Genomic DNA, 60948 nt, shown 5'->3' on the forward strand with positions numbered 1-60948 from the left:
CCGCCACCGACCACGTAAGGGAGAGGCAAAAAAAGTAAACTCAAACTCTTTGGCTCGAAATAGAGAAGACAAAGGAAATAGCAAACGAGAAAAAGAAAGAAAAATAAAAATGTTTCATCAAACAAAAAATTGTACTGGGAGGTAACCTTCGTGGAGGTTTCTACAAAAAAAACCTTAGCTTGAGCTAGGTTGAGCCCACCGTAATGGCCGCCACTGACCACGCGGTGGAAAAAGAAAGAAAAAAGAAAAAAATTTTTTTTTTTTTTTTTTTACAAGACAATTATTTATTCTGTCTACAAAAACGTCGCAGTTACTACGACGTAAGTAGCAAAAAATGAAAAAGGAAAAAATTTGCCCTGCGGCTAACACGTGGTGTTCACCGAAGAAGAAAAAAAAGAATAAATTTAGGGGTGAGTTACGTCTCCCCACAGTCCTCTGACAGCGAAATTTCTTAGTAAATTTAAATTACTTAACTAGTTCGAAAAACCATGTAAGATTTAGTTAAGCCCGTGACTGAACTTACCTTAGTAAAGATGAAAATGTAAAGATAAAATAAAGAAAACACGGGAGCACTGGCTGTTGTCTTGACGGTGTGAGGTATATTCAGTAACTAACTGCCCCTTGCCCTGTACATTTTTCGGCCGGTAGGCCGAGGGGTGGGGCTACACAAAATAAATTGTAACATGGTGGCCTCCTAGCGAGGGCCACCCAAATCATATGAATTAATACGTGATGGAAGTCGCGTCCGTCTTCCAGCTCGTGTTGTCGGATGTTGGGAACGAGGTATATTCCCAACAGGTTTACCGCTACTTCTCTTGTAGTTCTGAATTCTTCCATTTGTTGCTGTAGTCTTTGGAAGAGTCGACTACTAATGAGGCTTTTGACTGCTACACTGTCTACTAACACTTTGAATGAACAATTTCCTACTCTTAGTCCAAATCTGGGGGTGGGAACTTGGGTGGACACGGATTCGATAAATTGTTGGGGCTTGTGACACCCACCGAGTGGCTCAACAGTTGATTCGGTGGCTTCTAGTTTTCGCCCGCGACTGCAGGATGCCTGGCGGTGTTGCTGGGGGGTTGGTATAATGCCCTGGTGGTGGAGGGGGCCTTGGGTTCCGAATGGTAGGACAGAAGTTGTGTCGATGTCCTAGGTTTTGACATAGGCTACAAAGCTCGTTCCGCTGTTGTAGCTTGGTGAAGCAATCTGCTTCGGCGTGGAACCCATAAGTGTTGTGGAATTCGCAAAAGACGGTTTCCCTTTTAAAGGCTTCGGGTGGCGTCGAGTTGGGGTCTTTTGGTCTTCCGCCAATCTGGGGAGGCCTCTGGGCTAGTTTTCGTTTCATTTCCGCCAGACTCTGTTGGCGTTTCAGTCAACCTTGGTGCTTAAGCGATTTAGGGCTTCCAGCACGCTGGTCAGCTCATTTTCATTGGTTGGGGCGTTCGTTGATGCGTATGCTGCATGGATTCTAACTCTTGTCTGTGATTCTTCAATAGCTAATGCGGTAGGTTCAGCTCGATGGATAAGCGTCTCGAACGATGCAAACTTTTTATAATTTAAGGGACTTGTACGTCGCTGGGTAGACCTTCCAGAAACCTGTCCATCATCATTTGCTCCCGGGATGCGGCGGTAGCTGAATCTAGTATCCCATCCATAGGGTAAGCTTTATAGAAAGCCTTACGAACACGATTTGCGTAACGACGCATGTTTTCCTCTGGCTCCCTCTTCATGTTTAAACTCGACACTCCTTTGTGACCGCGTTTCGGTCGAGTGAAAGAGTTTGAATAGTCGTGCTTTTACTGCTGCGTACTCTTGGGATCGGATAGGGTTGTCTTACTTTGAATGTGTCGAATTCTTCAGCAGCCTCTCCGTCGAGCTTGGAGCGCATTAGGCGTAATTTCCTAGCTTCCTCGAAGTTGCCTAGATCGAGGGCTGATTCAAGATGAGCCGCCCAATCGTCGGAACGACCATACCTCTGACGATCGCAAAAGATTGTCACTGAACCAAAGGCTTGCATTGCCTGTTCCTGTTGTGCTCTTTTAGTCTTTTCATCTAACGCGGTATTATTGAGAGGGGTCGTAGGGTGACAGCCGTTCCTGCTCATAGTTGGGTAGGTTGTGAGCTGCAGCTGAGTTGGTTGAGTCTGGTGTGGGGTTGTTCCCCAATGTGGGCCGTATTGCCCGCATGTTATTCCCTTGCCGTTTAGGGGGGTGGATGTGGCTAACCCTTGTTGGGCGTTGATGTGAGACGGTAAGGTAGTAGTGGTGGCTTGGTTCGCTGGGTTTTGCAGTGTGTAGGATGCTCCATAACCAGCGTACTGTATTGAGGGTGTGTTCGTTCCCTGATGAGTTTGTTGGTTGGGCGTAGCAAAGGTGCCATTGGCTTGTTCTGCATTTGTGAGGGCCATGGCTGTGCTAATGGCTATTCTTAGCTCGGTTCCGACTAAGAGGAGTCACGATAGCTCTCTTTCGTAGATACTTTCGAAATCAGTATCTTGTTGTGGTGGGGCATTACAACTGTGTGTAGGGGGAAACGGTGTGAAGGAAACCTTCCGGTTGGGTGGTACCCTTCCCAGGGTTGGGTGATTTAGGGCGGAGACAGGCGTGGGTTGAAAATTCGTTTGAAAGGACATTGTCGGTATGTAAACGCCAGCTACCAGAAGTGGGGAACGGGTTGACTGGGGGGGTGCTGCTATTTGTGCTTTTTGTTCGGGTGGGTTAGCTACGTCCAGTTGTTCTTGTGTAATCGTTCGGTCTAGTAGATGTTAAGCATTCAGTTTCAGCAGGCTTGAACTGGTCTGTGAATAGGTGGTAAAAGCGGGCGTCGGTACGTCGACGAGCTTTTCCTGATACGGTGGTAATGTGTTTCCTATTAGCCTATGGGGAGGTGCGGGTGGTTGCTCAGATGACGCTTGTGATCCTTTGCTGTTGTTGTACGACCGAGGTTGTACTGGAGTGTAGCCGGTGTGTAGGTTTAGAAATTCGAATACCTTTGATGGGGTATTGAGAAAGGGGTGCAGTAGAAGTAGTGACTCTAGAGCGATGAATGCTTCTTCGTCTGTTAGGGGGTTTCTATGATTGGCCTCTAAATGGTGTTATAATTCTGCTTCGAATTCGTCCCCGGGAATATCTACGATAGATGTATGCCAATATTGGCTGTAAAACGAAACTCTGGTCCCGTTTTGCGTCGGAAACGACGGGTCAGAGTTGAAAAATAGTGTGGCCACTTTTCGGATTAACCTTAACCTCTCCTCCTTTGAGTCTCTGTTATAATTCAACAGAGGTCCCGCCTTGTCTAAATGTATATTAAAATTCCTTGTGGCCCGGGCTTGTTCCTGTGGTAAATCTTCTTGCGGCCCCGAGTACGGTGGTGGGACGGTTGCGGTTATTTTGGATGTTTTTGGTTTGGCGCCAATTTTTTCCCAATCCTGTTGTTGATTGTTTTCCCTTTCGTGGTCTGCTTCTGCCAAGCCCGTATCCGTTAGGGTTGTTTCATTACAGCTCTGTACAAATTCTCCCAACTGCCCTTCCATAAATTTATCGTTTGTAGTGCGCTGCTGCGGGCCGGTACCCGTGCGGAATGATTGAAAGATGTGACGAAACGATCTACCCAATCGCTTATATAAAGGGACCTTCCTCTCTGTGGTGACCTCCTCGGTACCTGGTTTTAACTTATTATCAACCATTGAGCACCACTGAAATTTATTTCAGTGTTGCTCCCCTACCCCTTTTTGGATGTGTAGCGTTTATTTAAATTAAAATAAGGTGTTCCCTCTAGCTGAAGGAATGTACAGGTTCTAGGGTATTTAAAAAGTATCAATGCCGGTTGCTGCATAAAGCATTAAAGCCGAACGCAGGTTCCAATGTCGAGAGAGACAGAGAGATAAAAAAAGAATTGTAATTTTAATAAATAACCCTAGCGGAGGTGTGTCGCAGTTGTTTTGAAAAGTATTTGTCAAAGGAAAAATTTGCCTTGACGACAAAGAAAGATGGATACAAAATTATTATTATTTTTTAAACCGTCCTAGCGGAGGTATGTCGAAGTTGTTTTTTTTTTGAAAGCATTTGTCAAAAAAAAATCTGCCATGACGACAGAAAAAGGGAGATCCGAAAAAAATTTTATTTTAAAAATTCGCACTAGCGGAGGTGTATCGAATTTATTTTGGAAAGTATTTGTGAAAAAAAAATGCCTTCACGACAGAAAAAGAGGGATCCAAAAAAATTTTAATAAAAAAAAACCGTCCTAGCGGAGATGTGTCGAAGGTATGGTCAATGAAAAATTCCCATGACAGTGAAAGTTACTGTTTAGCCGAAAAAGGTTTCAGTTTAGCCCCAACCCGCGTCTTCATTCAAGCCGCCCGTGACATTATGCGTCGCATGTTCATCTGAGAGATTTTCACACGGCTCATAAAAATCTCGTGCCACTGAGCCTGAAGATCTGGGTTGACGAGAGAGAGAGGAAAACTATTGGTAACGTGGGAGGGTCAAGGCTCGGTTGGCGGTTCGACTTCGCTGCCACCACATGTAATAATTACTTGCAATAATAGATGTGGTAATAGATGACTTACGGTGTTGGTGTTGCCATGTTTACGTCTCGTTGGCGCTGGTAAAAGCCGCGGCGTTGGATCCTGGGGTACGGTTTGGACTGGTAGTGTAGGGGCGACGGTGGGCTAAAAACGAAACGTGACGTACGCAACGAGTCTCAGCAGTGAAACGTTTATTCTTCTTCGCACTAACTATTGAGTTTCTACACAACGGCAGGAGACACAAAATAAACAGCTACACACGATTGCTAAAAGGGGACTAACTTGAACATCTAAGAAACGGTGGGTTTTATACCACAACCAAGATACGGACGCTATAAGATTACCGTTGGCAATAAAGATGATGGAATGTGCCACCAGTTCACGGGACATGTGAACTGGTGTGAAAGAAGGAACAAGGTCACTGAAAAGACTGGGTGTCATTGACACCTCGGTCAATCGGAAGATAGCCATAAAAGAGATAGCGAGGGAAAGAAGGTCAAGGGTGGGGGAAAATATGAAAGAAGTACAAACATTTAACTAAATGCTGTGAACTAAATTCTAATCAAGTATAAAAACCTACAGACATATACGAATTAAATGCAGCAACTTAACTATAGCGGGAGTCCTTACAATACATAGGGATAATATATAATATATAGGACGTAATATATTGGATTAATACGTATTTTATATTTTATAGTAATAATACGTAGTAACACGTAAACTGTTTACGGATTGAATGTGAAGGATGTGTTGGCTAGATGGTGAAGTATTGAATCGTTAAAAGACCGGAAAAGAATCGATTCTTTGGAAGGCCCTATCCTTTAGCATTGGCGTATTTATCGTCTGCACATTAAGACGCCGTCTCAGAGACCTTGTTGTTAGATCACTATTCATTAATAATCGGGGAAGGCACAGAACACCGATATCACCGCACCAAGCCCCGAAATCACTTCCCCGATTAAGATTATCCCCGCACAGGATCGACTTAAAAGCTTCCCGATTGGCGCGGGGCCGAGCGCTAATTTATACCGAATCACAGTCGGAGTTATGGAACTCTGGTTGGTTCACGCTGAGAGGAATCCCTATACCGCGTTTCGTTTGTCTGTATGTCTAAAATTTCGACGGTTTGGGGGCACGGCACAGTGGTGGAAACTAGAATCAGAGTCATCTATCGAGAGAAACTGAGTTATTCAACGGCCATTGCCAGTGTTTCTTTTCGAGCTTCAATTTTTCTGTTGTCGTCTGCTCTGTTCGTTTTCTTTGTGATGTTGTGACTAGCTGTTGAAGTTTTCAAACACGTTTCCTGATTGGTGCATTAATCACACACCCGCTGAAAGCTCTGACTGCTATTTCCGAAATTAGACACAATGACAGACGATTTTCCAAATGTCGTGGAATAGTGGATATCTTTTGATGAGGGCTATCGATATCTGTAAAAAAAAATTAATTTGGACTTATAGTTTTTCTGCAAAAAGTTATTTAAGTTTTACATAGATCATGAGGGTTACCCGATACCCATGAAACCGCATCGACCTAAACAAAAAATTATAAATTGGTTTACTACCCTAGTAAAAATTTTTAATGTAATAGTTTTGCACAAGTGGATAGATCTTATCAAGAGCTATCCTTTCCTGTATTTTTTTTTAAATATAGAGCTTATGGTTTAGTTTCACGATCCGTCAAACCACATTGACAAAAATATCCAATCGGTTTACTACTCGGTTAGATATTTTTTAATCAAAAATTTAACGGAAGTGGATAGTCCCCATTATCGGCTATCCATTTCTGTAAAATTTGTTTATTTAGACCTAATATTTTGACCTATGAAGTTATTTTAATTTTGTGTACTGGGATAGAGGGATTACCCGAGACACGTTAAACCGCACCGACCTACCTACCTGAAAAATAGCTGATCGGTCATTACTCGGTTAGGTGCTTTTCAAGCGGTTTCTATCGTCCAAAATGCCCCATTTAAACGATATGGCTCAGCCTTAACTTAAAAAAGGGTGGGAAAGTAAAGAAAAATAAATAAAACTATAATGTATTGCACAAAACAAGTCAAATAGGGTACACAGTAATGATATCGGGTTTTGAAACCGGTTTGACTACCCGAATGCCAATGAGTGGAAATTCACAATTATTACAGAAATTTTAATGAAATTTTACCATTGCTTAATTAAGTAATATTCTAATGAATGAAAACAAAATTATAAAGTTAAAAGGCATTGTATTACGGAAAGGAAACAGAAAGAAAAATAAACAATAAGCATAAATAATAACAAACACAAAACAAAAAAATAACGGCTCGTGGGTTTTTTGTAGAGGAGGGAAGATGCACAGCTTCACGATGTAAATAATTCCCCTAGTGCCGTCGGAGCGAACCCTACCACTAGCGATTGGCCCCGATTAGCAATAATCGGGTTAATGGCGCCTGAATTCAAACTACGAATTTGGGTTGGGTTTTTATCGGGGCAAGCGGGGAGAACTCACCGATTTACATCATAATAATTGATTTCGACTCGATCGATTATGTTTTTACGTATATTGATTGATTACAATCGGGGTCACATTCCCGATTAGGCATCCCGATACAACCCCGATCCTAATCGAAGTTAGAAATTTTTCACCCTGATCCCCGAACGCCCCGCCCTGAGCCCCTAATTTCCAAACCCAATTGGCAAAATGCGCCCCGATTAGGGTCGGAACCGATCCTTACCTACCACCTTTCTGTGTACCCATGAAAGATGGTAGGATTCGCCCCGGCGACCGAGATAAAGTCGATTTTCTCGAAAGCCAAAAAAGTTGCCTAATCGGGCAAATAAAGCCACTTGAAATGTTTAAAAAAACCACATATAAAGCCACTTCTAAAACTATAAGTTCAAAATTAAAACATTTTACATAAATGGGTAGCTCTTGGTAAGAGCTATCCATTTCTTTGTAATTTGTGAGCAAATATTAATAGAAAAAAAAGTTTGAAAAAGAAATAAAATTGTTGCATATGTCTATAGAGTTGGCTGACGTCCGAAGTTGCCAGTTCGATGAAATTGTGAAAAAAAATTGGACATGACCTAGTAACAGTTCTTGCATGGCGGCTTACGGAGTTTCGCCCGTTGTAGTTTCAGTTTTAAAATTTTTCCATTGAAATTATCTTCCGTTCCATTCATAAATGGATTACGAAAATCCTTCGTTATCAGGTAATCTTGTAATTTTTATTTGACCTCGATATAAACTGTACTTTATTATGACGGGGATATCCCAAATACCTCGCTGGCATTACGACAAGTCCCTTTTCCCCCTGCTAGATGTCACGACTGGTGACACCCCTTATCTTCTGCCCTCACCCTCTCTCGGGGGACAGACTGGTTCGGACTGTCAAGCTGGGAACATTTCCCCCTTCTTTTGCTGGGATATTGTGTAATACGGGTGCCGTGCTAGGCCCCGTCGTGTAAAAAAGGTACTATGATTGATTAAGAAGTACATTTGATTGTCCTGTAGATTGTTTGTATTTCGATTGTGTGAAAGTCTTGGTTGTGTATCTAGAAAGACAAACCCTCGTTTATTCACTAGCGTCTGAATAAAATAGGCTTGTGGGCCTTTATCCCGCAACAATTGGTGTCAGAAGAGGGACCCAGGCCTCAGAAAAGATTCACACTCGTGAACTTCTCGCAGAATTATCGTCGTGGATTAATTATATTTTTGTTCCTTGCCCAAATCGTATTTTTAAAAAATTGTTTTTTTTGTATTGTTTTTTTTTTCTTATTCTTTTCTCTTGCTTATATTTGATTTTCTGGTGATGTTATTTTGTCTAGTCGCCGGGGGCGATAGCGTGGTCTTGCGTAAAGTTCATTTTGTTGCCGGTGGCTATAGCGTGGTCTTACGTAATTTCTCTTTTTGCCAAGGCGATAGCGTGGTCGCCCAGACACTTAAGATTTTTTTTTTTCTTTCCCCCGCATTTATTCGTCCCTGCTTTTGATTCATTCTATTTCATTTTATTTTATTTTATTTTTTTATTTATGCCGCCGAAACGGGTTGCTGTAGTTTCCCCAGTAGATTATCATATTAGGACGCGAAGTGCCTCGAGAAATGTGATCCCAGTAGTCGTTACGCCTCGAGTAGTTGCATTGATCCCCGATAGTGATTCAGAAAGTGAAGAGAGGCCTTCGCGACGATTAAATTTTGATATCTCGCCTGTTAGAGAAGAGCCGGAGCAAGTAAACGTACCGGTAAACATGGATCGCGACCTAGCCCAGGCTTTCGTAAACTTTCTAGGAGGAATTGCCCTTCAGTGGCATCTGCAATCGGGCGCCAATAATCCGAATTGGCAAAGGTGGTCCAATGCGCTGGGGACTAACTTTACACAACGTTTATCACCATCGGAGTGGTATAAACTGATCGAAGAAAGGGTCCAGAAAGCGGGGGAACCAGGGATCTCGTATGCAGTAGAAAAATCTCGTTTGCTTGATCTTTCCCCCCATGTCTTGACAAATGCGCAGAAGGTTTCGTATCTGATAGGTGGGTTGGCGAATTGGCAACACGTGGCGGCCATGATGAATGGCACGCCGGCAGACGTCGACGAGTTCATGACGAGGTTAAGAGACCTCGAGACGTTTTTCTCTACATTGCGGCCAAATGTGTCTCCCTTCCCCCCCAAATAATCCGTTTTTTCAGCCGTCTACGTTGCCACCAGTGCCGATGCATCCACCACCGGTTCCGACACCCCTTCCTCCTGCAGCACCACACATTGATGTCGGATCGGCACTGCTGTCAATGGGAAACCAGATCGCTGGATTGACGGAACGACGGAATGGATTGACGCTGGGAGGAGGCCAGCACGAAATGCAGCGCCAGCCGGATAATCTCAGCTGCTTTCAGTGTGGAGCGATCGGTCACATCAAGAGAAATTGTCCTCGGGGGGCGGGAAACGGCCAGGCCCCGTCGGCTGGCACAGGCCAGCGCTGACGGGAGAACACATTGATGAGTCGTCCCAACCAACTCAACTGCCTGTCATCCGCGTTTACATTCAAGGAGTTGGCGAGACAGACGCCTTGCTGGACACAGGATCCAGCATCACAACAGTAAGGTTACCAGTAGTAAGACAAATTGTTAAGAATAAATGCATTCTTATTCTTCCAGGGATAAGGGGAATAGATAATAAGGTTGTAAGAGTAGTAGATGAAATTCCTTTACAAATTTGTTTTAAAGACACTAGAGTGTTTCTTGAAAAGGTCGTAGTTGTTGAAATGGCCCCCTTTCCTTTGATTTTTGGCGTAGATTGGCTGGTGAAAGCCAATATAAATTTAATCTGTAAGGATAATCAAATTGTTCCAGTGTTTATAAAAGATCTAGAAGATTAAGCTGATATTGACAAGACCAACACATCGATTCCGGATGAAGTAAAAAGATCACTGCCGTCAGAAGAATTTTTTCATGATTTGGCTAAAGATTTGCCAGCGGTGCGACGGAAAGGATCCGTTAGATTTAGCATGAAGAAAGCCGTTGAAGTTCCGGGCGAATTGCTCCGGATGTTAAAAGGATCAGTCCCAATTGATTTCACCGGAACGGGCATCGTGTGGTTCGGATTTTCAGCAGAGCCCTCGAAAACCTGGGTGGTACCTTCCGCCTTAGTTTCGTTCAAGAATGGGAGGGCCAGGGTCCCATTGTTGAATTTGGAATCAAAGCCGGTAATAATAAAGCGGAGAAATCGTGCAATTTTCATTGATATCGATTTAGACGCTCAAATTGCCGTCGTTCTAACGGAACAGAAAGAGGAAAAGGATTCAAATGACGGAGTAGCAAGGCCAGTGCGAATGAGTTGCGCTGCGGTTAGAGGATATTTACGAGTGACCATTCGTGAGGACGTCAATACGGGACCTAATCTATCGGGAGCCGAGAAGGAAAAAGTCTTCGAATTGCTGGACCAGCATCGTCGCTGTCTCCCTTCTGAAGAGACCCAGCTAGGCAGAGCAATGGAGATCCAGCACAACATCGATACCGGTAACTCTCGCCCAATCACTAGCCGCCCGTATAGGATTTCACAGTTTGAAAGAAAGGTAATCTCATAAAAGGTGAATGAGATGCTAAAGGGTGGGGTAATTCAGCCCTCCAATAGCCCGTGGTCATCACATGTAGTTCTTGTAAAAAAGAAATACGGCGAGTATAGATTTTGTATTGATTATGGGAGGTTAAATGCTGTTTTTAAAAGGGATGTTTATCCGCTACCACGGATAGACGATGTTTTTGATAGGCTCGCCGGCGCAGAATATTTTTCCACGTTAGATCTTGCTAGTGGATACTGGCAGGTACCAGTTGCGGAGAAGGACCGCCAAAAAACTGCTTTTGTAACGCCTGATGGGCTATTTGAGTTTAAAAGAATGCCGTTTGGCTTGGCAAATGCGCCGGCCACATTCCAGAGATTAATGGATCAGGTGTTAAACAGGCTCAAATGGACGGTATGTCTCGTCTATCTAGATGACATTCTTGTTTTTGGTAAAACTTTTGAAGAGCATCAGAGTAGGTTAATCTTGGTTTTGACAGCCCTGGGCGAGGCCAACTTAATCCTTAATATGAAAAAGTGTCTTTTTGCAGCAGATTAAGTTAATCATTTAGGTCACATCGTCAAAGCGGATGGAATAAGGCCGGATCCGGAGAAACTAAGTGCCTTGGAAAGGATGGAAGTAAATTCGGTGAAGTCACTAAGGGCCTTCCTCGGCCTTGCATCATACTATCGAAAATTTATCCCGGAAATTTCACATTTGACTGCTCCGCTCGTGACTCTGCTGAAAAAGAACGCCAAGTGGAATTGGGAGGAGAGGCAGAAGAAGACCGTTCGTGCCCTTGTCCGTCTATTATCGGCAGAACCGGTGTTGGTGCATTTCGACGAAAACCTTCCAACTGAGATCCATACGGACGCAAGTCATTTCGGATTAGGAGCCGTCCTTGCTCAAAAAGTGGACCGAGAGGTAAAACCGGTTGCTTTTCTTAGTAGAGCGTTGTCTGATGCTGAATCCAGGTATCATTCAAATGAGCTGGAATGCTTGGCCTTATTATGGTCATTGAAAAAATTCCGGTGTTATGTGTATGGACGACCTTTTACCGTCCGTACAGACAACTCCGCAGTAAAATGGTTGTGGGACAAGAAAGAGTTGTCGGGGAAATTTTCAAGGTGGATGTTGAGCATTTAAGAATATGATTTTAAAATTGAGCATGTTAAAGGTAAAAACAATGTGATCGCTGATGCTCTCTCGAGGAATCTTGGCGGAAAAGAGGAATGCCGGACATCCTCGACAGAACATCGCGTTAGCTGTATATTAAAATCTGATGGATATACAGCCAAAGAACTTGCTCTTTTGCAGCAAGTGGACAAAGAATTACGTCCAATTACTAACAGAATCCTAACTAACAGAAAAGATCCTTATTTTGCTTTAAGAAAAGGGGTAGTGTATAAAAAGAGTAAAAGTAACGTGGGTAGGAAATTGCTTTTGCTGGTTCCCTCAATTTTACGTAGAGATTTAATAAGTAAATGTCATGATGAGCCGCAAGCTAATCATTTTGATATAGAGAAAACTTTGGCTCGAGTAGTAGAAAATTATTGGTGGCCACGGATGGAGTCGAGTGTGCGCGCATATGTATTATCATGTATCCATTGTCAATTTCACAATGTTCCTCCTGGAGCCCCTGCTGGCTTTCTGAATCCCATCACCCCACCTACTAGACCATTCAAGACCATCGGAATCGATCATCAAGGCCCGTTGCTGGAAACTCAATCAGGGAATCGTCATATTCTATTCGCGATTGACTATCTCACCAAATGGGTGGAGGCGGTTGCTGTGCCAAGTACAGCCACGTGTCACGTGATAAAGCTACTTAAGGAGCAGATCATAAATCGACATGGGGTGCCGAGCAGAATGATTTTTGACCCCGGATCGGCATTTACTAGCAGTGAGCTAGCCACGGAGCTAGACAAATGGAAGATTCGCCACGTCATCGCCACTGCAGAGCATCCCCAAACGATGGGTTGGTGGAGAGGCTTAACCGCACAGCCGCCAGAGCCATTGCTGGATTTATTTCCCCTACCCATCGAGATTGGGACGAGTGGCTGTCGGATGTTGTATTCGCCATTAACTCTGCTAAACAGTCAACAACGAAGCATTCGCCATTTCAGCTTGTCTATGGACGACTCCCCAATAGACCGGATAACAACCTGTTTGAGTGGCCAGAAGATGGACCAGTGTCAAGGAGAAAGTTCATCAAACGTGTGAAACAATTGAGAAAGGTGACCAGATTTAACATTATCCGCCGTCAGGACATAACAAAAATGCTTTGCGACGCTCGCAGAAAAGCATCGAAGCCGTATTATCAAGGTGACCTTGTACTAGTGCGTCGGATGTTTAAAAAAAAGGATTGACAAAGAAGTTCTTGCCAAAATATATCGGGCCATTCCAGATCGTCAAGAAAGTGGCAGAAACCACTTATCTAATGGAAGAGTTGCCATCTAGAAGAAAGAAGAAAGTGGTACGAACGTTTAACGCTCATGTTGTGCAACTAAAGTCATTTCGAGCGAGAAGTGACGAGTGGCAACTGGCGGGCTAATAAGGGAGCCCATAATAACAATCTGTGAATTAAGTGACTATGCACAGGGACTTGATTAAAAAGATAAACGACAGTATGTAGAAAAACTAGTTAAATGTGAAATAGATTGCCCATTATAATTAATTAATTAATTATTATAACGAAGGGCACAGTTTTTCGATAACAACGGCTTCCACTACCCACATTTGTTGTGGAATAAAAAATGGGCAATCAAAAAAATGTGAACAAATATTAATAGGAAAAAAAATTGAAGAAGAAATAAAATTTGTACAGTATCCTGCACAAAAATCCGAACACCGATTTAATTTTTTAAAGCCACCTATTGGCGTGGAAGCGGGTTTTTTGTTTTTTTTAAGGGAGAGGGTAGACGGGGTGATGGACACGACAGGGCAGGGTTCGGTAAGTCTAGACATTTAAAAAATGCATCAAGGTATTACGCTTTAAGGCAAGTTACAGTACAGGTCAGGAAATTTTTGCAACCCCAGGGTGGTGTGTTTTTTTAAACGACAGTTGTAAATTTGGGGCTTCGGCTTTGTAAAGTATCGTTCAGACTACAGCTCTTTTCTACATATAACGTATAACGTTTAACGTTAAAAGTTTACGTTTGTACTTCGTAAATTTCGCTGCGTTTTTTACGGAGCCATATTTACGTAAATGTGTTCGTAGACTGTTCAGACTACACTGTCAAATTTACGTAGAGTAGGCTAGATTCTGCGGAGATTCTAGCGTCTGCTGTAGATTTTTGTACCTGTTGTAGCTCTTTGTTATATTTATTGATAAAAGTTCTGAGGACGAAACGTTCTTCTTCTGACCAATTTCTTGAAGACCTAAAATAGAATAAGCAATAAACCAAAATAGTTGCAAAAGATTTCATGAAATAATATTTACTTTTTGATTTTCTTTATCGGTGAATTTTGGGGGGGCGACTTGAATTTGTTAGGGGAATTCTTTTTGGCAACTTTAGTTGGCCCAATATTTATTTTTAAAATAAAAATTAAAAAAATTAATTATTAAATTTACAATTCTACACCTGACATATCCCAGAATGAATAAACAGGAGAGAAAACCTGAAAAAACAAAAGAATGTAGACAAGCGTAATAGATTTTGGCTACGTAGTGCGTAGAACGTCCCAAAAACTTATGTAAAAATGAGATCAATCTCATTTTTACGTACGCTCAGTTTTGACTTCGTTTTGACTACGTTTTGAGTTTACGTATTACATACTACGTAGAGCGTTGTGTCTGAACACTCTTCCGTTCCCAGCTACGTAACTCGGAGCGTAAAAACGTTATACGTAGTACGTAAAACGCTCAAAAAGGCTGTAGTCTGAACGTGGCTTAATTTTGCTTACCGAAACAATTTAGCTTATGTTCCAGCTGCCTGTGAATGTTTACGTCGTTGTCAATGGCGTAGGTGAAGCATTTATGAATGTGGTGCTGGAGATCGGTGTTCGATTCCAGATGAGGTGAGGAATTATTGTGGTTAATAGGATTTAAAACATGGAATGCAATGAATCTGTATATTGTAGGTTTAGTCTTGGCTCTAGAAAGCCTTTTACAATACTTACACAGTAGAATATTCAATAGTTTGGACACACAAGTATAAGATGACTTAGTTAGTCGTGGACAAGAAAGAAGAAGAACGAGAAGAAGATATCGACACAGACAAAGTAAGTAGGACAACTCGACGACGTATTGACGACTGTCAAACGTCGGTTGCTAAGAGGCCTCAAGCGGCCTTGGTCATGTCTGTGTCTTTTGCTTCTCAGAAAGCGCTAAGCCAATACGCAGTAGGCTTCATTAGTGGTTACCTTACAAGAAGTTCTCGTTCATATATAAAACAAGTTTTCATCGAGCAATATGTGCTTTTTTTGTTTATTAAATAACTTTAAAAATAATAATTCACTTCGTTCTAAAAAAATTTATATTCCCAACATATTCGAATGATGAATGTTATAAAGATACGGAATATTTCGAAATTATCAGGAATCGAACATTGATTTACGGTGTCGTAATAAGAGGCTCTACACATATGCCATCAGTATCGACATAATTGTGCACAGGCAGCTCTCTAATTTAGTTTGGGTAAGGAATATTACATAGCCTAAATCCAACATTTCCAACTCTCGTTTTTAAAAAACACATAACTCTGGGGGTTGCAAAAATGTCCCTACCTGTTACTTGTCTTAAAGCGTAATACCTAAAGGCATAAAAAAAAATTTCTAGACTTACCCAACCCTGTCCTATGTCTCCATCACCCCGTATACCATCCCTCTTAAAGAAAAACAAAAAAAAACCCTTTACCCCGCTAATAGGTGGCTTTAAAAAATTAAATTTGTGTTCGGATTTTTGTGCACGATAGTGTACATATTTTTATTGACTAGAGCATATTCATAGAGCGCAAAAGCTACAACAACCTTTCTGTCAAAAACTATTTTGTTTATGTAAATTCGTTTATTTACTTTACAGAAATGGATAGCCCTCACTAAGAGCTATCCAATTATGTAAAATTTATATATTTTGGAGTTATTGATTTCCCACAAAACAATTATTTACATTGCATGAGGTATTGAGAGTTGGGGAGACCCGCCAAACCACACCGAACTAACCGATAAATGGCAAATCAGTTTAGTACTCCAATAAGTACTTTTGTAAGCCATTATTTTACAGAAGTGGACTGATATTATCAAAATATAACGATTTCTGTAATAGTTTAAAATTTTTTACTTAAAGTTTTCCCATTAAAAATTTATATCCCTGTGAAAGGGGATGACCCATGGGCACTGGGGTAACAATACAGTAAATAAAATAAAAAACACACCGATGTGTAAAAAATTCTTTTCATAAAATGAAAAAAGATTCAAATTAGTTAAGAACATTGTATTGATATGAATAAATAAATTTTAAACAACAAACTACGTAATAAAAATAGAGGAAAGAAAAAAACAAATGAAACGGCAGCGCTGCAGAAAACTCCACTGTGAGTGTCCGCTGAATAATAATTCTATAATTTGACTGTCACTAGGAACAGAAGAGTCTTGATCAGATAATGGCTCCAGAATTTCTATTTCAAATAGTACTGTGTCATCCATGACAGCCCCACAGAAAAGATTTTTTTTTAAATACAAGAAATGTGATCTGGAAACAGAAATTGCTACACATAATAACCAAGATACGTAGCAATTAACTGACACAAAAAAAATTACAAAAAATTAAACACTGATTCACAAAATCCACTTTGTATTGGGAAATAACACTTTTAGCCAATACAGACAACGCAAAACATGACATAAACAACCAGAGAAAATGGCGGACATCGAAACAATTGACACGCGAAACCACGAGTGAATTGCCTCTATATTAATGAATTTCTTACCATTTAACGACTTTTATTTAGGATTAGTGAAATGTATAACATTTTTACAGTGTTACTTAGCCAAAGCTTTAAATTTGCATTCAGTGTGTTGGCTGCTTTTTCCATCCACGTTGGGAAGTACACTTTTTGATTAAGAAGGTAATCTATTGTGGCATTGTAAAAAATTAAGACACTTATCAAACAGGTAACTTATTTCACAAAATTCTAATGTTATAGCCCTGACATCACTCTTTTATTTTCTCTTTTCCAGGTATCGGAATCCCACTAGGTTGACCGGGGCAACAACCAACAATTGAATAGTCAATTAAAAAGCAACCTCTTAAGCGTACCATCAATAACTAAGAATATACCATTAAAGCTAATTAGGTATTTTTCAATCTACAAATGTAATTAAATAATGAAATAATGAAAACAATTTGTTCGTGTCACTCTTCACTCATTGTATTTGCTTTATGTTGTTTATGAATAAAACACTTGCTGCTTACTCTTCAAAATACATTGAGTTTTTCTTTAAAATTAATTTAATTTATTTATTTTTATTATTAATTTAAAACGTTCGAATAATAATAAGTAAAAGTTCGAATTCAAATTTCAATTACGCGCGTCATCAAAATGGCCGCCGCAATGGATGCCGGGAAGGGACTTAGGGGGTATTTAAAAGTGCTATCTATTTGGTGGATTTCATGAAAAAATATTGAAAAGAAAAAAAATTCTAAATGAATCAAATTTTTTTCATTTAATTGATCAAGCTCAGTATTGGACCTAAGCGACAAAACGCAAAAAATTTATTTTCATTTGGAACAGAAGGTGAGAACCTTCTCTCGTTCCAATTCTTTTTCCCCACTACAAACATGGTAGTACACAGATTCTAATAACAATAGGTTATGGGGCCAGAACGTTTAACGTTTATTCAATTAATTTTTATATACTCTGTTTATTTCTTCATGATCTGATGTATATTTTATTCACCTTATAACCTTGACAAATTATCATGGCCATGGCACTGTCCTATACGGCAAAGAAAACAAGTCATATCCTAAAGTTTAACTGCGCCGATTTCATTTTTTGGAAAAAGCAAGTGTACATTTTCGTTCAAGTACACAAACTGGATGGAATACTCAATGGCACCATTGAATGCCCAGTACAACTTCTGGATGATAACAATGCCCCTACACTTAATGAAGAGGGAAGACCAACTCAAGAAGCAGCTATTTTAGCCTGGCATGATTTGGATTTACAAGCTCAAGATCTTATCTTCAGCACAACTGAAACAGGTGGCTTGATTTTATCTTTACTCATTTCATGGTATCATTTTCCCAACAAAAATGTACTCAAAATGTATTTTCCCAACACATGAGTTAGAAGAACCTTGTTGGATTGCACATCTTTCCCTATGATGTGGAATCTTTTGACTCAACAATATGAACAGAGAACAGACATGTTCTAATTGATCGCTTTTTTCGGTACGAATACAAAGAAGGAAATGACGTTATGGCCCACGTCTTGAAAATAGAGAGCTTAGCCCATATAGCACATTTCTGCCGTCGGATGTCCGAATCATGGCCGAACATCCGTTAGATATCCATGTACTCAATGGGTAGTTCCAGGGATGTCCGTCGGCTAGTCACCTTGGAAGTGCAATGGATGTGCGAAAATTATATTCTACGGACCTCTTTCCAATAGCCAAGAAGATTTTCAATTGTTTCATTTAAGGATCGGCCTCGAGCCAATCGGGGCGCTTTTTTGCCTATCTGGTTTCTCATTTGGGGCCATCGAGTCGTGGCTCAAGGTGGAAAATTCTTCTCCCCGAATTCAATTGGGGTTTACTCGAGGTACTTAATCAGGGAAGCTACCCCGATTGCAATCATTCATTCATCGATTCATCGATGCAAAAAAACATAATCGATTGACTATTTCACCCGATTGATCCGATAACAACCCCGATAATAGCTTGTTCTACCCGCCTGCCCCGATTTTTACTCTAAAACCGAAAGAACGGCATTTTTTAAAAATTGCGTCGGGGCAACGGGTTGACCTTAAATTTTTCCCCGCACCACCCCGTTTGAAAAAGTGGCACCTCAATTCAGCCCCCAATGCACTTTATCGGTGCGGGGCGGTTAACTCGATTAGAGTTAATTGGGGCCGATCGCTAGGTTTCATTATTAATTGTCAAAATTTAGATGTTTCCAAAAGGGTAGAACTTAACCGTGTTCAAATTTTTCCCTTGAAAGTATTTTTATTTTTAAGTCCAGCATTCAATACGAAAAATTAAAAAAATTAAGGAGTAGTTATCTATTTGCCGGGTGGTTTATTTTTTAATTTATTACAAAAAAATGAATAAAATATATGTAAGTCGTGAGTTTGTTTGCTCAGGTTTGCTTCGGTACGTTTCCGTCGGCGACGCGGGAGATCCGCGTTCTAGACTTGGATGAGATAACTGTCTACATTATTATTCCTGTCATGAAAATATTGAATTGTTTACGAATTAAATAATTATTAATCAAATATAAATACTTTTTTAAAAATTTTAAATATAATTTAGTTCATCAAAGATTTATTAAATTATATTCATTAGCTAGATTTGCTTTGAAATCTATTAATGCAAACACGCTTTGAACGCGGATCTCCCGCGTCGCCGACGGAAACGTATCCAATAAGCCACTATCAATTATCTAATAGTTAGCTAGCATACTGAGAAAGATAATTTGGTGTTTCCATATGCTACCCGATTACCCGACCCGATAATGACAATAACGAGTAATGGAAAGACTCTATTTTGTATCGCAAAAAATCTTCTACTTAGCCGGGGGGTAGGGGAGTCTACCGATGATACAGTCTACACTTTTTTCCAGACATTTAATACCTAGGGCAAAAAAAAAAGTGTCTGGACTGACATTACCCAACCCCCTTTATGATGATTTTGCGCCAAAACCGCCCTACCTCTCCTTAAAAAGGTAAACTATTAATATTTTCTACCCACAGATGGCTTTTTCAAAATAAATCGGTGTTCACCTTTTTGTGCAGGATACTGTACACCACTTTTCTCTCCATAAACGCCATGTTAATATACCGGCGTTGCCAAAAATATAAATAAAATACTTCAAAACATCCTTAAATGAATTTTTTTATACCGAACGACGCGTTTTTTTTACCCTATTAGAATATAGTGCATGTTTTTGAATTATTAGAACTAAAAAAATGCTTCCTTATACCCCAAAGTTGTTACACTCCAATATTTTATAGAGAAAATTAAGATTTGTGCTTGCGCCACCAGGGACAATGGGATCAATTTCAAGTGCTCAGATTTTTTTTCTTTAACCACAGCTAGATTGTTCCTATAAAAAAATAAAAAATAATTTTATTTTATCATAAGAAGAATGAATTTAATCTGTTTTGATTGTTGCTGTAATGTATAACAACAACTAAAAGAATGTCTGTGAATTTGTTGTTATACATTACGGGAACAATCAAAACAGATTAAATACTTTCTTCTTATGATAAAAAAATCAATTATGTTTTATTTTTTTTTATATGAAAAATCTTGCTGTGTTTAAAGTTAAGGATGTTTTGACGTGTTTTATTTATATTTTTGGAAACGCCGGTATTAACATGGCGTTTATGGGGAGAAAAGTGGTGTACCTAATCATGTGAACGATACTTTAGCGCCCTGGGTGTAACTTCTACAATTTTCTCATGTTAAGATAACTTTTAGAGCACTTTCTCTTCTGATAGAGGAAAAAAGAAACAAACTTAGTCCTTATCAGTAAAAAGATATTCAAGTTTTGCTAAGACTCGTAGCGCTATAAGAATGCACTTTAAAAAACGGGGGTGTACCTAATCGTTTGGTGGGTACTGTATGCCCATCGTGAATCTCAAGAACAATCTTGATCACACAGCTTTACTTGCCTCAACTCAACGTCCCCGTTTTATTGTGGGAGATCATCCACAAAACGTTTGTTCTTTCTGTGGCTATAGTAATCATACTTTTGCGAATTGTCGTAAACGCAAACGTGACCACGGTGATTTTCAACAAGACAATTCTAATCAACGTACTTCTTCAAATCGTAAACCGCGTGTGCAATTCACTTATTGCGGTTACGCCAATCATGTTGTTGCCGTTTGTCGACAGCGCACTCGGGAGGAAAAAGAAAAATCATCTGGCGATTCTACTGCTGCGAATACCGCTATTAGTGACGAACAGAGTTCCGGTGCGTCATCAATCACATTTCTCTATCCAGCATTCGCGAATACTTCTCTACACAGCCTCATTTCTTTCGTGAATTGGTGTGCTGATTCGGGTGCAACTAGACATATGACTGACAATCGCGAATATTTTACTAAATTTGTACCAGTCACGCACGTCTGGACTGTCAAAGGAGTCGGCAGCGATCACAAGCAATTACGAGTCAAAGGCCGTGGAGACATCATCATTAGCAGCACAAAGAGTAAAAATATGACTGATGGTATTTTGCGTGACGTCCTTGGAGCGAATTTATTCTCAATTGGTCCGGCAACTGATCGTGGATTCACTGCTGTTTTTACTCACCAGAACGTTCATCTTTATCGCAACAACCAACTTGAGCTACTTGGCGTTCGCCAAACCAACAATATTTATCTCATGGAATTTGTAGCAGTCCCTACTCCAAAAGTTGAGCAAGGTAATCTATCTCTCTCTTCCATGTCTATATGGCATCGGCGTTTTGGTCCCGCTCATGTTAACGTTATTCATAAAATGGCTATAGAAGGTTCTGTTACTGGATTACGACTTTCAAATACCGATTCTGATGTTTTCCCGTGCAAAGGTTGTGCTCTTGGTAAAAGTCACCGTCGCCCTTTTCCCACTGGTCTTCACCGCGCTGTACGTGTTGGTGAATTAATTCCTAGTGACGTATGTGGGCCAATGAGTACTTCTTCTTTCAGTGGATATCGCAACTATGTTCAGTTTCAAGATGACTATTCTGGTTTTCGTGTCATCAATTTTATCAAACAGAAAAACGAAGTTTTTCAGTGTTTTCGCCTTTATGTTGCTCGTCTGTGCACTGAAACAGGTCAGCATGTTTTGATTTTTCGTACTGACAACGGAGGAGAATATGTTAGTACTGACTTTACAGCCTACTTTGCTGAAAACGGTATAAGACATGAAACTTGTGCACCGAATAACCCTGAGCAGGATGGCGTCAGTGAACGCTCGAACCGAACGATTATGGAGTCGTCACTAAGCCGTCTCTTCGATTTGGATCTACCTCTTGACCTATGGACTGAAGCTACAAGTTGCAGTGTTTATGTCGAGAATTGCATTCATGGACGCACCACAAATACTGCCCCGTACGAAGCATGGTTTTCTCACCATCGCAAACCTTATGTCTCTAATTTCCCTGTATTTGGCATTTCTGCGTATGTTCATATTCCAAAAACTCTCCGTCGTAAACTCGTTGCAAAGAGCAAACTACTTCTCTTCGTTGGCTATTCTGAGACCCAAAAGACTTGGCGCTTTTTTGATCGTGTTACTCGTCGAATCACCATTAGTCGAGACGCTATTTTTTGTGAACGTTTTCCTACTATCAGTGTTTCCCCATTACCTTTATCGGTTGATCCTTTTTCTACTCACGCAATTTCTTCTCAGCCACCGATTGCATCAGATGTCACTAATCGTTTATCGCTTTCGTCTCGTCCGTCTTTGACATACTCCACAATTGTGCCGCAGCCGTCTCATACTACTGCAGTTTTGGATACCCCGTCCTCTTTGTCTGGTGCACCTTTATCTTTGGCCGATGCTTTCAATCCTGAAAAAGATTTGTCTCATACTACTGCAGTTTTGGATACCCCGTCCTTTTCGTCTGGTGCACCTTTATCTTTGGCCGATGCTATCGATCATGAATAAGATTTCTTTGGTTTTGAACCAGTCGTCGTCGATCAAGTCATTTTTGGATTCCAAAAACTTTTGTTTCTCTGCTTGCCATCCCAGTGATTTCTCCTGAAAACGTCGTCTCTGATCTTGATGTCATTGACCCCGGCAACTCTTTCTCCTATCACGATGCCGTTTCCGGGAGTGATTCTAATCTTTGGTTTGCTGCTATGCAAACTGAAATGTCTTGTTTGGAAACCAATCACACTTGGACGCTAACTGCTTTACCTTCTAACCAAGTGGCCATCAAAGTTCGGTGGGTGTATAAAGTGAAGATCAATATTGATGGGTCTATTGAGCGTCGTCAAGCTCGTCTTGTCGTAAAAGGATTTACTCAACGGTCGGGTATAGATTTTACTGAGATCTACGCACCTGTCCTGAAATATGACTCTTCGAGCTATCCTTGCTATTGCTGCCGTCGACGATCTGGATTTGTTTCAATTTGATGTTTCCTCCGCATATCTCCAAAGCCCTCTTATCGAGGAACTCTACGTGGAACAGCCTGCTGGTTTTTGTGTCGTCGGTAGAGAGCGTCATGTATACTGTTTTCACAAATGGCTATGGTTTACGACAGGCCAGCCGTGCGTGGAACGACACTTTTAATAATTTTCTCTCTGTTTTTGGTCTTATTGCAAGTCAAGCTGACCCGTGTGTTTACCTTTACCAAAGTGGAAATGATTTTTTAATTGATGCTCTATGGGTCAATGGCGGTCTTTTAATTTGCAACAACTCAGCTCTTTTGGCTAGGATTCTGTCTTACTTGAAAACTACTTTTGTCATCACACCAAAGGCAGCCGATCGATTTGTTTTGTTCTTCATATCACATGAGATCGTGTCAATCGAAAATTGTATTTATCACAACCTAGTTACCGGTACATCGCGAGTCTTCTTTCTACTTTCGGAATGATTGATTTGGATCCAGTCACGACCCCTGCAGATTCAAATAGTCGTCTTGTTGCATCCTCGTCTCCATCTAATGAAGTTTTCCCTTACTCCGAAATGGTTGGCAGTCTACTATATCTCATGCTGTCCACACGTCCCGATATTAGTTTTGCGGTTGGTCAAGTCGCTCAATTTGACAGTCCACCAGAGCGTTCTCACTGGACCGCTGTGAAAAGAATTTTTTCTTTCTAAAAGGCACGGCAACTTTCGGAATTCGTTTCGGAGATAACAATGATGGTCTACTAAAAGCTTTTTCTGATGCTGATTACGCTGGTGATTTAGACACGCGTAGGTCAACAACGGGATACATTCTATTAATCAATGGTGGCCCAGTTGCCTGGGGTAATGCACGGCAAAAATGCGTTTCAGTGTCTACAACTGAGTCCGAGTACGATGTGTGCAACAGCCAAAGAAATAGTTTGGATGCGTAATGTGTTACACCATATCAATTTATCACAATTGGCTCCTACCCTGATGTTTTGTGACAACAAAAGCGCCATTCAACTTGCCAAAAACCCCGAGTTTCATAAGAGGACCAAACATATAAGTGTGAAATACCAAATTGCCAGTTCATTCCAATCTGGTAGACAAACAGTTTTATACTTGATCGGTCCGAGTGCTTTCATTTTTCCGCTTTTGTCTTCTGCATTTACCTTAACCGATATCAGATCCTATTAAAAAAGAAAATAAAAAAAAAACTATGATTTTGCACAAATCATGGATATTAAATATTTTGAAATCCACGCACTTGAAGAGAGGAAACTTTTACTATCCATGACGAAAGAATGTTCCCCTATTTGTAAAGTTATTTTCCCCGATCTATGAACGCGAAGAGTCCCTTATCGGACCTCCGGAATGTTTTCGAAGACACTTTCTTTTTCGGCCTTTGTTTCGACGATGGTTTGGATCATTGACTTTTTCTTGAATCGCTGTTCCAGGTTCAATATTGACTTGAGGTCGCTCTTTATCCTCTTTCAGGCTGGGCAGCCTACAACTACTAGCAACTGAAAACCGCAGATGGTCCCAGAATTTAAATTTAAACCTATCTTGGCAAAATCACCATGTCAGCGGCACTAGATAAATCGTACAGATGACCGTACCTGAATAAACAATATATCTCCCTCGTTATGGAAAATATTTTCGCCCGTGACTTGAGAAGGTTTTAGACGTCGTTGGTAAGTAAATGCTTTGGGAGTCGGGATCGGTTTGTTGTCGCCTTTCTCTTGCTTGACTAATGAAGATCATGCCATCAACAGCGGCAGTGCCACAAGAAAATTATTAATGACGTTGCATACTTGCAATATCTTTTTCTACTGCGATCGGTTGTTGATTTTCTGACTTTGTGATCATACTTTCCGTTTCTTCCTTGAGGTTTGCATCTTGACAGGAAAGGATAAAAAAAGGAATAAATCTATTGCCCCTCAACTTTTGAGGGGTAATAGCCAAGATGTCTATTGCCCCTCAACTTTTGAGGGACGTTTCAGCTACTGCATCTCAACTCTAGATGGCACTAGTCACGGGGAAGGGTGGATCTATGTAACTTATTATTTTTTTTTCACCGCCATCACCTTCACCATCTCTGTTTATTGCTTTTTCCATTACCCTTGAATTCTGTACAATGAGATTTGAAATAAAATAACAGAAAGAAAAGACGCCCTTTTTGAATTTCAATGGCCTTGAAAATGGTCATCAACGATGAAGTGAGTCAACACGAACCCTCGCATCCGCACGGCGGTGGCCTTTAATGAGGTGGAAGGGGTGACGAGGGCCTAAGACACCTTGGTTACCTTCCGCTTGTTATACAATCTCAAGGGATTGCAAGCAAAGAGAGGGACGGAAGGAAGGAAACGGGAGGTGGGAGAAACAACAGTCAATCCATGTCAGTTCGCCAGCGAAGAATGTCCATCCTAAGTTCTCTCAACAAGAATAAGTTATTTGATAGTGTAGAGGAGAGTTTTTTTCGTGAAAAAGGTAGAAGTGGAAGACAATGTGTATTTACGACGTGACAAACCGTTACAGAGTGTTGCGAGCTACAACAGCAACAGTAAAATTAAAAAGAAGATGGATGAAAAGTGGCTGTTCAAAAAAATAAGTTACGTTTGCCCTTATTTTGGAAATCACCGAGATCGCTCTAAGACTAACCAGCGAGCAAACCAAAATGTGATGGCACAAAACTGCCCAGTGCATGTGCAGTTTCAGTTTTGTTCTCGGCAGGAAAAATTTTTCATCGTGTCCATCAACGTTGTTCATCAGAATCACCACGTGTCCGCACAACACGTGACAACGTGTGCCAGGAAAAAGTACTATTATTTAATTTAGCAATGCTGTTATGCTTCTGGATACAAATATTATTATTTTTAAAAATAGACATTTGGGTCCTGAGGCACTTGCCTTTGCTGAAGCTACGCTTTCCGCTGGAGCCCAACCAACCAAAGTGCGGAAGCTACTGCAAGACAAATACGGCGCTAATCTCATTAGCAAAGACCTAGTTAACATCAAACAAACATTGACAGGTGAAGTTCAAAATGAAAAAAGTTGTCATTACAAAAATTTTACTTACTTCACGAATATTTTTAGGAAAGTCAGATAATGAATGGATAGACACAGTCGATTACATGATGGACCTACAGAAAGACCACAACAACGTCATCAAAGTATTGCACAACTCAGATGGGGAGGTCGCCACGATTTTCGTTCAGTTGGAGAAGCAGCGACAACTATATAAAACCTACGGTAACGTAATAGAATTAGATGGTACTTACAAAACCACGAGGGCTGGCTTTTCCCTTTACCACCTTTTGATAGAGGACAATAACGGTGATGGACAGCCCGTCACGATTTTTTTTGTAAAGGAAGAAACGACAGATACCATTTCCACGTGCCTGGAAGTTTTTTCAGAGGTAGAATTTTTTGGGATGAACAGCCAAATTTTAATAAAATATATATACCTTACTTCTCTTTACAGAACAACGACATCTCCGTCACCAAAGTTACCGTGACTGATAATGACTGTGCGGAGATTGTCGCTCTTGCAAAGTATTTCCCAACAGCAACACACATCCTATGCCAATTTCACGTTTTGAAGGCTATCGACGCGAAGCTAAACAAAATAAAGAATATCGGAAAACAAAAAAAAACGAAATTCAAGAATATTTTCGTTCAGCTCTCTTTGCGGCAACGCAAAAGGAATTTGATGCATCTCATGAGCATTTAATGCGTCAAGGTAATCGTACAATAAAATAAATTTAATATTATGAACTTTATAAGCATGATATTTACTTGGCAGATGGGTGTGTTGCAGCTTATTTTCGCGACAATTGGTTCAATATCATCGATAAGTGGGCATTTCTGGCGCGTCGTAATCTTCAGACGTTTGGCAATAACACCACAAATCGCCTGGAACGGTAACAAATTTTACAAAAATTTTCAATTGTATAACTAAATGTAACGCATAATATTTAGCTTCCACCATACCATTAAAGACGTCCTGCAGAAAACGAAACGACTTCCAGAGGTTTTAAGGACGTTGGTGAACATAATTCTGCTCCGTCTCAGTGACAGGCAAGTAAAACAAAACATGTGGGAGCTCAGGTTTTCCACAAAATCAAAGCATCTCTTGCTTCAAAACTATGCCAAATCCATATCACCGTATGCGTGGACTAAAGTGGAAGGAGAAATGAAGATAATTGTAATAGTTTCCGCGCGTGACTGCGTAGACTATTAACGACAAATTGAGAGGTTGAATGTAATTTTTGTATTTACCGCATTGAAAGTACACCGTAACACCGTGAGGAAGAATGCAGCATGATGATGAAGCACAGGACAGGGGTTCTAGTACACTCAAGAACAGGAATAACACACAAGTTAAGGGAAGGATGGTCCGTCTAAGAATCTCTTTGTTTCTGCTTTTTGGTCCTATTTTTTACATTTCTTAGAGGTCAAAAATGAAAAGGAAGCAGTGTATGGTCTACTCTTGGCCTTGCCCTAGTGACAAGTAAGGGGGAACATTCTAGACTAGCTAGATGGGTTTCCGATTGGAGGTCACGAGTAGAAAGTCGTTCCCACGGTCAACTCCCCGCATTGCTTTGTGACAATAACAGGGGCTACCCTGAGAACGTTGAACTCTCAAGGTTCTTTGCAATCTGTGAGATCAATTCCTTACATCACCCCCCCTCCTCTTTTGTTGCGTCCCGCAACAATCAGTCCCAGCTACTGTATTTTAATTTCATCGAATGATGTGTGAATCCTACGCTGATGACACGGGTACAACGTTTCAGTTTCCTGGATTAGACTTCGTCTATTTGTCGTGCTCCCGAGTTGAACCATTCAGCCGGCATATCCTTCGTGAGTATTATTACAGTGCTTTTTTGTTTTTGTTTTTGTTTTTTTTTTTTTTTTTTTGGGGGGGTGCGTATACGTTTGATCTCTTTTACATTCTCACTCGTAACTTCCTTTGACGACCCGTTTCTACTTAGGAGACGGAAAAATGGAACATGGTTTGAAAAGTGGACAATCCGACACCAGAAATTATGCTATTGAGTCTAGAAGAGGGTTTTAAGGAAAGTAACAATTTGGAGCACATTGATTATAGGTACACAGCGGCGAAATTATTGTATTTATTATTGTAAGTCATCAAACTCGTCTGGGAGGGTTGGCTTGATTTTCTTGGAGGAAGGATTCGGTTTCAGGTTGATTAGGGCGTTGGCGGTTTCGCTGCCTCTTCTTTCTGCGTGGGGGCTCTGTTGATCGTTCCGAGGCTGTGGATTTGGTTGAATATGAACTGCTGGTAGGAGGCATAATGATTTGAATCGGCGGTGGTGTGGCTGTTGCGGTAATTGCTGCTGGTGTTTTGCTGAAGCAGTTTAGTTGGAATATTTTTGACATAATTGGGAAGGCTTTGAGTAGGAGGGATCCGATACCACAAAATCTAACGGCGAATACTGAAATCATCCCGAAGCCTGAAATGGCTCCAAAATTTTTTATCCACTCTCCCATTTTTGCTACAAAATCTACGTGGGGGCATCGCTATGGTGAATTAAGACATTGGAAGTTAGAAGTTCTTTTGTGTTGTCCTCTGAATGATGTTCGTGAATGGTGGCAAGGATGTCAGCCATCACCGACGCATGACTCAAAGGGCTATTTTGAATTGCTGGATGCATTTGCAGAAGGGTTGCTAAAGTGTTGTCGGCTTCAAATTTCTCCGTTTCAATTAGTTTTCTCCCTTGAACTTGGATGTTGGCAAATACTGGAATCCATTCCCCATTTTTGTAGGCGTGAGTTTTCCCATTAAAATTTACAAAATTTGAATACCAATAGCAGTCGGTGAAGGGCACGAGTTCCCAACCTTCGACTGCTATTGTAAAATTAAGATAACGTGGTTGGGGGCCACATTTCGTAAATTCAGTGTGGAAGGTAACATTTTGCTCCCTACATTGCAAGATTGAAGCTTGGGCACCGTTAGCTACTAATTTCGAACATCTTGGGAGTTGCATGTGAGTAGCTGCTAACCAGCCATTGTACTGAGCGCTTACGATTACGCTGTGATGGTTCATTTTTCGGTTTTCACATTGTAACCGACGAATTTCTCTTGCCAGTCTATTCTCGTAGTCTAATGCTATGTCTCTGGTGTATTGGACATGGGCTGCGGCTTCAATTTCTGCTTTTATTGTTGAGGCAACCTGTTTGACCTGTGCATTTGTTGTATTACTGCTGGTTTTCCTCTCGTTCTCTACCGTCGCATTGGGATCGAATTTCTCAAAATCTCCTGTTGGGGGTGCCATGTTAATCGCTACTAAAATTTTTTCCATTCCCATTACACTTTGTAACTGCCGCTTTCCGCAGTAAGCGAGCATTGTTGTGTTGATGAGAAAGTCTGTTTGGCTGTGTTTATCCTGTAAACGTTTGATCTCGGGATTATTTGTTTTGTAAAGCTGTCCTTCTCCGCTTCTTACTAACTTAAGCTCGCAGTCTTTCTTTTCTTTATATGAATTATCCCAGATTAAAGTAACGAAGTTAACGGTTGCTGTCCCGTTCAAGCTGCCTGAAAGTGTTCCTAACGGAGAATTGATTGTGCAATTGTCGCATTCCGTTTCTAGAGCTACTTCTTCAATTTTACAGTTCAGAACCTTATGGGTTATTGTTCTCATCCACAATGGTTGTATGTTAGGATACAGGTCGTAAGTAAATTTTCGTGGCCCCGCCGGATTCATTGCGAAGTCGCCGCATCTTCTGAATTCTTTCATTTGGCTGCACATTTCTGGAGTAGCTACTGCTGGCCATTTGCTTTGACCATGTGTATGCCAACCAAAGAAATCTGTGTTAACTGAACGATGGGCATACCAGACGCTACACATATATCCCGGGAATCGTTTAACTTCTGGTAAGTGGGACAAGAGGGTATATATAACAGCTTTTGGGGGGATGGATCTTCTATAATCTGGCAATTTTCGTCGCCGAAATTCAAGAATCCTTTCATCTTTGCCTGGCTACAGTCGCATATCGTGGCGTTCATCGCCCATGCTGTTTGTAGACAGGTGAAGAATACTATCAAAAAATAACTAAGAATAGAGAGAGAAAAAAAATTACGAACTGGTTGTGGTATAAGAGAAAAGGTTATAACACACATTTTTTTACGCTAATCTCCCACGTTACGTTCGTTTTTCACGAAACGCTGTGGAGTGTAAATATAATAAACACACAACTTTATTATTATCATTATAAGTGATTGGATTTCTACTCCTAGTGGGTCGAGGCTTCATCATACTCCCACGCGCAAAATTCAAGTTTTCGGGATTTCTGAAAAAACTCCCGCATGCTTCATCTGATTTGAACGAAATTAGTCACGCTAGGTTCGTTGTTGACGAATTCGGCTGTGGCGTGCAAAAGAATACATGATGTGCTTTTTTTTATTTCATACTTTTTTTTTTTTTTTTTTTTTTAATCAAGGAGAAGATTTCTACTACTAGTGGGAAGGGGCTTCATCGTTGTTTTTGGCGCTAATTTCAAATTTTCGGGATTTCTTAAAAACTCCCGCATGCTTCATCTGATTTGAACGAAATTAGTCACGCTAGGTTCGTTGTTGACGAATTCGGCTGTGGTGTGCAAAAGAATACATAATGTGTTTTTTGTTTTTTTTTTTTTTTTTTAAATCAAGGGGCAGATTTCTACTACTAGTGGGAAGGGGCTTCATCGTTGTTTTGGGCGCTAATTTCAAATTTTCGGGATTTCTTAAAAACTCCCGCATGTTTCATCCGATTTGAACGAAATTAGTCACGCTGGGTTCGTTGTTGACGAACTCGGCTGTTGTACGTGTAGAACAAATAATTTTTTTTTTTTTTTTTTTTTGAGGGTTATTTTGTTATTACGTAACACACATTTTTATACGCCCATCTTTTCTATGTAATTTCTCCTTGGACGTCTAACGAACGGACATACCCTTCAAACGTTTCAGCCCTTTTGTAGTTCGAACTTCACGAACTTCGTATAAAACTTTTTTGTTCTGTAGAACTAGTTCAGACGCTGTTCACCATTCTAATCCAACCTTTCCAGAACTCCCACGAAAAGTAAGTTCCAATAGTGATAGCTTTAATTATAAAGAAATTTTATGTTCTCATGTCAAAATCTCTAAATTTTTCGGGAAGACGGGTCGCGACTCGTGACCTTTTTTCTCGCTTGGTTCCGTTTGATTGCACTTGTATCTCTATCTCTTTCTGTGCGTTATTAGTTTCTTCGTTCCGAATTTTTTCTGGGTCGTACCAGATCTCGTTAGGGACTTCAATTTCTAAAAAAGGGTTGCCGTAGCCAAAGGTTCCTGGTTGTTGACCTGTTTCGGGGCTTGCCGTGATTAGGCCATTCTCATTCTCGAAATCAAAATTTTCTGTCTCCTCTTCGTCAGATTCTTCTTCCGGTTCTTCGTCTGACCTGTTATTGTTGGATTCTTCATCTGGCCTTGTTACTCTAAACCCAATGGTTCTTAGATCTTCAAAGTCGACACATTCCTCATCACGCCATACCATACATTCAGTTAGCGCCTTTAACCGATTTACATGGGTGAGTTGAGTTCTCGCGCCATTGTAGGAACGTATTTCTACAGTTCCGTTTGAGTGGACTTTAGAAATTCTGTATGGGCCTTGATATCTAGGATTGAGCTTTTTGCTCGTGCCTAACTTAGTCACTCTTACGTCTAGAAGTACTCTGTCTCCAAGTTGAAAGTTGTTTTCTTTTGCTCTTTTGTCATATTGAATTTTTTGTCGAACCCTGGCGTCTAACAAATTCTGTCTAGCTAGTGCAAACCCTTCTCTTAAGCGTTTCATTGTTTGGCTTTTGTAATCCTGCGGAGTGATCAATTCTGTTTCTGGGATTAAAAATCGATCAATGACCATGTTTGGATCTTTTGCCATTATTAAAAAATAGGGGCTCTCCATTGTAGAAGAGTGGACTGAATTCCTGTAGGCTGATGCCATTGGTCCCAATACTTCCTCCCAATGTTCGTAACCATCATCTATATATTTACGAATCATTTCTACTACAGTTTTGTTGAAGCGCTCTGTCATTCCATTCGATTGGGGATGATAGGCTGTCGTAGTCTTATGTTTCGTTTTCAATTCTTTACACAAACTGTTGAATAATTGGGAGGTAAAATTGGAGCCCCTATCAGTAATGATAATTTTGGGTGGGCCATGATACAGTACAATCTTGTCCATCAGGGCCCGGCAAGTCGTTTCGGCCGTTTGGTTTGGCAACGCTACGACCTCTGTCCATTTTGAAAAAGCATCAGTCATTACCAGTACATATTTATTTCCGTTCAAGGATTCGGGTTTGATTGGCCCTAGAAAATCCATACCTATAACTTCAAATGGGGCCGTCGCTATTTCAAGAGGATTCAGAAAAGCTCTGGTTACTACGCGTCTTTGTAATGCACAAACTTCGCACGATTTGCAATAGTTTTTTATATCTTTTAACATATCTGGCCAATAGAATTTGTCCCTAACTCTAAAGTATGTGCGTAGAAACGCTAGATGTCCCGCTAACAGAGAATCATGGTATTCTTTAACTACACTCTTTCTCAGGGAGTAGGGCACAACGGTTTGCTCCTGTACATATTTTCTTCTTTTCTTTGAGGCAGGATAGAAATCCCTTCTCAGTACTCCGCTATCGATTCGAAAAGTTCCTATTTCTTTCACCCAATCAGGGTTTTCTAATTCATCCATTTCTGATAGGGTTCCTTCATTCAAATAGTTTATTATCTTTGCGCACAGCTCGTCTTTCTTCTGCTCTTCTATCAATTTTTTTGTAAAATCCGAACGTTCTTCGATTGCTACAACGCGAATACGAGAGAAGAAATTAGCGTTGTTGTGTTCTTTCCCAGGTTTATATCTAATCCTGTATTTTGCTGCAGATAACGCAATCGACCATCTTCCCAACCGACTATTCTCATCCTTGTGGGATTCCAGCCATTGGAGTGGTCTGTGATCACTAACGATCTCGAACATTTCATCCTGTATGTAGTGACGATATCTTTTTATCCCATAAACGATTGCTAATGCCTCGCGCTCTATTGCTGAATAGTTACGTTCGGCATTGTTTAGATGTCTACTAGAATACGCAATGACCACTTCTTGATCATTCTGAATTTGGCTTAGGACCGCTCCAATACCGTAGTTACTGGCATCGGTAAAAATTAAAAATTCTTTGTTAAAATCAGGAAATGCAACAATAGGCGGCGTTATGAGACATTCACGTAGTGTCTCAAAGGCTTTTGCTCCTCTTCTCCCCATTCAAAATTACTGCTTTTACTTTCTTCCTTACATGTTACTGGTACTTTCTCCCCTTTCTTGTTAACTCTGTTCTTTGTTTTTTTGTAAGCTCGATTAGCGGGTGGGCTATATCTGCAAAATTTTTTATAAACCGTCTGTAATAAGATGCAAGTCCTAAGAATGATTGGGTTTCCACTACTGTTTTCGGCCTGTCATAATTTTTTAGTCGCTCAATTTTCTCGGGATCAGGAGTGATTCCACTCGCTGAGATGACATGTCCCAAATACTGCACAGATTCACACATAAATTTACATTTAGATAGGCCAAGTTTAAGATTAGCTTCTTTTAAAAGGTCAAAGATTCTCTCCAAGTTGAGAAGATGCTCCTCCTTGGTTTTCGAGAAAACTATTATATCATCTAGATAGACTAAACAGATTTCGCCAATCACTGAGCGTAACACAAAGTTCATTAGACGTTGGAATGTCCCCGGCGCGTTCGTCAATCCGAATGCTAGCCGGTTCCACTCATACAAGTTGTTATCTACTATAAAAGCAGTTTTTTCCTTGGAACTGTCATCCATTTCAATTTGCCAGTACCCTGACGCTAAATCAAGTGTGCTAAAGTACTGTTGTCCGTGAAGTAAGTCAAGAACGTCATCGATTCTTGGCAGCGGAAACGAGTCTTTTTTTGTTATCTGGTTTAGTTTTCTGTAATCTATGCACAATCTGATCCCCCGCTTTTCTTTTTAACTAAAACTACAGGTGCGGCCCATGGAGACACGGACGGCTTTATTATTTTATTAACTAATAACTCTTGCAAAATACTTTCTAATTCCTTTTTATTGTTGTTGTGAATCCGATAGGGTCTTAATCGAATGGGCCCTTGTCCTTCCGTGTTAGTGTGGTGTTTAACTAGTCCTGTTTTTCCTAATTCGTCCGCTTTAGATGCAAACATTGTAATATTAGTTTTTAAAAATTCGACCAAAGAAGTTCGATCTGCTTCTGCTATTATTAAGGGTAAGTTTTCGCTGAAATCTACATCGACAGGAGATTGTTCTTCTGTCTCACAAAAATTGATGTTTTCTTTTTTTGTTCTTTCAAATACTATGCTTCCAATGACTTGAAATTTTGGAACAGTGATTGGTTCATTGGTTTCGTTAATTAAAACTACGGAAAAAACTGTTAAATCGTTAACACTGCAGACGAAGGGGTCCACTCGTAACCCACTGTGTAATCCCGGCCCTCTTTCTAAATAACAGGTAATATTCTGTGGAAGTTTCCCGCCTTCCCCATCGGATTCAACGACAGTGGCACTAAAGGGCTTGATCGTGATCCTGTTTTTTGTAATTATGGCTGGCGCAGAGGCCGTGTCTTCCTTTGTTTCTTTGACACGGTATATTGTTCTCTCGCTCCCATCTATAATAAATTTGTGCTCGTAGAGCGCGTCTAAACCCAAGATACAATCTTCATTGATTCTATCTACGACAATGAACTCCTGCAGAAGATCATCGCCTAATACATTCATCTCGAGGGTAACTGTCCCTCTTGTTCTAAGTCTAGTGTTGTCTACACCGAAGAGTTCTACCGGGGCATCAGTACTAAAGTTTTTGATTTGATTTCCGATTCGTTGCAAAATTTCCGTTTTTATTAAGCTTCTACCCGCACCACTATCCAAAAGAGCAAAAAAATTTACGTCACCGACTTGTAGCTTTAGTCGGGGTATTTTATTTTTTCTACTTTCTCTGACCTCATTAACATTTTGTCGGGGCTTTGGACAAGGCCCACCTTTGTTCCCAACATTGCAAAAGGTGGTTTTTAGTTTCCCTGGTCAAACGGGTTCAATTGACCTGCATTATTTTGTAGGAGTGGACCGTATGTTTGATTATGTTTCGGTTGCGAGTCTGGACATTCACGCTGCACATGCCCATTTTGTTTGCATTTGAAACATCTAGGACCCCCGGGGCCCCAACTACACATCGCCGTAAGATGTGTGTTCGTTTTGCAATATGCACAGTATTTTGGGCCTGGCGGGTTCCAACCCGCTTGGGTATTTCGGTCACTTTGGGATAGTTGTCTTTGTCCGAATAGACTTCCCGAATTTTGTTGTTGAGATCCTTGGGGGTTTTGTTCGAACTGACTAACGAAGTTCTGTGGTTGTTGGGATTGCGGAATGGACCGAGCTGGGAGAACAGCTTGAGCTTGGAATACTGGCTGGGGCTGGAAACCGGTTTGGGACTGAAAAACGGATTGAGGCTGAAAAGCGGTTTGGGGCTGAAAAGCAGGTTGTGAGCGAAAATTCGTTTGGGTCTGTGCTTGTACGACTTTATTCAATAGTTTAGCGGTTTCTTGGTTTTGTTGCATCAATTCACTCATTAATTTTTGATTGTTTTTTAACGTTGCTTCTAGTTCTGACAATTTCCCTTTTGTTTCGCTTGAAGAGATGGCATTTGAGTTTGATGCGACTGCATTAATGAATTCTACGTTTCGTCTTTCTAATTTAGCTTCGTTCAATACAGCCGCGCAATTTTCCGTGGCTTTTATCAAACTATCTAAATTTTTAAATTCTTTGAAGCTCATCCGTTCTCGAAGATTGGATTTTAATCCCCCCAAAAATTTGTCCATTATCAGCTGTTCTCTCATTTCGAGGTCTACCCATTTACCCTCTTTCGTCGGGTAAGCAAACGAAAAAAGTTTTTGTATGCGACAAGCATAATCCCTAATTGATTCTCCAGGGTTGCGAATACAATTGTTATATTCGGTCAAATAGATTTTTCTACTGTCTCCTCCATGGTACCGTTCTTGTAGGCATTGTTTTATTTTTGAGAAATCCTTTGCCTCTCTTGGATAGCGCAACTGGAAAGTTGTTACGCAGTCGGTCGCCGAACCAAAAAGTTTAGAGCATAGCAACTTTATTTTCCTGCCTTCTTCAAACTCTGAAGTATTCATGACTGCATCAAAATGTTTGATCCAGTCCTCAAATTTCGTCGAACCTAATCCATTAAAAGCTGGCACTTGAGCAAGGAGGGAAACCGTTTGTTGTTGTTGATTTAACAATAGCTTTTGGCTTAAATAATAGCTTTGACTTGTATCTATTGGGCAAGATTTCTCGCTTTTTTTTTCTTTTTGCTCTTCCTTAATTTCGTTCATTGATTTCACTATCTGTTTTGCTGCGGCTTTGGCGCCCATGTGCGCTTCTTCCTTTGACGCCCCTCCCGCTTTCATGCAACGATACATGTGATCGTAGTGACTTTGATAATCCATTCTCGGTGTTTCCCCTACCAAAGGTTTCTTCCCTGTCTGGATGGATAGGTCTAACTGTTTGTGATAGCTGGGGGCTATCGGCCTGTTTCTCTCTGTTTTTATTTCTTTTTCTTTTGCGCTTTTTTCTTTCCCTGGTCGACGGACTGGTTTTTCGTCCTCCTCCTCTGTTGACGCGAGATTTTCGTTATCTTTTTCTTCGTTCTCACTATCACTAGGGTTCTCGCTTTCGTTCTCCTCTTCTGTTGATGAATTTTTTTCTTCTCTTCCTTCTGTTTCGTTGCTTTCTGTAGTTTTTTGGGTCTGCTTACTCTCTTCTTCTTGATGCACTTGAGCTTTATGTTTGTTACGACTACTCCACCGAGTTGGTGGCTGTCCCTTAATATGTACTTTGCGTGCCTTTCTTTTCGGTTTCTTTAATTCTGCCCGATCTTTATCTTCCTCGTCTATTTCAGGTAGATCTTCTTCTGATTCTGACTTTTCAATCTCTTTCTCTTCAACCTCAGGTAGCTGCGGGTAAAGTCTCTCTGTAGGGGGAGGTGTTCGCCTTAATGCTTTCCCATTTGAATTTTCCCAACGTGTGTCGTCTGTCGGTTGTTCGTCTTTTCCTGGCAATTCTTCTTCGGTTTCGTCTTCTGTTTCTGAACTGCCTGTTTGATAGTCTTCCGACTCGCTATTTTCTGCCTCTTCTGGTTTTGTTTCTTTTACTTTTGGTGTTCGCTTAAATTGTTTAGGAGATAATGTATTCAAAACTGTTTTCCCTATGTTTTTTAGAAAGGCTGTTGTACCTAATTTCTCTTTAGGGGTTTCTGACATTCCACTAAAAATGTTTGACCGTCCTTTTGCCTTAGTTTTATACTTTCTTTTTGCTAAAATGATTCAGGTTTTGTTTAACGATTGTAATTAGAGATTCGTGAAGCCCTCTTAAAGAGGCGTTGTTTTCTCCCTTTGATTTGTTTGCGAAAAAACATTTATTTATTTATTTTATTTTATTTTATTTTATTTATTTATTTATTTTTTTTTTTTTGCTTATCTGGGCCTTGGTCATGTTACTTGGACCAACGCTGCTGATTCAAAATTATAAAACAAAAAAGATTGAGACTTTAACCGTTCAAGTTCTTGGTCTGAACAGCATAGCATTTATATATATATATATATATAAATTATAAAAAGGCCAGAGTTACCTGTGGCTATCAAAAATGCTATCCATTGTAAAAAAGTAAGTTGAAAAAGATTGGCAGTGTCGGTGGTGAATCAACAAAACGGTTATCAATCGGGAAAAAATCTTCGAGAAAAAAATGGCAGAGTTGGCTGTGGGTCAACAAAACTGCTATGAATTGGGAAAAAAAAAGATTTTAAAAAAAAGATTGGCAGAGTTGGCTGTGAGTCAACAAAACTGCTATGAATTGGGAAAAAAAAAAGATTGTAAAAAAAGATTGGCAGAGTTGGCTGTGAGTCAACAAAACTGCTATACAAATGTGTAGTGCACAATATTTCCCCAGCTTTATATAATGGAGGGTTATTTTCTTCTGCTTTCGTTTAACATAGTCAAAGAAAGTCTGTCGATTGGCCCGTACGCATTTTTCTGAAAGCCAGAAAATTACTCGTTAGCCAATCCCTATCCGACTGACAAGATTCACGCCGTGTTACTACGGTCGCTAAACCTTTCGAAAGCCGCTTCGAGATGACACAAGGAGCGGTAAACCTTGTTCATTCGGTACCCACCACACGAGGGTTCTGGAGACAAAAATACATAAACGTCGTTGGCTGTGAATTTTTACATCCAATAAATTGGAGACCGCACCTGACGTGATTTGTGAAATACAATGAAGGATAGTATAGCATGCAAGTCCGATAATCGCTGCCACCAGTGTAATAGTTTCCGCGCGTGACTGCGTAGACTATTAACGACAAATTGAGAGGTTGAATGTAATTTTTGTATTTACCGCATTGAAAGTACACCGTAACACCGTGAGGAAGAATGCAGCATGATGATGAAGCACAGGACAGGGGTTCTAGTACACTCAAGAACAGGAATAACACACAAGTTAAGGGAAGGATGGTCCGTCTAAGAATCTCTTTGTTTCTGCTTTTTTGGTCCTATTTGTTACATTTCTTAGAGGTCAAAAATGAAAAGGAAGCAGTGTATGGTCTACTCTTGGCCTTGCCCTAGTGACAAGTAAGGGGGAACATTCTAGACTAGCTAGATGGGTTTCCGATTGGAGGTCACGAGTAGAAAGTCGTTCCCACGGTCAACTCCCCGCATTGCTTTGTGACAATAACAGGGGCTACCCTGAGAACGTTGAACTCTCAAGGTTCTTTGCAATCTGTGAGATCAATTCCTTACATAATGAAGAAAACTTATGATTTCTTTCTCGATGAGGTAAGTAATTAAAATAATATTGCAAAAATGAAAACTAATCTACCTGTTGTATGCTTTAGGAATTGTCGTTTGGTCTTCCATGTCGACATATAATCTTCTTTCATATCAAAGACCACATTGAAATCCCTGCTGGATAACTTTTGGGACATTGGCGGAATCAATGTTTAGAAGTAAAGAACTCATTAAGTTAAAATGAATCCATCTAATAATAATAAATAAAGAATTACCTTTTCAGAATGATGTGATCGTTCCGACAGTTGTGACAGCTCCAACTGGATTACATCGAACGAAGCAGGCCGTCCATCCAAACACTGATAAGGATCAGTTTAATGAAGCGATGACCTTCTTTAAGAAACTGGGTGACACAATGAGCGTTTTGCCAAAGCCTAACTTCATTCAAAAAATGAATTTCTTCCAAGAGATTCATTCTTTGATTAAAAATGATAAGCCGCAGCAGATAATGAGGACAAATGATGCTTCCGCTGAGAGCCTTTCTTTGAGTTCCAAAGTGTAATTAAATCCTGGATCTACAGCTGTTGAGGTACCACCTTCTTTGGCAAAAGAGGGTGCATCTGCTGACGAAGAACAAACTTTGCTGTGTTCTACAGAGAAAAAGGTACCAAAGAAGAAAGATGGAACTTGGTGTTTTTGTGTTGATTATCGCAAACTTAATGCAGTGACCGTAAAAGATTCCTACCCGCTGCCTCGTGTGGCCGATACATTGAGCCGCCTGGAGGGGGCTACAATCTTCTCTAGCATGGATCTCCAATCCGGATATCACCAGGTGCCAGTTGCCAGCAAGGATAGACCGAAAACAGCTTTCGTAACTGCGGATGGATTATATCAGTTTCGTGCTCTTCCATTTGGATTAACTAATGCCCCGGGCACATTTCAGCGGGCAATGGATATTATTTTAGCCGGACTTCGATGTACAACGTGCCTGGTGTACCTAGATGACGTCATCGTCTACTCGGCAACGTTCGAACAACATTTGGAACGACTCCAATCAGTGCTGGATTGCCTTGCAAAAGCCAACCTGAAACTAAAATGGTCAAAGTGCTCATTTGCTAAGAATACATTAAAAGTATTAGGTCACGTCGTTACCCAGGAAGGTGTTGGTCCGGATCCTGAAAAACTAGAGGCGGTGGAAAATTTTCCATCTCCAGCAGTAGGCCATTCAACAGCAAATAAAGTCAAACGAGTACAAAGCTTCCTGGGATTGTGCTCCTATTACCACCGTCACATCCTGAATTTCGCAGCCATCGCACGTCCGCTCACATCGCTAACAAAGAAAGACATTCCATTCATTTGGAGAACGGATCAAGTTAGTAGCTTCAACGCTCTAAAAGCAGCACTTACATCAGCTCCAGTGCTAGCTCATCCAAACTACGAGTTACCGATGGAAATTCTACCGGACGCCTGTGGTTTCGGCATAGGAGGTGTACTAGCACAGCGCATCGATGGAGTTGAAAGACCAGTAGCTTACGCAAGCCGCTTACTATCGAAATCAGAAACAAATTATTCTATCACGGAGAAAGAATGTCTTGCATTAGTATGGTGCCTTACCAAGTTTCGATGTTTTGTGTGGAGTTGTCAAGTGAAAGTGATCACCGATCATCAAGCGTTGTGTTGGTTAATGAGCAAGCGGGACCTCGCCGGACGTTTAGCGCGTTGGAGTCTCTCGCTTCAGGAGTACGATATAACTATCGTATATCGTAGTGGGAAAACACACGACAACGCCGACTGCCTCTCACGAAACCCACTTCAGCAGATCGAAGAAACGGAAGATGATCGATGTTTCATCGTTGCGGCCATTGGACCAAACGCAGTGGATATCCTTTCTCCCGAAGAAAACGGCTCATTTATCCGCAAACAAAGAGCTCACCGTGATTGAGCGAAAAAATCTCGAAGCTCGAGGACGGAAAAGAAAGGGTGAAAAACTTCGTTCTGTGCAACGGAAAACTCTACAAAGAAACTTTTAAGGATGGAAAAAATTACAGAAGATTATGTGTACCTGTGGAATGTCGTGAAAGAATTTTGCAAGCTTATCACGATGACATTGTTTCCGGTCATTTAGGCATCAAGCGGACTCTCCACAAAATTTGCAGTCGATTCTTTTGGCCGAAAATGAATCTTGACATAACTCGCCACGTTCAGAGTTGCGTGAGCTGTCAAGGAAGAAAAGGAGTTCCAGATAAACCTCCGGGATTCCTGCAGTGCATTAAAGTAGAAAGACCTTTTGAGAAAATGGGTATGGATCTGCTTGGGTCATTCCCTGTATCTCACAAGGGTCACCAAATGATAATTGTTGCAGTAGATTACCTGACTAAATGGGTTGAGCTGAAAGCTATGCCAACCGGCAAAGCAGAAGATGTCGCTGAGTTCTTCGTTAACCAAATTTTTCTTCGCCATGGAGCTCCAGAACAAATCATCACTGATCGAGTAAAATGCTTCGTTGCTGAGTTAACTCAAGCAGTGGTCAAAAAGTTACACACCAACCACAAAACCACATCCAGTTATCATCCTCAAGCAAACGGGGCTGTGGAAAGAATGAATCATACGTTAGCAGCAATGCTTTCCATGTACGTTAGTACTGACCAGCGGGATTGGGATGAGACCCTACAGTATGTGTGCTTTGCGTTCAACACAGCCAGGCAAGAATCCACAGGATACTCTCCTTTCTTTCTCCTCTACGGACGCGAGCCGAAATTACCAATTGACCTGGAGCTGGGTGCGGATCCGAATCCATTGTTGACAGAAGATGGCGCCACAAGAGATTACGCAGATCGCCTATTGATCGAATTATCGACTGCTAAAGAAATAGTGAAAACTAGAATGGAAGAGGTAAAAAACAAACAGAAAGAGAGGTACGACTCACATCATCGGGATCTGTCCTTCCAATCCGGAGATTTAGTGCTAGTGTACAAACCATTCAGAAAAGTGGGAAAATCCGAAAAACTCCTTCACCGATGGTTGTGACCTTTCAAAGTGTTGAGGAAAACCACGCCGGTGAATTATGAGGTGACATCAGCAACCGGTCGAGGGAAAACGGATATTGTGCACGTCATCCGTATGAAGCCATTCTTTGAAGCCTCAAATGAATGGCAGCTCCCACAAGAAATAGCTCCAAACAATTTAGAAGAAACCACTGAAAAAGAACACAGGGAAGATCAAGAAATTGAATCACAAGATGTACCAGCAGTTACCAGCCCTCAAGCGGTAGCAGATGACAAGGAAACAGTTACCGAACATCCCACAGCAGATGGCGTCATGGTAGCGCCCCCACTTCAACTGAAGTAGTATCAGCTCAAAGGCCCATCCGTAACAGAAGACCACCCGCTAGGTACCTAACTTGCTTGGTACCATTCTTGATGCTCCTGTTAACGGTCTTCAATCCACCAATGGTTACGGCACTGATCCTGAGAGAAAACACGGTTTTTAAAGAACATTTAGATGTCGCTTTCAGCGAATCAGCATGGGCAATCGTAACTGACCTCGATTTAGGGCCGGCTGGAGCAGCAATAGCTTACTTGCAACAGAAAATTCTCCAACAGTAAGCAGTGGCAGACAAGTGGAAACAGCAAGGATCTCGACCACAAAAAATAGCAGCCAAAAGAATTTTCAGCAAATTACGAAGTTTCTCGAAGGAACTGGAGAGCGTGACCGAGCAATTCGCGACCGTGAAAGAAGCCTTAAACACCAACCCAAGAAACCGACGTAGTCTCATCGACGGAGGTGGATCAGCTCTCAAATGGCTTTTTGGCGTTTCAACACAGCAGGACATAGAAGAATTAAACAGTCAGGTGCAACAGGTTAAACTGAATCAAAAGGAAATGATACACATTATGGACAAGCAAGCTACCGTTCTGAACGAATCGTTGTGGGAATCCAGAGCCAACTCTCAGTTGATTAGAGAGCTCCGAGGACAGTTTGCGTCCCTGCAAAGCGTGACCGCACAATTATTAGAGTGGAATACAAAGCTAGAAGAGCTTGACTTAGACCATTTCGAGTATTTCTTCCAGCTGGACGACACGTTTGAGGCGTTGAATCAAATCCTGCAATGGCTACACCAACTTGCCGATAGCCTCAACATAGGATTCAGTCTATTAGCAAACGGGCATTTAGCCCCTCAAATCGTTTTCCCAGCACGATTTAACGCAGTGATTAAAAATGTCAACCGACAATTACCTAGAGGATGGTCAATTTCCAGCGATGAGCTTTGGGTGGCTTATCGTGAATCCACAGTCACGGTGGCAGCATTGGAACATCATTTCAGGATCTTCATTCAGGTCCCTATCTTCGATCATGCTCAACAGTATAAGCTGTTTCAGATCATCAACCTGCCGGGGGCCGCAGATAATGGAACGCATAGTGTCAGCTTTAGCAACTTGCCAAACTTTCTTGCAGTAGCAGCTGACCTCGAAACATTCCTGGAACTCTCCAAAGACGACGTCCGGGAGTGCAGTAAAATAGGTCGACCGTTATGTAAATTCCATACGGGCATCAGCAAACGGAACGCTCGTAAGTCCTGCGCCATAGCAGAATTCATGAACGATGTACCTCGAATCAAGACGCAGTGCCGGAAAAAATTTGCAGATTGGCGAGGTCCAGAAGTCGTATACATTGGAGCAAATCAATGGGCCTTCTCGGCGACGAAACCACACGACATAGTATTCTCATGTCCACTTAATGTTGGACAACCACCCCTAAGAACGCTAACATTACCAGCGGTTGGAATATTTGAAGTACCTTTGGGTTGTACGGCGAGAACAGAAGATTGGGTCTTCCCAGCCAGCATGGAGGGAAGCATAGAAGCCCCGAACCTTCAAGCGGCGGTGCTGCCATCTGTCAACGTTTTTTCTCAGGACCCAACCAGTAACAGCAGCGGGAAGCACGTCATCATCGAAATTCCGCGGGAGAACACGAGTTCGATAGACATCATTAGTGAATTACTCCAACGCAATGACCGCGCCAGGTTAGCTGCTGAAATGACGGGGGAACAAATTCACAACCTCGTGACCGAAGTGGATAAACAGATGGAGACATCTTCTGCCCGATATCCCTATGAATTAATAATAGTAGCTGAAGTATTAAGCGTGGGAATCATATTTTTGGGGTATAAATTTTACCTACTTAGTGCAAGGTTAGCTGCTCACGAACAGCACGATGTGGTTAGCCTACCACCCGAAGACCGCGGGAGGGAAGAGTTGGAAATGCAGAACCTGTAAAACAATAATTCACTTTCCCGTAGTTATTATGCACCTATAGTAATCATGTGCCATTGTGTCAAACTTAGCCTATGATGCCCTCTAGCGTAGAAACAAGAAGAAAAAAAATGTTGTGTTAAAAAATGTATTGAAAATTCAAAAAAAAAGAATACCGGATTGCAATTGACAAAGGAAAAAATTATAAGGCTTCAGATTCCGGATTCTCCCCCCAGGGGTTCAAAACTTCCAGCGCGACCAGTCGGGCTGCCAGCCGAGCCTCCACCGTGGAGAACAAAACTTCTGAATGGAAGTCGGAACGTCGTGGGGACGGATGATAAACATCCTCACCTGACTCAAGCCACCACAGAAGTCTAGCATAGTTGTGGGAATAAAAATCGCGATACTTCGCGTAGCCGGGATACGTACTAAAAGAAGAAAAAAAAAAAGTTAAAATCATGATGAAGAAATTTCCTAGAACACAAAGGGAAACATACCTATAATAGAAGTCCAATTCCCAAACTTCCCCTGAAAACGGTGTAAAATCCAAAGAGGTACCCTTAACTTTAGCATCGTTTAGGAGTGTGGCAAACAGCCTCCGATCACTTACATTCAGGCGACGGTACCGGCTCACAGGATTACGGAAGGCAATCTCAGCGAAGCGCACAACGGCAACGTCAAAATACCGCCAATCGGACAATACATCGGAAAGGGTGAACATCTTGGAAGACCTGTATCACACCAAAACTGAAAATGAACTGTGTCAGCAGAAAGGCTGTGCCCGATTTTTATTCAGTTTCAATAACCTTCGCGGATCACAATCATTGCCTATCAGTTCCATTTCTTTTACATTGGTGTTATAGTTAGTGTTAACAAGGGTAACCTTCATGCTTTATCGCAGGTAGATAAGTACAGTCGGGTCGCCTGTCTTAAAGAAGGGGGACCTGTCGCGGGTGAAAAGGGGTAAATGTTTATTTCTTCACAGAGATGATTCACCCGCTCATTGAACTACGCTGCGACCGTGGGAATGAATCATTGCAGATAATCAGTGCTAGAAGTAGATACGGAGACATGCGCTCCGGAAGGGGCGTAATTAGCATAGCAGTATAAATGCGAGTGTAAAATTCGGTAAAAGATGAGTTCCCTGGTTTCCCAAGAGGTCTTCAGACGCTTCTCCAACTTTTGGTAATGGTTATCCCTTTTGTTTGAGTTAAACCATTGTTTAGAATTTAAGTCATCACTTGTTGTATTCGTTTGTTCTTGTTCTAATACAACTCGTGTGACAATATCTTCTTCCCTGTCCTCTAGCATTGTTAGGAAATTCTGAAGATTTATCAACATTCAAGAGAGTTTCTTGTGCCTTTGCAGGAAAATTATGTCTAATCGGGGCCGATTGCTACTTAGTGGACACAAATCTTTTTCAAAGAGGTGATTTTTTACACTTACTGGAATTCTTTAACTAAAAGTTAAGGATTCTAAGATACCCTTAATTAAAAAATACAAGGAAACCCTGTTTTTGCTTAATCTTGTATTTAGGTTTTCGAAGCATTAGCAGTAGCGAGCGCCAGATGGTGTCGTCGTAACCCTGGTTTTTACTTTGATTACTTGTTGCATAGCCCATTGAATGTAACAGTTCAAGCCTGAAGGTTCCCTATCTCGCCCGTTCAATCGTTTTGATGTACTCCCTACCTCCTTTTTTCGAACTTGGAGTGGACTTCAGTGCGTTCTAATGGTGTCGAATAACTGCATTTTTCAAAATAGAAACATGCCGTTTTTTTCAAATACTTCACTAAATATATAACAATTGTGTTTCACGTATATTTTCAAATTCTTTCTTTGTTGTATGAATACAAATGCAATGTAATTATTTTTTGAAATTTTCGTTTATTTAATGTGAATATTGTATAAAATGGAGCTATCACTGAAAAAAAAGGCAAGGATCAGATAGGGTATGAACCTAATACCAATTCTCATTTAATGCACTTGTCCAACGCGTTAACCACTAAGCTATGCTGTACTTGAAATGTATAATATAACTAATAAGATAACTATACTACCATGGTGTAACATTGGAGGTCCCCGAACTGTCGTCTGCTAGGCCTGTTTTGGGCTTAATTGTTTTGGCAAAATTTTGGGCACTCGCTAGGGGCGCTGACTACCCGGATCAGTCATAACATTCCCTCCAAAACGTTGTCAACAATGGGGAAAGTAGTCGCTTGTTACTGTTTTCCGCGCTGTTTTCTTCTGGATTAAAAATAAAAAAATTTACTACAAAAAAAAAGAAAACCTGAAGCAAGCAAGAACTGTCGTCTGCTTGCTTTAGCGTCTGCTAAAGCTTGAGAAAATTTGGGGGCATCCGCTAGGGGCACTGACTACCCGGGTTAGTCATCATTTTGCCGATTTTACCGCGTAGGGCATAGCCTTTAGTACAAAATCTGCTTAATTTTAGGGTTTTTGTTTTATTTAAACCAAACGAGATATGCGGCAGTGTTCTGCCGAATAAGGAAAAAATTTATTTGAATATGAATACGAATAAAATGAAAATTGAATCGAATAAAGAATAAGAATAAAGAATAAAAATAAAAAATGAAGAATAAAGAATAAAGAATAAAAATAAAATTTATTTTTATTCGTATTTCGAATAAATTTTCGAATAAAATAAATTCTAATGATTTTCTTAATTTAAGGATGATGTTTCGATTTTTGAATCATAAAATTAAAAACAATTAATAGTAAATAATTAAGCAAGTGATTTCTTTATTTTGGTGACACAGCCAGTCCAATCAAATCAAACAAAAAAAACTTCAAAATCAACGGAATCCAGATTCATGGAACAGTAGAAAAGTTTATTTGATAATTTTATTACCGAAATGCCTAATTCCAGTTGCAAGATTTGATACACTTTAATACGTAAACGTAACAGCTTAGTTTTATCCCTGAGGGTATATATGTATATATACTGAAGGACTATAACAATTTTAGGGTGTGGGGTATAGGGGGTAGGGTAGTAGTAGTAGATCTCAGAAGGTTTAATGTCCATTATGTATTTCCATATACGTTTCTTCCCTGAATGACCAATCGTCCTCAAATTTTGTACAAAATTCTGTCAAAATTTGATACGTGGTATAGTGGTTTTTTCATTTGATTCTAGAACAGTATAAAAAAATTAATTTGCGTAATTGTTACCTAGCTGGTTGCCGAATCCTAGGCAGTGAATTCGCTTTTGTTTGCGTAACCTTACAACTGTCAATGCATTGCAGTCAGTGCAGAAGGCTGTATAACAGTCCCTAAACAGTAAGTTTTTTCTTTAACAAAATGTTTTAAACAGTAGATTTTTATATATTTTTTTATATTGCAAATTTAAATATATTTAGAAAATATTTATTTATTTATTATATTAAAAATATTTAAATATAAAAATATGTAAATTAGTTTTTTATAGTTGAATGCCAATTACTCTCTAATTCAAAACTAGTTTATTGGTCCAATTATTTACGCCAATAATTGACGCTTCTGCGAAAAAGCCTAAGTTGAAAGACTTTGGCTTGTTATTACCGATTATTTTGATAACGGTGACGTCATGACTCGTAAGTGTGAAAGAATACAAGACGGAGAACGAAGCAAACACTATAAATTGTTTAAATTTAGAAATCTTGGATCCAAAATCTGTTTGTCTTTGGCCCACGTTACATGTCTATAGACATTTTTTTTCAAAAAAATTGCCCGAAGGACATTACCGAAGGAATCTTGTACTTTAAGTTCTTCCAGAAGTAGTATCACTAATTCAAGAGTGTGCTAGTAGCAGACAATTATTGGCCTCATGACATTTTCAATGGCTAAACGGAAAAAATAACTCCAAACAAAAGAGCAACGGCTAGCGGAAACAAAGATTTTTAAACTTAGAGGAACTTTATTTTTTATTCGATTTTTCCATTTAAATTTTGGATAATCGAATAAAAAATAAAAATAAAATACAGGTAAAAAATATTCGAGAATAAAGAATAAGAATAAATCGAATAAAAATTTATTCGAAATAAATAATAAGATTTTATTCGTATTCTTATTCAGAATACGTTTTTTATTCGAAAGAGCTTTATTCGGCAGAACACTGGAATCTTGTACTTTAAGTTCTTCCAGAAGTAGTATCACTAATTCAAGAGTGTGCTAGTAGCAGACAATTATTGGCCTCATGACATTTTCAATGGCTAAACGGAAAAAATAACTCCAAACAAAAGAGCAACGGCTAGCGGAAACAAAGATTTTTAAACTTAGAGGAACTTTATTTTTTATTCGATTTTTCCATTTAAATTTTGGATAATCGAATAAAATATAAAAATAAAATACAGGTAAAAAATATTCGAGAATAAAGAATAAGAATAAATCGAATAAAAATTTATTCGAAATAAATAATAAGATTTTATTCGTATTCTTATTCAGAATACGTTTTTTATTCGAAAGAGCTTTATTCGGCAGAACACTGATATGCGGAATACGACTTTAGGAAGAATAACCCAATATAATATAATAATAAAAAATAATTCAACGCTTTGTCATTTATCTCATGATCAGTCTCCGGCTTTTTATTTAAACTACCATCAATGACAATTTATGTAACTTTTGATGCTTTGTTTTCAACTCCTGAATGATATTTTTTGTACCGCTTAGCTTCAATGGGATACTTTATTTCTACGTATTCAAAAATCAAGAAAGGGACCGTTTGTTGGTTGTGTTCAGAACAACAAATTTTGGGAACCCCCCCCCCCCCCACCCATCTTTCGCAACTGCAGCGATGATCTGGTCAAAGAAGTTTCTTATGAAGGCGTTGTTTGTTTGAAAACATCTTGACTTGCAAACTGATATGAACATACTTTAGAAGAAGGTTTCAAAGTTCCCTTCCTGGGGATGAATTCATTCCAACGCTTCAATAACTTTCCATCCTTAGGTGCACTAAACATGGTAAATTTAACAAGATATTTTGGGTAATCTGGGAAACCAGATTTACATCCGGGGACATAACAACGGTTCGGCATCTTCTTTGTCCTATTGCAAGGAAATAATAAAATATAAGATTAACAGATAATAGCACTGCAGGGACATTCCACGCCAAAAAAAACCAATCGATGGCGCGTCAAAATTTAGATTTTGATAACGATTGGAGTGTGTATTGTAAAATACACCAACAATTTATTGTTCAATTTTTTTGATTTTTCATTTAATTAGTTTAAGAGTTATTGCGATGTAAAAATCGCATTTTTCATTTTGCCGTGAAGGCAGAAAAAATTTTTATTTTTCTTTTCTCTTATTCTTGCCTCTATTTTTCACTCGATTGCGACTTTAAAAATGTCAATCGATTCCTTATTACTTTCTTTATAAAGCTCATAAATTAATTTTCTTTTTAATAAAAAATTTAATGTATAGTTAAAAGAATTTTAAAAAAATTCTGCCAACTTCAAAATTCTGTATCACAGAATGCTTGTCGATTGCCAAATTTAATTTTTACCACATAAATTAAGAACTATCATTTATTATTATATAAAAAAACCTCGTGACCTTTTTTCTTTATAGTTGATAATTAATTCAATCTACAAAGGGCTCTTCTTGCATTTCAAGACGTTTTTTTAGCCCTGAGCATTCTCCCCCCATGAACATCGGCCATTTTGGGAGGGGAGCGATTCCCCCCTTCATATCGTAAAAACGACCTTTTTTCCGTTTTTTTTCAAAAATAGACCAGTTTCGGATGCTGCGTTGCAAAATTTTAAAAAATCCAGGGGGGTTTCGATTGCAGGGGGAGATAGGAAAAAAGGGGGTTTTTGATTTATTTACCCTAGTAATACTTTTCCAATTCAGGAAATGTTCTAGAATACTACACTTTAAGACATTCTGCGTCTTCTCCAGTCTTTATAAATAATTAATCATCCCTAGTTTATCCATTATCCCCAAATCCACATTTGAATCACCCATGTTTACATATTTTCTTGACACTAGAAACGCAAAAAATACTAAACAGCATCCCTAGCCTTTTACTTGAATTAATTTTCATAGATAAACTAGGGATGATTAATTATTTATAAAGACTGGAGAAGACGCAGAATGTCTTAAAGTGTAGTATTCTAGAACATTTCCTGAATTGGAAAAGTATTACTAGGGTAAATAAATCAAAAACCCCCTTTTTTCCTATCTCCCCCTGCAATCGAAACCCCCCTTGATTTTTTTAAATTTTGCAACGCAGCATCTTAAACTGGTCTATACATCAAATTCAAACACTATTGACTTAATAAGAATTTGATCTTGATAAATGTCAACATAAAGTTAACAGAGTAGCAATGGTAACAACAGAACTTCGTACTCATTTCAGAGCGATAAAAAAATGCTGTCTGAAATGCAGCGTTTCATGATGAGCTGTATACTACCAAAAGATGGTGAAAAAGATGGGGTAAATAAGAATTTTAAGAAACGCACCCGAAAATCAGAATTAAATTCTGAAATAATAGACCATTTTCACGTTGCGAAAAGCAGTATTCATGTAGTCCGGCAACCCTGCAAGCCGCCATTTGTAATCTTACTTAGCCTTGTTTAGGTGGATTTAACATAGGCTAACGACTTTGAGGACTGATTTCTCCCATTAATTTTGCTACCAGGAGCAAAATTATTGTGGCACGTTGTACGTCAGGATATTGCCAACATTTCAAGTGCCAAATTTTCAAGAATTCGCTACAACTAGTACTTCAAATCGTCGTTACAGTGAAGGGCTATCAACATTTGAAACAATAACAAACAGTCAACAGCAAATGGTAACTTTAAAAAATGTGTAATTTTCTTATAAAACTTAAATTTCTTGGTATAATTAGGAATGTAAATGTCTTCTGAGGATGCAGACGATCTTTTACATGATTCAGTTATTGAATTATTTGACTTATCTGATTATTCTTCAACTTTGCCAAACGATGCTAAAGAAAGATATGTTGCTAAGCTTAATGAAGTACAGTGTGACTGTCCTTACGTCATAGAAAATGAGTATTATTTGTAAGTTTTAATGCCTTGAACTAAAACAACAGCCCATCTCCAAAAATTATCTCATAAGACTTGCAGCTCTTATAATTATTCATATCGTTAGCTGTATAAAACTGTTTTCTGTAGACTAGATAGTTCCAAACATCTCCAAATTCAACTGATGGTAATATTGTTTCTAGCTCTTGTGTACTGGAAGTCCAATAGACCAAGATCGGATGCTGAGTTGCCAAGGCTGAATTCCGACCTGCGGTATTTGTCCTCTCGGGCCCTATAGGAGGGAAATGAAAAATAATATATTTAATTAAGTTGTAGTTAGGTTTATTACAAAATCTTTTGGAATCGTGTACTATACCTCTGTGCTGATATAATACAAAAAATGTTATCTCCAAAAAAGCTGTTATTTTTCCAGGAAACTTTTTGAAAGGTACTTGTTTACCTTTCCACAACACCCCCCCCCCCCTCCCCGTATTACAACTGTAGAGCAAGAAGCAGACGTTTTTCTAAGTAAATTTCTGTTTCCTTATGAATAAGTCCTTTAGCATAATCAGATAACTTAAAAAGACTAATTGTGTCAAATAACTCATTACCGACATCACAAACTACACTACTCATGACCTAAAAACGAAAACAGTTTGACACTACAGTCACTAGTCACAGTCAATCACTTTACGTCTGCTACGGTACATTGTAAACAAGTACCTTTCAAAAAGTTTCCTGGAAAAATAACAGCTTTTTTGGAGATAACATTTTTTGTATTATATCAGCACAGAGGTATAGTACACGATTCCAAAAGATTTTGTAATAAAACTAACTACAACTTAATTAAATATATTATTTTTCATTTCCCTCCTATAGGGCCCGAGAGGACAAATACCGCAGGTCGGAATTCAGCCTTGGCAACTCAGCATCCGATCTTGGTCTATACTCATTTTCTATGACGTAAGGACAGTCACACTGTACTTCATTAAGCTTAGCAACATATCTTTCTTTAGCATCGTTTGGCAAAGATGAAGAATAATCAGATAAGTCAAATAATTCAATAACTGAATCATGTAAAAGATCTTCTGCATCCTCAGAAGACCCCATCTGGGTGCCGCGCGACTTAAGTGTCCGCGATGCCTCAAATACAAACGGCTCTTTAAAAAATAAAGGTCGCTTTAAGCATTTTTTTATACATACACATTTTATATTTATACACATTCCTAATTATACCAAGAAATTTAAGTTTTATAAGAAAATTACACATTTTTTAAAGTTACCATTTGCTGTTGACTGTTTGTTATTGTTTCAAATGTTGATAGCCCTTCACTGTAACGACGATTTAAAGTACTAGTTGTAGCGAATTCTTGAAAATTTGGCACTTGAAATGTTGGCAATATCCTGACGTACAACGTGCCACAATAATTTTGCTCCTGGTAGCAAAATTAATGGGAGAAATCAGTCCTCAAATTCGTTAGCCTATGTTAAATCCACCAAAACAAGGCTAAGTAAGACTACAAATGGCGGCTTGCAGGGTTGCCGGACTACATGAATACTGCTTTTCGCAACGTGAAAATGGTCTATTCACGGGATATCGGAAGGGGATCTAGAAAATTAAGGTGTACAATTGAAGAAATAAAGTTAACCACAATTCCCGCTAATACGGGTGTGTGAAGCACGTATTCAGTACTAAAATGTGAAAAAGCTGGAAAATTTGTCCAATACGTACAGTATCCTGCACAAAAATCCGAACACCGATTTAATTTTTTAAAGCCACCTATTGGTGGGGTAGCGGGTTTTTTTTTTTTGTAAAGGGGGAGGGTAGACGGGGTGATGGACACGAAAGGGCAGGGTTGGGTAAGAATAGACCTAAAAAAATGCCTTAAGGTATTATGCTTTAAGGCAAGTTACAGGTCAGGACATTTTTTCAACCCCCAGGGTGGTGTGTTTTTTTTACGACAGTTGGAAATTTAGGGCTATGGGCTTGGTAATGTTGCTTACCGAAACAATTTAGCTTATGTTCCAGCTGCCTGTGAATATTTACGTCGTTGTCAATGGCGTAGGTGTAGCGTTTCTGAATGTGATGATGGAGATCGATGTTCGATTCTAGATGAGGTGATGAATTATTGTGGTTTTCTTACGAGAAATTTTCGTTCATATATAAAACAAGTTTTCATCGAGCAATATGTGGTTTTTTTGTTTATCAAATAACTTAAAAAATAATAATTCACTTCGTTCTAAAAAAATTAATATTCCCAGCATATTCGAATGAAAATATTATAAAGATACGAAATATTACGCAATTTTTTATCGGGAATCGAACACTGATCTACGGCGTCGCAATCAGATGCTCTACGCATATGCCATCGGTATCGATATAATTGTGCACAGGCAGCTCTCTGAGTTATTTTGGGTAAGGAATATTACACAGCCAAAATCCAACATTTCCAACTGTCGTTTAAAAAAAACACATCACCCTGAGGGTTGCAAAAATGTCCCGACCTGTTACTTGCCTTAAAGCGTAATACCTTAAGGCCTAAAAATCAAAATTTCTGGACTTACCCAACCCTGCCCTATGTGTCCATTACCCCGTCTACCCTCCCTATTAAAGAAAAACAAACAAAAACCCTTTACCCCGCCAATAGGTGGCTTTAAAAAATTAAATCGGTGTTCGGATTGTTGTGCAGGATACTGTACGCCATGCCCCTAGCGGTTAAGACCGAGCATCGCCTACGAGATTTCTCTCGGGCCAGGATAAAATGCGGACGCGGACTGCGGACAGGAGAAACTGCGGACTTTTACCTGTGGACTGGCCCAAAATTTTTTGACAGATTTTTCGTGGACTTAGGGATAAAATGCGGACCGTTTCGTACATGGAGCGATTGAAAGTGCGGACCGGACAGCATAAACTGCGGACTGGTATCTGCGGACTCCATGCCCATATCTGATATTAAATTTCCAACTAAAAATAGTATTTAAAAGTCAACATATGCATTATTCAAAATATGAAAGTAAAGGGCAGTTTATATAACATGGTTACTTCTTAACTAGGTAAACTCTTGGTACAACAATGCAAATAAAACATGTAATAAACTTAAAAGAATTTGGGGTATTTCCAATGGGTTTTTAAAAACTCCTGAAAGGCATAATGCTGTTCTTTTGGAAGACATTCCTTGTGGTATCATTCCTTGCAAAGTTTGGTACCACATTGCCGCCTTGTGAAGGACGACTTAACTGCGCTACGGTTGTCTAATTCAAATTCTTAGTTGTGCATAAAAGAAAATAGAATGTAATGGATTTGGCCTATTGGAAAAAAATAAATAAAATAGTCAGCTGCTAAGAGCTGTGCGCATTTTTATTTTTATTCATTGGAATTGTTGTATGCATACATATTTTTAAACAGCAACAGTTATCGAACAACAGCCAATGCATGACAAAAATAAGGTTGATCCGTCTTGACTAGAGTAAATTCAATGCCTGTAAAAACAAGTCAAATTTTGCTGCTATATATATTATGAAATTTTAATGTTAAATACTATTATGAAATGAAGACTTTACTTACCAATTTTCTGCCTTACCAACGCATAGACATGTCTATATGAAATGCTGTATCCCCGTATAATACGCGGACTGCGGACAGCAGTGTTCTGCCGAATAAGGAAAAAATTTATTTGAATATGAATACGAATAAAATGAAAATTGAATCGAATAAAGAATAAGAATAAAGAATAAAAATAAAAAATGAAGAATAAAGAATAAAGAATAAAAATAAAATTTATTTTTATTCGTATTTCGAATAAATTTTCGAATAAAATAAATTCTAATGATTTTCTTAATTTAAGGATGATGTTTCGATTTTTGAATCATAAAATTAAAAACAATTAATAGTAAATAATTAAGCAAGTGATTTCTTTATTTTGGTGACACAGCCAGTCCAATCAAATCAAACAAAAAAAACTTCAAAATCAACGGAATCCAGATTCATGGAACAGTAGAAAAGTTTATTTGATAATTTTATTACCGAAATGCCTAATTCCAGTTGCAAGATTTGATACACTTTAATACGTAAACGTAACAGCTTAGTTTTATCCCTGAGGGTATATATGTATATATACTGAAGGACTATAACAATTTTAGGGTGTGGGGTATAGGGGGTAGGGTAGTAGTAGTAGATCTCAGAAGGTTTAATGTCCATTATGTATTTCCATATACGTTTCTTCCCTGAATGACCAATCGTCCTCAAATTTTGTACAAAATTCTGTCAAAATTTGATACGTGGTATAGTGGTTTTTTCATTTGATTCTAGAACAGTATAAAAAAATTAATTTGCGTAATTGTTACCTAGCTGGTTGCCGAATCCTAGGCAGTGAATTCGCTTTTGTTTGCGTAACCTTACAACTGTCAATGCATTGCAGTCAGTGCAGAAGGCTGTATAACAGTCCCTAAACAGTAAGTTTTTTCTTTAACAAAATGTTTTAAACAGTAGATTTTTATATATTTTTTTATATTGCAAATTTAAATATATTTAGAAAATATTTATTTATTTATTATATTAAAAATATTTAAATATAAAAATATGTAAATTAGTTTTTTATAGTTGAATGCCAATTACTCTCTAATTCAAAACTAGTTTATTGGTCCAATTATTTACGCCAATAATTGACGCTTCTGCGAAAAAGCCTAAGTTGAAAGACTTTGGCTTGTTATTACCGATTATTTTGATAACGGTGACGTCATGACTCGTAAGTGTGAAAGAATACAAGACGGAGAACGAAGCAAACACTATAAATTGTTTAAATTTAGAAATCTTGGATCCAAAATCTGTTTGTCTTTGGCCCACGTTACATGTCTATAGACATTTTTTTTCAAAAAAATTGCCCGAAGGACATTACCGAAGGAATCTTGCCGGACAGCTACCCTGTGGAGAAACTGCGGACTGCTGTCAAAAATTTTGGGTCAGTCCGCAGGTGAAAGTCCGCAGTTTCTCCTGTCCGCAGTTTCTCCTGTCCGCAGTCCGCGGTCCGCGTCCGCATTTTATCCTGGCCCGGGGACCGCGGTCTGTACTTCGTAGTCTGTGATTAAAGGAATGCTGGGTTAGTCGGAATTTTAACCATGGAAGATTTTTTCACAAATAATTCCGTTTGTGTTTCGGTTGAAGCACCTGCAGAGAATCTAGTTCAAGAAATCGCCTATGATGGACAGGAAGTATTTCAATTGTGAGTTATCTACAGTTCCCACACACCAAAACAGAGCTTGCTGATTACTTAAATTTCAAATAGGCCACTAACCTTATCGGAAAATTTGACAAAACAAGCGCATAAAATAGACTGGATTATCAGAGAGGACGATGAAAACGATGACGATACACTTTCTGCAACTGTCACAACAGAAAAAGATGTAGAAGAGGAATCAAAAAAAGCTGATTTCCAAACTTCTAGCTGGCCATGGGACTCTGTACGGAATAAGTTACGATCAGCTTTGACCGAAGTATGTGTTCTTGCTGATGTTTTAGTGATAGCTAAGGACAAACGCTACATGGTACTTGACCCTGTTCAACAAGAGCAACCAGACCAACGCCAACTAGCTCAGTTGTTTTCCAAGAAAAGGGTAAGATGCTCAATTCTAAACTGTAAAATTTTATTCTTAACAATTGTTGCTACTGTGTATATAGGGTTTGACTGCAGCTGCTAACATTTTGTTGCATGGTGCTGAACGCCTGAAAATCTCACAGTCTGATACCGCCCGTGCTAAAAGCAATCAAGATTTTCATCTAGAGTTGTTAAGGCTCAGGCAAAGTTGGACATTAAAGAAAATTGGAAATTCAATCCTTGGAGATCTTAGTTACAAATCAGCAGGCTCTCGATTTTATCAAACTGGTATCTTCAAGTTACAAAGTCTGAAGATCCTAACCTAGGGTTATCCACGGAAACTACAAGTGAAAATCAACCCAAGCAATCTATGATTAAGGTTACCATACCACCTGAGCTTGGTGGAACATCTTACATTCAAGTAACAATCCAAAAAGGTAAGGGAAATTTCAATGCTACTTCATTCTTGGTATTAACATTTTCTTCAGATCAAGATATTTTGTGTACAACCAACCTAAATTTACTTCATACTTCGCTTATTCACTCGGATCATTCACTTGATGCAAATCCTTGGACTAGCAAACTGGAAGCTGCCCAAAATGTTTTGTTCTGTAAAGAGCTGTTCTCGCAGTTGGCACGAGAAGCTGTTCAGCTGCAGGCTGCTATTCCTCACATGGTTGTTGGTAATCAAATAACTGCATCGGTAGGTATCTTCATGAACCCATAATTCACTTTTATTGTATCTCTTAAAATGGTTTAGAATGATTTTTTTTAGTTATTCCCTGGCATCCAGTTGTCAATTCATTTCCAATCCTCATACAGTGCTGGAGTAAACAAGCGCCAATTAGTCAGTAATTCGACATCTCTCGTTGCTAAAGTCGATCATAATTGTACGCATTTTTCATATGGTTACTGCTTAGATGCATTTTCCGTGAATTATATGTGACATTATTTCTTTTATGATAGACATACTTGAACACTCACTGCATCAACTTTTGCGACAAGTGCATCTAAATAACGTCGGCCAACCAGTACCGCACCCTTCATCCGCGCCCCTTGGACCTACCAAACGAAGACGCCTTGCTGGGCCCCATGCCTACGATAGAGATGAACTTCTTTTGATGACAAAAAGTATGGCAATTTGATAGTAGTACGGTAAAATCATAACAGGCAGTTTACTTAGCAGTTTGGGTGCTTCTGTCTTTTATCTTGTATTGTGAGATAGCATAGAACGGTTCACGCCATTTCTCTTCACTTTTTTTTCTTTAAGGAGACAAAATTTTAAAGCGAAACCGTACTGTGCTGTCGGATTACACAAGGTAGAAGTGTAGCATCAAAGGGCTAATAAAGAAACTTTCAGTTCGTGGTCGTTGATTTAAAAAATCTAAATGTATTGTAGTTGGCGATGCATTTCTAATAATTTTTTTTTTGTAGTGAAAGCATACTTGAACAAATTATACGACAAGGCCAACATGTCGTGCTTCGATTGAGAACTATGTTTGTGATTGATTCCATTGCCCGAGAGATTCGGGATCCTCTCATTATTTCTCATTGGAATGTTTTAAACTCGCCGACTCTTTCATGCGTCAAAATAATTATCATGACTCATGGTTACGATACTCTTCAGCGAACAGCTTTAGTAGTACACGTTGGGGAAAAAACTCTCAAGTGCGTCTGTCGTGATGGACGTGTTCTTCATATGTCCTACGAACCGCAAGAGTTACGCGATCTTATTCTGTGCCAGGTAAAATTCCTTTTGCGGGTTTTGTTTGCTAAACTGATCGACATAACAAATATGTGATATGTTCACTAAGTTGGACGAACTCAAAATCGTGAGCCAACAATGAAACTTAATGATTGATTAAAGTATTGCTATTTATACGTTTTTTTGCCTATTTTAGATTTCACAGCATCAGATTAACGCAGTCCAGTCTTTAGCACGATTCCTTGGCTGGCATGTTGCCAGTAGTTCGGCACATTTGGGATTGGGGCCAGTCGAGCCACTGGGCAATGCTTCGTCTTGCATTTTGTCTTCGCCATCAGGCAATAGGTGAGTCAAAACCCGAGGGAATAAATATTCTCCGCTGAACGTGTACATACCAATGCATTTCTTTGATAGAATTTTAAGTGTCCGCTGTGGCCCTCAAGCAGCTCAGCCCCAAGTTTACCTGTCGACATATCCACGTCATGATACCGTAAAGAACAAAGTGTTGAAAGATATGCGTTGGGAACAGCTGAATACTCGCTACGAAGAAGTTCGACTAGAGAAAATAGAAGGACGGAATTTCCTTAGCCGAATGGAACTTTTAATGGCTTCTCTTACTTGCCGTCCACCTATGAGTTGGGAGTAAAACTGTTCAACAATTGTCGTTGAAAAACCGCTAATGTTTGCATCCTTTTTCTGTTGTACGTAACAGTTCTTTGTGTTGAGAATAAGCTTGATATTAATGGAATCATAACAGACTTTTAAGTTTTACCTTTGGCTTTTATACCACTAAAGGGTATAAACAAATAACAAGAGCAAAGACAAAGAAACTTTCCCAGCAAGGGTGGTTTAAAATGTTCTGTAAGGGAATTATGAGAATCGAGAATTCATTAAAACATTGAAACAGCATACACACTGAAAAGGCGGCCATAAAACCTAATTCGCGTTTAAAATTTTTTTGAAATTAGAGCTTTGCACTTTTCTGTTGTGGAATATAGGTTTAATTTTGTTATGAATTTATGATGGTTCGACACTGAATCTATCGCCAACTCTATTTCTCGAGGTTCACCGCTTGAGAAAAAAGGTAAAAATTAAGGAAATTAAGGGAAATCACGAAATTTAAGGAAATTTAAGGAAATAAAAATAAGTGTCCTTAAAACACCAGATAATGTATTTTGGACGATTGTTTAGTTAATTTTTACTAATTTTTATATATTCGTAGTAATTTCGTATATATTTTTTACAAACCGACATTTAGGGCTCAGCTATTTTTCGGGTAGATCAGATCGGTTTACCCGATCTCGGCCAATAGGGGCCGAGCCCTACCGCCATTGTTTGGAAGCATTCTTTTGTTGTGTATCTGTATGACAACTCTGTAGTCGCTAGATAACAAATATAGCAGACGACGTAGAGACTTTAAAATGGTGCTACGAAAAATCTAGAATTTGACCAGAGATGTGCGCGAGCAAAGATTTTCTTGCTCAAGCAAACAAAAGCAATTGCCAATTTTGTTTGTTTGCTCGATTAATTGAGAATTATTTGAAAAATTTGCCAAACAATGTTCTCGTCCAAAATTGTTTGAACAATACAGTTTGTTTGAGCAAAATTTATTGTTTGAACAAAAACTCTTTAAAAAAAATTTCGGCAACGCAGACAACGCTCCCATAAAAAAAACGGTTACATTTTCTTGGATAACAACAGAGATTCAAGAAACAATTAAACAAAAGGTTTGACTTTCTTTTTTAAACGTTACAGGTTCGAAAACATTTGATTTCCTTATTGACTGGATGTCAAAGACTTAGAATAATAGTAACAGTAATCACAGTTAACATTGATTTTTTATTAGAATTCACAGGTGTTTACTTTTTTTTGGCGGCAGAATTTGCACTGAGAAAGATTAATTTGTCCACATTTTGTGGATTCAAACGCTGGCGTTGTTGAGTGACAACATTTCCTCCGGTAAAGGAGAGTGGGGGCAATTGAGACACAGGGCAATTGAAACAAAAATTGTTTCTCTCGCCGTATAAGAGGAATTTTCTTGAAAAAATTAGGGTTAATAGAATGAGGGGGTTTACAAGTTTAGAAAAATTTACGAGTTTTTGTATTCAAAACTTTTTAAGATATCTCGAAAAAACTGTTTTTTGTTCTCCGTCTGTTAAATTTGCGTTTTCAATTTTTTTGTTTTAACCCCCTAAAACGCTACGCTTTAGTAATAAAATTAGTTTCAGATGATTTGCAATTCATTTTTCTACAATTTAATGTCATTTAATTTTTCCCTGCATTCTTAAATAATTTTAAATAATTAAATGTAACGATGACCCTATTGCAGGGCAATTGAAACACTTTGTTTATATTCCCTGTCTGCGAGTGGTTGCATTTTTTTGCAAGTATTTGAAGTAATTCATTTAAACAAATGTAAATCATCATGTTAACACAACTATAATACTTGTATTCGCTGTTTGGGATTTATTAAAAAAAGCATGTTGCTTAATGGTTTTTTTTTAAATTTAATTATTTAAATATTTTAAACTAAATTACGATCTACTTTAAGCATATTTTAAAAATCTGTAAATCGCATTGTACCTAATGGTAAAATTTGATCACACTAGCAGTTGTGGCTGCTGAGATATCGTGATTTTCATTTTATGTGGGTATGAAGAAGCTTCCTTATGGGAAAACCCACGTTGCAATTGCGTCGACACACCGTTTCAATTGCCCTGCTACCA

The 60948-nt window shown here is 39.4% G+C and overlaps 3 protein-coding genes and 4 long non-coding RNA genes across 7 annotated transcripts; 3 read left to right on the plus strand and 4 right to left on the minus strand.

Annotated features, from left to right (window-relative positions):
* Positions 1–27972: 27972 nt before the first annotated feature.
* LOC123472302 lies at positions 27973–29748 on the minus strand. The gene is given in 2 exon segments (XM_045173681.1): positions 27973–28350; positions 28353–29748. Coding segments are annotated over 2 exon segments (1719 nt in total). The 5' UTR covers positions 29694–29748.
* A 5161-nt stretch (positions 29749–34909) lies between these two features.
* LOC123472349 lies at positions 34910–37168 on the minus strand. Its single transcript, XM_045173760.1, has 3 exons — positions 35976–37168; positions 35237–35879; positions 34910–35008 (listed from the first exon to the last, which is right to left on the minus strand). The coding sequence occupies exons 1-3, from the start codon at positions 37166–37168 to the stop codon at positions 34910–34912; spliced, it is 1935 nt and encodes a 644-aa protein (XP_045029695.1).
* A 9511-nt stretch (positions 37169–46679) lies between these two features.
* On the minus strand, positions 46680–47885 carry LOC123471492. Its single transcript, XR_006646012.1, has 2 exons — positions 47693–47885; positions 46680–46875 (listed from the first exon to the last, which is right to left on the minus strand). It is a non-coding gene; the product is annotated as an uncharacterized LOC123471492 (long non-coding RNA).
* On the plus strand, positions 47177–47637 carry LOC123471490. The gene is made up of 3 exons (XR_006646008.1): positions 47177–47233; positions 47415–47526; positions 47588–47637. It is a non-coding gene; the product is annotated as an uncharacterized LOC123471490 (long non-coding RNA).
* A 6352-nt stretch (positions 47886–54237) lies between the features above and the next one.
* Positions 54238–54574, minus strand: LOC123476014. The gene is made up of 2 exons (XR_006651581.1): positions 54492–54574; positions 54238–54406 (listed from the first exon to the last, which is right to left on the minus strand). It is a non-coding gene; the product is annotated as an uncharacterized LOC123476014 (long non-coding RNA).
* Positions 54575–55321: 747 nt separating this feature from the next.
* LOC123475494 lies at positions 55322–55782 on the plus strand. Its single transcript, XR_006650617.1, has 3 exons — positions 55322–55378; positions 55560–55671; positions 55733–55782. It is a non-coding gene; the product is annotated as an uncharacterized LOC123475494 (long non-coding RNA).
* Positions 55783–55970: 188 nt separating this feature from the next.
* On the plus strand, positions 55971–58970 carry LOC123470152 (mediator of RNA polymerase II transcription subunit 17-like). The gene is given in 10 exon segments (XM_045169931.1): positions 55971–56145; positions 56209–56536; positions 56601–56811; positions 56814–56954; positions 57006–57220; positions 57293–57407; positions 57484–57664; positions 57952–58261; positions 58419–58567; positions 58637–58970. Coding segments are annotated over 10 exon segments (1986 nt in total). The 5' UTR covers positions 55971–56041; the 3' UTR covers positions 58869–58970.
* Positions 58971–60948: the final 1978 nt, after the last annotated feature.

This window comes from Daphnia magna, linkage group LG1, assembly GCF_020631705.1.
Source record: "Daphnia magna isolate NIES linkage group LG1, ASM2063170v1.1, whole genome shotgun sequence".
Classification (NCBI taxonomy): Eukaryota; Metazoa; Arthropoda; class Branchiopoda; order Diplostraca; family Daphniidae; genus Daphnia; species Daphnia magna.

Excerpts from the sequence above, each read along its gene's own strand:
- LOC123472349 (XM_045173760.1), bottom strand. The coding sequence starts at position 37,168 with ATGTCAGAAACCCCTAAAGAGAAATTAGGTACAACAGCCTTTCTAAAA. Across the intron at positions 35,880-35,975 it reads TGCTCTAAACTTTTTGGTTC|AGGAGACAGTAGAAAAATCT; the intron begins GGCGACCGACTG and ends ACGGTACCATGG. Across the intron at positions 35,009-35,236 it reads CCCAACAACCACAGAACTTC|CGTGAATGTCCAGACTCGCA; the intron begins GTTAGTCAGTTC and ends GGGCATGTGCAG.